Raw genomic sequence first — 68,911 nt, 5'->3', positions numbered from 1 at the left:
AAAAGGAAAATCATAGAATCATAGAATCATAGAATATCAGGGTTGGAAGGGACCCCAGAAGGTCATCTAGTCCAACCCCCTGCTCGAAGCAGGACCAATTCCCAGTTAAATCATCCCAGCCAGGGCTTTGTCAAGCCTGACCTTAAAAACCTCTAAGGAAGGAGATTCTACCACCTCCCTAGGTAACGCATTCCAGTGTTTCACCACCCTCTTAGTGAAAAAGTTTTTCCTAATATCCAATCTAAACCTCCTCCACTGCAACTTGAGACCATTACTCCTCGTTCTGTCATCTGCTACCATTGAGAACAGTCTAGAGCCATCCTCTTTGGAACCCCCTTTCAGGTAGTTGAAAGCAGCTATCAAATCCCCCCTCATTCTTCTCTTCTGCAGGCTAAACAATCCCAGCTCCCTCAGCCTCTCCTCATAAGTCATGTGTTCCAGACCCCTAATCATTTTTGTTGCCCTTTGCTGGACTCTCTCCAATTTATCCACATCCTTCTTGTAGTGTGGGGCCCAAAACTGGACACAGTACTCCAGATGAGGCCTCACCAATGTCGAATAGAGGGGAACGATCACGTCCCTCAATCTGCTCGCTATGCCCCTACTTATACATCCCAAAATGCCATTGGCCTTCTTGGCAACAAGGGCACACTGCTGACTCATATCCAGCTTCTCGTCCACTGTCACCCCTAGGTCCTTTTCCGCAGAACTGCTGCCTAGCCATTCGGTCCCTAGTCTGTAGCTGTGCATTGGGTTCTTCCGTCCTAAGTGCAGGACCCTGCACTTATCCTTATTGAACCTCATCAGATTTCTTTTGGCCCAATCCTCCAATTTATCTAGGTCCTTCTGTATCCTATCCCTCCCCTCCAGCGTATCTACCACTCCTCCCAGTTTAGTATCATCCGCAAATTTGCTGAGAGTGCAATCCACACCATCCTCCAGATCATTTATGAAGATATTGAACAAAACCGGCCCCAGGACCGACCCTTGGGGCACTCCACTTGATACCGGCTGCCAACTAGACATGGAGCCATTGATCACTACCCGTTGAGCCCGACAATCTAGCCAGCTTTCTACCCACCTTATAGTGCATTCATCCAGTCCATACTTCCTTAACTTGCTGACAAGAATACTGTGGGAGACCGTGTCAAAAGCTTTGCTAAAGACAAGATACAATACATCCACAGCTTTCCCTTCATCCACAGAACCAGTAATCTCATCATAAAAGGCGATTAGATTAGTCAGGCATGACCTTCCCTTGGTGAATCCATGCTGGCTGTTCCTGATCACTTTCCTCTCATGCAAGTGCTTCAGGATTTATTCTTTGAGGACCTGCTCCATGATTTTTCCGGGGACTGAGGTGAGGCTGACTGGCCTGTAGTTCCCAGGATCCTCCTTCTTCCCTTTTTTAAAGATTGGCACTACATTAGCCTTTTTCCAGTCATCCGGGACTTCCCCCGTTCGCCACGAGTTTTCAAAGATAACAGGCAATGGCTCTGTAATCACAGCCGCCAATTCACACCTCTCTAATCTGCTAGGGTTCTTTGAGCGTGCCAACAAAACAGCGAATAAAGGGGAATGAGCAGACATAATTTAATGGACTTTTGAAAGACTTTGACGAGTGGCCTCCCAAGAGAACAAACCTGTGACAGTCGTGAGCCACGTCATTTCATGTGCAACTGAAAGGCACTCAGATACTCTGGGATAAGCACCTATGTAGAACAGGATAGACTAGAGCAGGGGTCTCAAACATGCGGCCCACGGGGTTATTTTCTAAGGCCTGTCAGCTCCCCGTGGCCCCCTCCGCCCAGCGTTTACCTAGAGCGGCTCCGGCCAGGCATGCACCAGGGGCAGGGCAGGCTCCCTGCCGGCCTGCCCTGTCCCCGTGCCACTCAGGGAAGCGGCTGGAACCTGGGGCGGGGGGCACAGGGGTCTCTGTGTTGCCCTGGCCACTCCTCAAGGTACCTCCCCTGAAGGTCCCTTTGGCCGGAGTTCCCCGTTCCTGGCCAATGGGAGCTTCGGGGGAGGTATCTGGAGGCGCAACACACAGGGCAACACACAGACCCCTGTGGCCCCCCCCCAGGTCCCGGCTGCTTCCCAGAGTGGCGCACCCCACACCCCTCCTGCACCCCAACCCCCTGCCCTGAGCCCCCTGCCCCACCCTGCACCCCGACCCCCTGCTCTGAGCCCCCTGCCGCACCCTGCACCCTCTGGGGGCAGGGAGGGGGCAGAGATGGGGTGGGGATTTCGGGGAAGGGGTTGGAATGGGGGCAGGGAAGGGGTGGGAAGAGGCGGGGCAGGGCGGGACCTCGTGGAAGGGGTGGAGTGGGGCCGGGGCAGCGGGTGTGGGGGTGGTCAGTGGTGCCGCTCTCGGGCCAATGTACTAGTCCTCATGTGGCCCTCGTGGTCATTTGAGTTTGAGACCCCTGGAATAGAGGCTTATGAGGGAATAATGTAGCCATGGAGAGAATGTATGTAGCCATGGAGTTCATTTGTAAATCAGAAACAGACTAGGAGACAGAAAACAAAGATTAGGAATAAATCATCATTTTTAACATGACACAAGGTTAACAGCAGGTGCCACTAAAACCCATGCTAGGACCCCTGTGGTTTGATACATTTATCAGTGATCTGGAAAAGAGAGTGAACCGTGAAGGGCAAAGATCTGCCAATGACACAGAATTATTTCGGTTAATCAAGACTGGAGAAGACTGAAGAACTTCAGAGAGATCTAACTGAGAGATCATAGAATCAAATCATAGAATCATAGAATATCAGGGTTGGAAGGGACCTCAGGAGGTCATCTCGTCCAACCCCCTGCTCAAAGCAGGACCAACCCAACTAAATCATCCCAGCCAGGGCTTTGTCAAGCCTGACCTTAAAAACCTCTAAGGAAGGAGATTCCATCACCTCCCTAGGTAACCCATTCCAGTGCTTCACCACCCTCCTAGTGAAAAAGTTTTTCTTAATGTCCAACCTAAACCTCCCCCATGGCAACTTGAGACCATTACTCCTTGTTCTGGCATCTGCTACCACTGAGAACAGTCTAGATCCATCCTCTTTGGAACCCCCTTTCAAGTATATCCCACCACCTTAATTAGTTTACACCCAGCAAAATTAATTATACAGCAGACAGAAACAATCACAGAACCAGACAGAGACCATGCAAATAAACAATAACAAAGTGAGAACTATAATGACAAAACAATACAGAAGTGAGGATTTTACAACTACATCTATAAAAACATAAGGGTTGTCAGCTGTGTCTATTGATAAGTGAGTTTTTACCAAACAGAAAACTATCAAACTAAATTTCCTTTTACATCTTCTAGGCTCTTCTCTTTCTCTGGAGGTGATAGATCGGATCACCTTTCTAACAGCCCCAGATTGCCTTATTTCAATATGACTAGTCTGGAATGTGAGGATGTGACCGTTCGCTTCCCAGCTTATGGCTGCTCCCACTGCTTAGCCAAAGGCCTTAGCTTAAGAACAGGGCCTCTGTGACAGTCTGGTTCTTTGATTGTTTCTGTCTGCTGTATAATTAATTTTGCTGGGTGTAAACTAATTAAGGTGGTGGAATAGAATTGGTTAGCTAATCATGTTACAATATGTTAGAATTGGTTAGGTAAATTTCAGTAAAATGGTTGGTTAAGGTATAGCTGAGAATATTACTATATAAATTAGGGGCAAACAGGAAGCAAATTGGGATTCGAAAACAAGGAAAAAGGAACTTGGATCTTGGAGCTTGCTGGAAGGTCACCCCAATAAACATAGAATTGTTTGCACCTTCGGACTTTGGGTATTGTTGCTCTCTTGTTGCTCTTCATGTGAGAAGGACCAGGGAAGTGAGAGGGTGAAGAAATAAGCCCCCTAACAGTGTGGGGCCCAAAACTGGACACAGTACTCCAGATGAGGCCTCACCAATGCCGAATAGAGGGGAATAATCACTTCCCTCCATCTGCTGGCAATGCTCCTACTTATACAGCCAAAAATGCTGTTAGCCTTCTTGGCAACAAGGCCACACTGTTGACTCATATCCAGCTTCTCGTCCACTGTAATCCCCAGTTCCTTTTCTGCAGAGCTGCTGCCTAGCCATTCGGTCCCTAGTCTGTAGCGGTGCATTGGGTTCTTCCATCCTAAGTGCAGAACTCTGTACTTGTCTTTGTTGAACCTCATCAGATTTCTTTTGGCCCAATCCTCCAATTTGTCTAGGTCCCTCTGTATCCTATCCCTACCCTCCAGCGTATCTACCTCTCCTCCCAGTTTAGTGTCATCTGCAAACTTGCTGAGAGTGCAATCCACACCATCCTCCAGATCATTAATGAAGATATTGAACAAAACCGGCCCCAGGACCTACCCTTGGGGCACTCCACTTGATACCAACTGGACATGGAGCCATTGATCACTACCCGTTGAGCCCGACAATCTAGCCAGCTTTCTATCCACCTTATCGTCCATTCATCCAGCCCATACTTCTTTAACTTGCCGGCAAGAATACTGTGGGAGACCGTGTCAAAAGCTTTGCTCCCTGATTTAGTTGGGGATCGGTCCTGCTTTGAGCAGGGGGTGGGACTCGATGACCTCCTGAGGTCCCTTCCAACCCGAGATTCTGTGATTCTGAGCTAGGTGAGCGGGCAGCACAATAATCAATGAAATCCAGTGCTGGCAAGTTCACACTGGAAGGAAATATTTGAACTACTCATCTGTATAGCTGGGTTATAAATGAACTATAACCACTCAGGAAGAAAAGCTGGGGTAATATTTTCAAAAGAGCATAAGGCTCAGATCCCATGGGTGTTAGGCACCTAAATACCTTGGAAGAGCTGAGCCCAAGTGACTTAGGTGCCTAAGTCCCATTGACGTTCAATGACATTTTGCGAATGGAGATACAATGCTAAAGCACTCAGGCATTTTTGAAATTTTTCCCTGGTCACCCTAGAAAACAGATCTGTGATGGAGAGTAAAAACCCTGCACTGGAAAGGAAGCGGTTAAGTAGTGACTTTGGGCTCAGGCAGCCCCACCCTGCTGCACCTGCAAAGCATGCAGGGGCTGAAGAAGGAGGTGGACAGGGGACCAGAACTCCTCAGAAGGCAGCCTGTGCAGGCGAGTAGACCTACGTCCTTAGTTCCTTGGAGGGAGCCCTATGGGAGGTCCAGCTGCCTGGGACCTGTGGCTCCGGGGACTTTACAAGACCTGCTGTGGAGAAAGGGCTCAGGACACTCAGAAGGTCTTGTGATTTACCTTTGATTTATTTTAATGCCTTCCCTGGCTCTGTTGGAGAAGGGGACTGGGAGGAAGCAATCCAGGGAAGCGGTGGTATTGGCAAAGCACTTTGGGTGCAGACCTTTGCTGTCTGCTGCAGGGCATGGGGTTGGAACCCAGTGGAGAGGGTGGGCCTAGGCTCCCCTACCAACTCCTAAGGGGAGTCAGGATCCACAAGCTGAGTAGGGACCTCAAGACATGGACTCACGGGAAGCCAGGAGAACCCCTTGGCTGATCCTAGGTCTATTGACTGCTGGGCTCTTTGCTTCTGTCGAGAGGGGTAAGGCACTATCTGACCCTCTGGAGCTAGCCTCCCTCATGCAAGGATTGAACCCACCAGCAGGCAAATGACTCACCGCACCGCTGCACCCAGATGCAAGGGGGCACCATGGCAGCGAGTGACCTGCCCTGGGGGCTTAGAGTCCCGAGTCACTGAGGCATGTTACCCCCGGGCATCACCGTGGGCAGCTCAGCGAAAACCTTCGCTCAGTGGGCGGCAGTGGGCGGAAGAGGAAACAGATTACGAGGTGTCATAAAGAATGGGAGAGAAAATAATACTGACAATATCATAATGCCATTCTGTCAATCAGCGTGACGTTCTCTGACCATCGTATCTCACTCCAGTCCCCTCGCCTCAGGAAAGGCTGGTGCAGCGAGACAGAGATGGGGTTAGGGACAGGCAGTGAAAGTGATTAGAGATTTCCCTGAGAAGAAAGACTGAAAAGACAGGCCCTGCTTAGTTTACAGAGCAGACAAACAGGGAAATGGTAGTGGTAATTCAAACAATGAAGAGCCTCGTGCAGGTAAATGAGGCCCTCTTTTTTTCCTTCTATGTAATAATAGAGCAAAGGAGCAGTCAATGAAATTTAAAACCAACACATTTAAAACAGATAGAAAAACAGGTTTCAGAGTAACAGCCGTGTTAGTCTGTATTCGCAAAAAGAAAAGGAGTACTTGTGGCACCTGAGAGACTAACCAATTTATTTGAACATGAGCTTTCGTGAGCTACAGCTCACTTCATCGGATGTAGACAATTTGTACCGCAATACAGCCAAATCGCCGCCCCACTGACAGACCTAACAAAACAGAAACAGCCAAATGCTGTTCAGTGGACCGAAAAGTGTCAGAAGGCCTTTAACAAGCTTAAAGCGACACTCATGTCTGACCCTCTACTAAGGCCCCCAGACTTTGACAAACCGTTCCTAGTAACCACAGATGCGTCCGAGCGTGGTGTGGGAGCAGTTTTAATGCAGAAAGGACCTGATCAAGAATTCCACCCTGTAGTGTTTCTCAGCAAAAAACTGTCTGAGAGGGAAAGCAACTGGTCAGTCACTGAAAAAGAATGTTACGCCATTGTCTACGCTCTGGAAAAGCTACGCCCATATGTTTGGGGACTGCGTTTCCACCTGCAAACCGACCATGCTGCACTGAAGTGGCTTCACACCGTCAAAGAAACTAACAAAAAACTTCTTCGGTGGAGTTTAGCTCTCCAAGATTTTGATTTCGACATCCAACACATCTCAGGAGCTTCTAACAAAGTGGCTGATGCACTCTCCCGTGAAAGTTTCCCAGAATCAACTGGTTAAAATCATCCTTGAGATGTAGAAAATATTGTTAGTCTTTATGTACTTGGTAGTATATTTAGAGATGCATGTGTCTTATTAACTCTGTTTTTCCTAGAGCTCCAGGAAGAAATCCCAGCCAGTGTTCCACCCTAGCTGAGATTTGGGGGGCGTGTCATAAATATAAAGGGAAGGGTAAACCCCTTTGAAATCCCTCCTGGCCAGGGGAAAGCTCCTCTCACCTGTAAAGGGTTAAGAAGCTTAATGTAACCTCGCTGGCACCTGACCAAAATGACCAAAGAGGAGACAAGATACTTTCAAAAGCTGGGAGGAGGGAGAGAAACAAAGGGTCTCTCCGTGTCTATATGCTGTCTTTGCCGGGGATAGACCAGGAATGGAGTCTTAGAACTTTTAGTAAGTAATCTAGCTAGGTACGTGTTAGATTATGATTTCTTTAAATGGCTGAGAAAAGAATTGTGCTGAATAGAATAACTATTTCTGTCTGTGTATCTTTTTTTGTAACTTAAGGTTTTGCCTAGAGGGATTCTCTGTGTTTTGAATCTAATTACCCTGTAAGGTATCTACCATCCTGAGGTGATTTCTTTACTTCTATTTACTTCTATTTCTATTAAAAGTCTGCTTGTAAGAAAACTGAATGCTTTTTCATTGTTCTCAGATCCAAGGGTTTGGGTCTGTGGTCACCTATGCAAATTGGTGAGGCTTTTTATCCAACATTTCCCAGGAAAGGGAGGGTGCAAGTGTTGGGAGGATTGTTCATTGTTCTTAAGATCCAAGGGTCTGGGTCTGTAGTCACCTAGGCAAATTGGTGAGGCTTTTTACCAAACCTTGTCCAGGAAGTGGGGTGCAAGGTTTTGGGAAGTATTTTGGGGGGAAAGACATTTCCAAACAGCTCTTCCCCAGTAACCAGTATTTGTTTGGTGGTGGTAGCGGCCAATCCAAGGACAAAGGGTGGAATATTTTGTACCTTGGGGAAGTTTTGACCTAAGCTGGTAAAGATAAGCTTAGGAGGTTTTTCATGCAGGTCCCCACATCTGTACCCTAGCGTTCAGAGTCGTATGTACATGGGGCATAAGTAGCCTGCAGTACTCCTTGCCACAAGATATCAACTGAAGGCAAGAACTTAACACATAGACATTTACATGGATAATGAGACTAGCCTCACTTACATAAAGTAGGTGAATGCTTATTTTATTTTTTAAACTGGATAAACCCTCCTGCTTCCGGACAGAAACCAGCCACTAACTGTAGGGTCGGGAAAGAATTTCCCCTGGGTCAGGTTCTTACACAATTGCCAATGAGGGTGGGCTTACAACTGTCTTTGAAGGCTCTGGTGCTGCTCCTGTAGGAGACTGGATACCGGGCTAGCTGGACCCCTGACTGGATCCCGTCCGGCTGTGCCTGTGTAGTTGGCATTGGCATGGTGGTTGTGGTTGCAGGGAGAAAGGCTCAGTGGGCACTGTCAGGGATGTGGGGCTTGCATGGCAGGTGCTTGGTGGGAAGTGGCAGATGGTATTGTCAGAAAGCAGCAGGGATAAAGTATGGGGGTAACGGGCATTGGCAAGGGACATGGCACAGAGTAAGTAGGAGGCACCTACAGTCAGCAGGGGCAGGGCATGCACAGCATGGACAACAGAGACACTGTTCAATTCATTCATAAACTGATGATGAGTCTCTTGTCCAAAGCACTTTCAGTTCCCAGGGAATACTAGGCTTTTCCCTAATGAGCTTTTCTTGTTTCTCCTCACTGAAACCTGCTATATATAATCGTAGTGGCTCATATCTTCCCTGACTCAGTACAGCCCAGGGTTCCCCCTTTGGTTACTTATGTGGTTAAAGAAAAGTATCTGATCAGCACAAAAAGCGGAAAGGATGTGGGGTCAGGCAGCAAAGATCACTGCACAAAATGCAACAGTCCGAAAGAAAAAATTTCTCTAGGGACTGATCCTGCTCTGACTGCATGAGGAGCATCCCCCAACCCCAACACTCCCCATGGTACTAACAGTACCATCGGTGGGGTGCAGGGATCACTCAGTGCTCAAAGTGCATGCAAAATCTCTCCTTTATTCTGTGTTCAGCATGAGCTAACAACAGCAGCTTCACTGTGCCCTGCTCAGACTCTCTGTCTGGGAAGCTCAGCCCTTAATTGTGCAGTCCCCACTACCAGACCACAGGTGTTAGCCATAGGCAGGCACTGCTTCCCTTAGCAGTGATCGGCCCCAGCACAGGGATACAAGGCGTGGGTGAAAGATCCCCCTCTTCTGCACCTGCATGAAGCAAATGCACGATCTGCCCCTTTATGCTGCAATTTTTGCCACCTCCAGAATATCACCTCCCCCCCACACTGATCAGTGGGGATAGGAAACTGATATCACAATGACTCTGGTTCCCCTTTCATCACTGTAGTATTTGTCCTCTGGGCATTGTCAGGAGAAAGTACGAAATCTTTGGCTCTGCCACAATGCCATCAAATGACACCAACTAGCTCTGGGCCTGTGTACCCAGTAGGCCACAAAATAAATTTCCTGCTGAAATAGTGCCAACATTCCATCCCATGAAAGATCTTTGATTGTGATCTCTCAATATTCTGGCATAACTTCTGCACAGGCTATGCATCTCTGCCCTGTTTTATTTTTAATTCACCTGGTCACCACATATGCCATCAAATACTGATAGGTATCGGACTAAATCTGTAGCTGGCAACAGAGGAGGAAATGCTTTAGAGAGGGCTCCTGTTGAGTAAGTCTTTCACAGCGTGGTATACCTAGATGATAACTGCTATGACCTTGTTTTCTGTGAGCTGTACCTTTAAATTCTAAAGAGCTGCCAGTTGGTGAGACAGAGGAGACACACACTCTGTGCTCTCTCTCCTGGAGCATTTATTTTTTGTTCTGGTTTAATTGTTTCTTTCACTCAGACTGAGGGTACGGGGCTCTTCTTGATATAGGGTCAAGTTAATGAGCCTATCCTGAAACATGTCTCTCTTGTCCAGTGGGAATCCCCTCATGGGGCAGGGATCCCTTCTTCATGGTGCACACACATTTAGATGTCTAAATTAAAAGGCAGCAAGAAGTTTGGTGGAGGGTTCTCCTGTTCTAGACAGCCACCTTGATGGTTTATGAGAAATCATAGCATAGAATCATAGAATATCAGTGTTGGAAGGGATCTCAGGAGGTCATCTAGGCCAACCCCCTGCTCAAAGCAGGACCAACCCCAACTAAATCATCCCAGCCAGGGCTTTGTCAAACCTGACCTTAAAAACCTTTAAGGAAGGAGATTCCACCACCTCCCTAGAGAACCCATTCCATTGGCATGGAAGCTGAAACTCAGCACCAAAGTGCAAAAGTTTTAATGACATTCTGCGGGATGAGCCTGCGTTGACTTTGCTTAGCTGGTCTCTGCTCTCTGGGGAAAGGCAATCATGAGGCCCTGGCTTCCTTTTTGTGAATGATCAGTGTCAGTTGCCAGCTGGTCACATTGTGCAAGGCCCGGTGTGGTAACTAACTCAGCAGTTTCACTTCTCAGGCGCGTCTCTGCTTTCACTCTGCGGAGAGTCTGTACTGATCCAGATCATTGAGTGTCTTCTGATTTCATGTCAATACATTTTAAGGGTGGCAGGGACAATGATGATCATCTAGTGTGGGGTTCTCAAACTGGGGGTCATGACCTCTCAGGGGGTCACGAGGTTATTATGTGGGGGGCTGCCCAGCTCTGAAGGCAGAAGCAAGGGTTGCAACGGAGTGCAAAGTCTGCTGTGAAAAGTGAGACTGGCCAAGTTTCCTCACACTCCCAGTATTAAACAGTAACTATTTAAAAACCCCTGTTCTGCTTATAACAATAATTCAGTAAAAATGTGGTTTAGTTTTAATTTAAAAGTGATGAGAAAAGTAAATTCATTTTAAACAACAGAGTTATAAATTTAGCATTTAAAATAGTGTTAAATATAAAATATGATTTTAATTTATAAGGGGGGGTGCACTCAGAGGCTTGCTTTAGGAAAGGGGTCGCCAGTACAAAAGCTTGAGAATCACTGAATCTGACTTCCTGCGTAGCACAGGCCCAAGAATTTCACCTAGTGATTCCTGCACTGAATCCAGTAACTGTTTGTTGCACCAGTGCACCGGTTTTAGAAAGGCATCCATCCTTGATTTAAAGACACCAAGTGAGGGAGAATCTACCACGTTCCCTGGGAAGCTGTTTCAATGATTAATTCCCTTCATTGTTAACATGCTGAGTTTTATTCCTTATTTGACTTCTTCTAATTTCAGCTTCCAGACACTGGACCTTGTTCTGCCTTTGTCTGCTAGATTAAAGAGCCCTCGGCTGTCAGAAATCATCACCATGTGGATGCACTTATAGACCATGAACAAGTCACCTCTGCGACTTCTCTTTGGACAGCCAAATACTTTGAGCTGTTTTAAACTTCCAACTCCTTTAAATCTCTTGCTTGTAAATATGGCGTGTAGAGATCACAGCCTATCGTGCTGACTGATAATGTCTACTTGTTGGCTTGTACTCCCCTGTCTGTCTGTATCCATATGGTGTCTTTATACTTAGATTGTGAGTTGCTCGAGGCAGAGAATGTCTTTTGTTCTGTGTTTGTCCTGCGCCTAGCACACTGGGACCTAGTCCACGTGGGGGTCCCCAGGTCATACAGCACGACCGATAATAAATAATTATCCATGGCTGCTGATTTGAAAATGTTTAACTTTCGTAGAAGCTGTCTAACATTAGTTACTCAGTTACTATTCGGTTGGAAAATATTTCATCATGTTATATGAGACACATACACTATCCAGCTTTATTCCAGATGCAGAACAGAAATCTTTAGTGAAAAATATCACTAGAAACAATTTTACCATCTCTGTCTGGCTAGGGACCTTTACAGTTGTTAGGATTCCTTTTGTTCCTGACAGATTTTAAAAACTTCCTCCCCCTTGTCCTTAGCCCACTTGGCCATTGATATCTTATTGATACTTACAATCCCTTACTGCCTGCCTGCTCTTCCTAACTTCTAACGCATATTCATTGCCACTAACCTCCCTGTTTTTCCATGTGTGTACTGATTTCTTATCTTTGATCGCTGCCCCACATCCCCTCTGAACCAGAGTCACTCGTGACTCATGCCCCAGAGTTCGTAGCCTCCTGGCGTGAATTCTGAGTTTGTAATTAGACATCGGGGGAGAATGGGATTGTCTCTAGCACACCGGGGTTCTGGTCCTTGACTAGGCTCCGCTGAGCCATTGTGATAAGACGAATAAATAAACAATTAGGGTGGTTTTACTTTCCTAACTCCGTCTCCTGCCTCTCTCATGGCCCCTTGCACAGTTACTCACCTGGAAAAGCTGGGTCCTCTTGCAGACCCGGGGGAGACCAGCGGTCCGATTCAGACCTGGTGTTACGCCATGGACTGCCCTAGCTGCGAGGGGCACATGGGGAACTGCTGCTGTCAGCAAGGTGACTAATGGTGACCTGCGACCCACAGGGGCGGTGAGTTGAACGGACCCGTGGTGCCCGGGCTCCAGGAATATTCAGGGCCTGGGAGCCCGGCTCCACCAATATTTGAAGCCCGGTCTCTCCCCTAGCCCTGCCTGCCTCCCACGTGCGCCTCCCCCGGGCCCCAGAGCATCCCTGCCTCAAGCGGGTGGCTGCCCCGCAGCTCGGCTCTGCGCTCCCTTGCCGGTGGCCGCGGTGGCCACTGCTGCCTACAGCACAAAAGCGGAGGGGGGGGGGGCGCACACATGATCCCCTGCCCCGCACCCACCGGGAGGCGATGCTGGGGGGGCTTCCGGGGGATGGAGTCTGGACCTCACCTGAGCAGCTGCTGGGGGTTGGGTGACTGTCTGACCATGTGATGCGCGTTCCCTCCCCCCGCCTGCAGCCACCACTCCTGCCCCACACTGGGCAAGGGGCAGCCCCATCCCCCGTGAGGCTACCGTGAGGGGCAGCAAGCTGCAGCAGGGGCGGAGGCCACATGTGATGGTAGCCCCCTCCCCCTCCTTCACCCACTACAGGGGAGGCAAGGGGGCTTTCGGGTCCTGAGAGGGGCCCGGCCCCGAGGAGCATGTGCAGTGATGCACCGTGAACCCCTCATCCCGGCCCCACCCTGCAGCCCTCACCCCTGCACCCCAACCCTCTGCCCTAGCCCTGAGCCCCCCCCACACCCGAAACCCCTCATCCCCAGCCCCACCCCTGAGCCCGCACCCCCAGCCAGAGCCCTCATCCCACCCCCACTCCCACATTGTGCAATATAGGGAAACTGTTAAATGCTTACAGCTTCCAGTCCATGTTTTCATTATTTTAAAATATATATATCGGCTTACAAGGCAGGTGTGGGGCGAGGCGAGACTTGGACCCGTTCTGGGCACCTCTAAAAATTATACAGACCTGCTGCCCCTGCCGGCCCATACCCATCACAGGGAGCAGTGACTCTGTGCCAGCCAGAGCGCTGTCCGTCTGGCAGCGATTGGGCGACTTGAGCCGGTTTGGGGCACTCCCCGTGGAGGCTGGGGAGAACTTCTGCTCAGCCTGGAGTAGGGGGGTGGGGAGACCATGACCGTGGATGCTGCCTGGGTCACTCTGTCTGAGCGCGAGGCTCAGTGCCAGATGAGGCTGGATATCCTGCCCCTTCTGAGTGGAAACCATTGCAGTTTGAGGAAGCCTGAGTCACATCCGTGGGGGCTAAGGCAGGGCTTTGAGACTGCAGAGCCACGGGCGGCATCAGCCATCGCCATGGCTTTCACTGTCCTCCCCCCCCCCCCCCCCAGCTCCCAAGACTCTGCTCTCCTGCAGCCATGCCGGAGGGGCAGAGGCCTTTGTGATGAACGGTGCTCGCTGGGGGTGCTGCCTCGTGGTTAGGGGGTTAGGCCCCTGGTGGCCATGTCTCTACGCTTTCCCCTGGACCAACTTCACAACCAGTTGCCTCCAGCCAGTACACATGGCAGGGTCTCCTTCCCCCCCACTGTGAACACAGCTGCCCCCCCGCAACGTGAAATGGGGACACGCCTTTCCCAAGAGATGCTCCCTGCCCTCCAAGTGCGAGCGTTTGCTCCACGTGTTCTTCTGCGCTCTAGGAACGACAAAAGCACCAGCATGCCCCCCGTCCCAGTGGGAGCACTGGCTACCAGCCCTGAGTGGGTGATAGGACAGGGCTGTCTGCAAAAGCAGTGACCCAGGAGATCCCTTTCAGTCCTGCATTCCTGTGAGATCCTTTGGGACAATGGCTCTGCACCAGCTACCTGACATTCCCCGCACTGCTGAATGAGCCCTCGCATGAGACCATCCTCCTCCACCCAGCCACGGAACGGGTCTGGGAACCACAGGCCCATCTTTTCTGCTCCAGGGGCTTCCCTAGGCAGGGATGGGTCTTGAACAGGAGAGATGCAGCACTTGGCCCATACGTGTCGGAGAGTCGCCCAGCCTTTGATGATCCTGGCATGGGGCTTGGCTCTGGGGCCCTGGCTGGCTTTGGGAACTCCCTAGCCAGGGCTGTGTCGTGCTCAGGGAGACCCCAAAGCGTGTCAGATGTGAAGGGAGAAGAACAAGGCCAGGTCCCCTGCCCATCACTTACTCAGTCGCACACAGTCCCGCCCCACTCCCCACCTGCCTGCCGACCTGTCCCCAGAGAGAAAGAGTCCTTCTCTCCCCTCGTGAGAGCTCAGGCCCAGTCAGGCTGCTCAGATTTCCTGCACGGTTTCCCAGCCATGAGCATCCCAGTTTTTGGTGGGACTCAACCAGCTCTGCTCTTGCTGAGTGGCCCTGGAGTTGGTGCTGCCATGGCCACTCCCTTGCCCTGCTGTAATCGACATGCGTGAAGCTGGCTCTGGGGAGAGCTGGGGGGGCCTGGAAATGGGGCAAGGACAGGCGGAGGCAGCAACGAGATGTTCTCCTGCCCAAACCTCTGCACGTCTCGGCACCTGGAGAGCTGCCTCCTGTCCTCAGAGCTGGTTAGTAAGGAGCTCAGGAGAGGTTATTTGAAAAGTGTGTGAGGTTTCCTTAGCCTAAAGCTCAGATCCTGCCTGCGATTCCCGTGCCTGTTTGGTTGCACGCAGAGGAAGTTCTGAGGTCAGGAGAAATCTCTCAGTGACTCTGCGCTTGTTGTAACCTTCCAAGAATTCACAGAGAACTGTCCCAAAATAACTCCTAGAGCCAAGCTCTTAGAAAAACATCCAGTCTTGATTGATAAGTTGTCCCAGTGGTTAATTACTCTCGCTGGTAAAAATTTACGCCTTATTTCCAGTCTGAATTTGTCTAGCTTCAAGTTCCAGCCTCTGGATCAAATTTAGCCACATTTAAAGCCCAGCTGAGAAACTCAGCTCCTTACCTTCCTCTGTTCTTTATCCGGTGTAATTTTGTTAGCACAGAGCATTTACTATTGACAAATTCCCCCCACCCCCAAACTCCCCAGAACTGAACCCCAAATCAGAACTCCGCCGCCATCAAATACAAATTGCATCATTAATGATACCAAGCCCATAAGAAGAGACTGGCTGAAATAGAAATGACCAACCACACACTTAAAGCTACAGTGCATGGGGCCCTTTCTTGCCTGGCAGATCGGGTGGTGTATCAGACTCAGACCAGGGATGGGTCAGTGACTAACATGAGTTGTTTCTGCTTTTCACTCTAGTTAACCCTTCCAATGCAGTACAACTGCGAGAGAGAGAGAGACCAGCATGGTAACAGAATGGGGTACTCAGTTCCACAGAGTTACCCCTCTGCCCTCTGTACTGAAGGCAATCGTGTGCCACAGAGGGCAGAGTTGATGACAGGACCTTTATTACCGAGGATGTTGAAGCATTGCTGATGGCTAAAATGGAAAGAACCTATTGTCAGTGTCACTAAACAGCCTAGCAGCTCCAGTCCTGGACAGGACTCCAGTGTGCAAGGTGCTGTACAAACACAGAAAAAAAGACAGTCCCTGTCCTAAGTACAAGACAAGAGACAATGGATGGATACAGACAGACAGGGGAGTACAAGGCAACAAGGAGACAATATTTGTCAGCATGGTAGGCAATGATCTCTGCACACCAGCAGCCCCACACTTCTCTTGGATCTCAGGCTGAGTTTGCAAGGCCAGCACTCAGAAAACTCTTTGTGCTCCAAGAGACACTAAGCTGGGAAGGCGGGAATGCAGATTTTTGCAGAGGCCCTTTTCAGATCCAAGCTACACATTACAATGCAGCGGATAATTCAAAGGTGTCAGATCCATCGGTGTGTCTCTGTATAAAAAGGTCAGGAATTGGCATGAAAGCCGGAAAGCCCTAAATGTAATCAAAGCCCAAGCACTCCGAATCCTTAGCTCCATGCTGTCAGCCAGCAGAGCAGAGCGGGTCACAGCCATTGAGTTCCACAGCTCAAGGGTCAAAAGCCAGGTGATGGAAGCTAGCGGGTTCACGTGTTAGTTCGAAGCCCACCAATCGGCCTCTCATTCCAACAGCAGTGCAACAAAGGGACAGAAAAGCAGGGATGGTGCCAGTCTTCTAGCTCTTGTCCATTTAATCAGCCGGCACCCACGGCATCCAGCCATTATCCTCTGTCATCACTGATGGCCTCAGTAGAACTCATAGGCAAGTAAAGTCTATTCATGTCCCTTGCATTTCATTGAGATGTTTAATTAAATTACAAATAAAGGTGCTGGACCGATAGCCCTAAATCCTCTGCTTTTGCCTAGAATAGTCCCAGAACTGCCTCACCAATGAGCCTTTGACCCTGATCAGTAGAAAGTGCATCTTGGGCTGGGAGGAGAACCAGTCTACGTGGCCGATTCAGTCCTCAGCTTCTCTGCAGAACCTGCCATCAAGAAAGTGTGAATTGTGAGAGTATTTCCTGTGATGCAGGCTCTTGTCCACCAGGAATGGGGCTGGGCCCCTCCCCTAACTCATTTCACACAAGGGTCACCAGGCAGCCATCGGAATATCACTGTTCCATACTGAAGCATGATTGGTAGAGCTCGCTGGGAAACAGCTTTTGTTCCCTCCCCCCTTGCAAACAAATTCAGAGTTTTGGTTTTTCAATGAAAACTTGAAAATTTTCAGCGAAAACAGAGTATTTTTCAATTCAACATTGTCATCGACAACTCGGACAATGGAGGGACAGTACGCTTTCTAAAATTCTAAAAGTCCACTGCATGCATCCGATGAAGTGGGCTGTAGCCCACGAAAGCTTATGCTCAAATAAATTGGTTAGTCTCTAAGGTGCCACAAGTCCTCCTGTTCTTTTTGCGGATACAGACTAACGCGGCTGCTCCTCTGAAACCTTTCTAAAATTTGCAATGACACCAAGTCGGGAAGGATTGCAAGCACTTTGGAGGACAGGAGTAGAATTCAAAAAGATCTTGAGAAGTTGGAAAAGTCTGATATCAATACGATGAAATGTAGTAAAGACAAGTGCCAAGTACTACACCTCAGGAGGAAAAATCAAATGCACAACTACAAAATGGGGACTAACTCTTAGGTACCAGTGCTGAAAAGGATCTGGGGGTGAGAGTGGATCACAAATTGAATAAGAGTCAGCAATGTGAAGCAGTTGCAAAAAAGGCTAATATCATTCCGAGCTGTATTAAGAGGAGTGTTGTATGTAAGACGCAGGAGGGAATTGTCCCGCTCTGCTCGGGACTCGTGAGACCTCAGCTGGAGTCCTGTGTCCATTGTTGGGCACTGCACTTTAAGAAAGGTGGCTTAGAAAATGTGATGTATGAGGAAAGGTTTTAAAAACTGGGTACGTTTAGCCTTGAGAAAAGAAATCTGAGGGTAGATGCGATAACAGTCGTGAAATATGTGAAGGGTTGTTACAAAGAGGACAGTGACCAGTTGTTTTCCAGGTCTGCTGGAGGTAGGACAGGAAGCAACAGGCTTAATCTGCAGGAAGGGAGGTTTACGTTCAATATCAGGAAAGATTTTCTAGCTATAAGGGTAGTTAAGCTCTGGAACAGGTTTCCAAGGCAGGTTGTGGAATCCCCATCAGTGGAGAAGAAAAAGACGCCCCTACCCCAAAGAGCTTCACACAGACAGTAGGTTCCTGTCCCCAGAAGCTTATTGTAATGACCTTCAGTCATCAATAACCTGGGCTGGATTTGAATTAGGGACTCAAGACTTCAGATTTCATTTTGAGTCTTGTGTCACACCTAGTCCCCGCCAACGGCAGGTCTGTTAGTTCAAAGACAAACCTGCCACCATTACCACAATGGACTCATGTCCTCGCTTCCTTTGTCCTTTTTCCAGGACTTTTGATGACCTAAACTCCGAAACGGAATTTGAGAGTCACTCTAGATTTCAACTTCCTCTTTGATTTCTCAACTCAGCAAAATTTGGCTCTGTGTGTCATCATTGACTTGGCATGATGTGTGCGTTTCCCTAAAACGCCGCTGTATAAAGCCGGCACAAGGGCCTGTGGTTCAGCATCAGAGACACGAGGAGAACTGGAAAGAATCCCCGCTCTGGTTCTGCTGCTGCCACTCCTCCTCTCCCAGCAGAAGCATGAAGGTCTGTGTGGCTGCCTTCACGGTTCTTCTCATCGCTGCCCTCTGCTCCCAGGTCCATTCTCAGCTTGGTAAGTCCTGTTTCTTTTCTGCCTTTCTGCAGCGCTCGGAGCTCTCACTTTCACTGGGGTTCGGACTACGTCAAGGTGGGTTCAGGTGTAGGAAGGTGCGCTCCCCATTCTGACACTGCGGCTTGTAGTGACCCAGCCTGGTTGGGAGGGAGCCCACGAAACAGCCATAAACTTCAGTTGGTCGAGATGAACGATCTCAGGGGTCTTTCTGCTCTGAGATGCCCGGGAACAGTGACAGTGAGGGGTGGAGCTGAGGGTCAGTTAACCCGATTGGGACTGCGGGAGAAGCCTTCAGATCCTCAGACACCTTCAGCGAGGGGTTAGAGCGAATCGTCAGGCAAGTCTCTTCTTTCCTTCCAGATGGCGTCAACACCCCAACTTCCTGCTGCTTCAGCCATGTTGCCAAGCCAATCCCACGGAGCCTTGTGGTGAAGTACCGGCACACCAGCAGCAAGTGCTCCTTGCCGGCTGTAATGTGAGTATGATTTCCGGCCAGACGTTCTACGTTCATGCAGAGAAACAACCCCATAGGATGAACGGATGGGGGAGGGAATCTGCAGGGTTCTTGGGAAACAAATGTCAAAGGCATTTTTAATCCTGGGGTAAAAGACAATTATGCAGAAGTTCTCCACATTCCCCTGTGACCCTTGGATGCCACAATTCTAGAGGCCTTCAAAATACCGACAATAGGTATGTACAGAGAGCAAGGCGGGATTGATGTTTTGCAGACCCACGGAGAAGGTTCATGCTTGAGCCCTTGCTCTGGGTTCTTGTGTCAGGGACTGACACAGCTTTCAGTTCCCCGAGTAACTCATCAGCAGGGGTTTGGGAAAGCATTCTCCTGCAGCTCTCTTTGAGCAGAAAGCAGGGCCTCAGAGGGCAGCAAGAAAGCTGGGGTATCTTGAGCATTCCAGTCGGGGCAGACGGGGCCAGAGCCACACCTGGGGTAAATGGGCATTGCCACACCTGTTGTGGCTCTAACCTGCAAGCACACCACTAGTGAGAGTAACAAAGGGTGGGCAGGGGACAGACTGCGGTAGAAGAAGGGTTGCAGCAGTGATCCCCGGGTCACTCAGATGCGGGATATGCACTATTTTAGATGATCACTGATACTCATTGCATGGGCATGGAAGAAAAAATGAGTCAGCATGGAGCCAGGCTAGTGGCTCAGTGGGACCAGAATTGAGGAGGATGTCCCTTATGTCAAGACCTGGACATTGCACCGGGGTAAGGTCACCTGCTGGGGTGAGCTCAGGTGGTAACGTCAAAGCTGGAGACGCTGATCCAGTGACAGTGGTGCAGCCAGGCACAGCTCAGCTTCTCCGCAGTAAGGTGCCGTGAAGGTTTCACCTTTACAAAAGCGGAGTCCTCACCGGCTGACTATTCTTAGCAATGCTCAGTCTTGTTGGCCAACACAGAACTCAGCTGGTCTCCACGACCTGCTCGGCCGTAGCTTGTGTCTCAGGGGATCCACTTTCCTTCTTCTCCCTGTGAAGATTCTGAACTGAGTTTTTATCTCTGCAGCTTTACCACGAAAAAAGGCCGGGAAGTCTGCTCCGATCCCAACGCACGATGGGTCCAGGAGCATGTCAAGCACGTGAAACAAAACTGACGAGCCCCTGACGGCAATAGCTGCTGGCGACCGTCCCGAAAGTCCTTGCGGGTCGCGGGAGGCAATTGCTCCTCCCACAAAGAGTTTATTTTAATATATTATTTGTAATGTTTATTTCTGAACTGGAACAACAATTTATTATATTTAAATTATTTGTGCTTAAGTTAAATCAATGTCAATTTCTTTTGATCCAACAAAATACAAAATGCAATTGAAATATTCGGCTGTGCCTGTTAATGAGGATTTAGGATTTAGGCCTACACACCTTTGAATGCTCTGGGCTGTCTCTCTGAAGCTTTTGCAGGAGTGATCCTGATCTGGGGGCTGAGGGTCTCAGCAGCATGCCTCTGGCGATATCAGTTCTCAATGAAAATAATCCACCCCCAGCCCTTTGCAGCTGGAAGTAAAAGGGAGAAGGTTGAAAAACCGCGTTATATTTGTAAAGCAAGGGTGAGATGCGCCTGCAATGGAGCAGAGTGGGGCAGGGCTTGGAGTCACGAGTGAACCGCTCTAGTCAAGGATGGGGGAGGGAGTATGCCCTGGGGGTTAGAACACTGGGGCTCAACCTTCTCAATACTGGGCCCTCCCTGACTTAGCAACGTGGGAAGGAGAGGGCGATTGTGACCCCCTGATTCCTGTTCATGACCCCTCCCCAAGACTCAGGACCCCCCAGTTGAGAACCAGCAGGTGGGAGGATCCACAGGTCTGCAAGCCAGGTTGGTGGCTCCTCGGCAGCTGCTGAGTTCATACTGCCACCTCTGGCAAACGGGAGAACTGCAACCTATGAGTCCTATTGGCTCAAGCCCCACTGGATGTCCCGCCCACAGAGGCCCTGAGGGGCTGTGCCCACGGTGTTTCCTGATTGGCCCAGGCATGCTATTTAAGACATAGGGGAAACACCTGGAGGCTGCTGTGCAACTAGGGGGATCTCTGGCTTGGTTCTGCAACAGGCCCTTCTGTGTGCTCCTGCTACCTTGCCTTGTTCCTGGCCCCAGCCCTGCTCCTGGGTCCTGGCCCCAGCTCTCCTTCTGGTACCTGGCCTTGCTCCTCCTTCCTGATTCTTGGCCCCTCTCTGCTCCTGACACCTTGCCCTGCCTTGGCTGACCTACTTGGCTCGGACCTGGTGCAGTTCATCAGCTCGGAATGGTTCCTGTGATGTGACGCTAGCCTGGATTGCTGCTTCTGGCCTTAGCCCTCTGGACTGACCTTGTACCTAACCTTCTTCTGTAACTTGTCGGCTAGACCTATGGGCTGGCAGCCCGGACTCCTGGGTCTAGTCCTGGCAGTGGGGTGGGTTTTATTGCCAGTCTATCACTGACTCCCTGGGTGACCCTGGCTAGTTTATAACAGTTCATTGCTCTCTGCAGGGCCGAGAGGGCTCTCTGCTCTCTGCAGGGCTCTCTGCTTGACTGTGTGTTCTCGACTCCTCACTGCTCGTAGCTCTGGAATATTTTCCTTTGGCCCCAGTGGTAGGGGCTGGTGCTTTTGCAGCAGGAGGCTCTGAGTTTTCGCTCCTCTGTTGCTGTGAAGTTCTGTGTGGCCCCAGCACACAGCATCAAGAAATCCACCATGTCTAAGACACAGTGGGCCGGATCAGTCACAGAGTGATTCCACTGAAGTTACTGGCATTATCCTGGGGATGAATTTGCCCTGGTATAAATATAGTCTCTGGCTACCTAGGAATTACGCAGCTGTCCCCAGGCTGCACGGCTTGTAACTTCCTGGGGACAGGAACCGGATTGCCCTGCTCCAAAAGCATAGGCCCGCGCCGCTGGAGTGAAAGGCAAATCTTCACGGCCTGTCATGAGCCCAGCGCTGTGACATGCAGCTGAGTTGCTCTGGTCCCATCCAGTAGGGGGCAGTTTGAACCTGGATTCCTGCCTAGGTCACTGGTGACATGTCAATGGGCTGTGTATTTACCTGGTTGCTGTGGCGATTGCAGTCCACAGGAGTTGTGCATGACAACACTTAACCCTTGCAAGACCAGGCTCCCAGAGGGCAGCAGGTGAGTGTTCAGGGATGTGTAATTCTACACCCCTGTGCCAGGCATTGAACTTGAGACCTGTGAGTCCAAACACGTGACCTTCTATTGTCTGAGCTAAAAGACCCACCTCTGGTAGTCCAGGCTGTAGTAGGCTCATCAAGCTCTATATGGGGCCCAACCACGGTGAGACGGCCGGGGTGCTGGCACCAGGGAAGCTGGAACTAGAGGTGCTGGGCCGCACCCCCTGGCTTAAAGCGGTTTCCATCATACACAGGGTTTACAGTTCTGTTCAGTGGCTTTCAGCACCCCCACTATAAAACCTGTTCCAACGCCCCTGTGAGACGGGGCCAGAGCCCCCCGCTGATTGGGTTACACATGCAAAGGGCTGGAGTCCTGCTGAGTGTCCGCCATGAATTTGGATCCAGATCCATTGGGCACAGATATGAATCTTTCCCCGGAGGAGACCTAGCGTGAGACTCAGCAATAGACACTTCCCTTATAGACACCAACGTATCTCCCCCCCTTGCCCGTAAGGATCCAGCTAGCGCCTGCCTGGCGCCTCCAGGAGACAGAGAACAAAGCGTTCAGAACCCAGGGGTGCATGTTTAGTGGAGTGCTGGGTGGAGCGCTCCATGGGGACACCATTGCTAGGAACCTGCTGTAGCCCCGTTGCTGGGGAAGGCGGATTTGCTGAGCCCCGGGATGCACGCAGTGGGTGTTGCATCCCCATTGTGTAGTGGGGGCTCTGGGAGTTGTGCTCTTGCTGGGTATAATCCCAAATGAGTCTTGGCAGGTGCTTGCCCTCCAGCCCTGGACGTCACAGCCTCATGGAGTCCCCTGTAGTCACTGGTGGGTCATAGAGACAACGGGCTACTTGTGAGTCTGTTTTCACTGATTGGAGATTCTTGGGGTCTGCAGCGTTTGGCCTCCTGTCAGCTGTGTCTTAGAATTATTATTCTGGCAGCTGCCTGGTCTTTGAGCTCTTTGCTTTGTTTCATTACCTGTGAGAAGCCAATTGGTTTCTATCGCACAACGTTTGTTCCTTGTCTGCCCAGGGACGGAAAGGTTGGCTCTTTCTGTTAAGAAAGAAAAAGGGCAGATTTGTTTTGCCGTCCCTGGATTGGGGTGTGATGTTTTAAAAATGTATTTAGAGAAATCGTAAGTAAATATTGCTTTTTCCCTCGGTAAGACGGGGGTCTGGGCCCCTGCCTCTGCCCTTCCCACCAACGAATGCAAAGCCCCAGCTATGCAGCTACCGTGTCACAGTGAATAATGAAATGACACGCCACAGCCGGACTGCGCTGGTCAGCTACCAGGAGCAGGGGGAGAGCAGACCACAGACCAAGTGAGTAGGTGATATCTTAATAAGGCCACAGCCCCTGTCAGATCTACCTATCTGAGGTATTTATCTGGCCCCTCTCACCACCCTGTCTGAGCACCTCACATGCCTTCGTTTAGCCTCACAACCTCGCACGGCAGGGCAGTGCTAAAATCCCCACTGTGCAGACGGGGAACCAAAGCTCAGAAAGATTAAGTGACTTGGCCAAGGTCAGATAAGAAGTCTGTGGGAAAGCAGGGACTTGAACCTGTCTCCTGAGAGCCAAGTGAGGGGCCTAACCACAGGACTAACCTTCTCCCTATGGGCAAGGGAGTGGGGAGAATGTGTAGGGAGCAGGAAAGGGGGACTGTACCTAAGGGTCTTTTCTCACTCGTGTAACACCAGCACAGCTGGGTGGGTTGTGAGCCACGGGGATCAAACCTGGGGCCTCTGGATCAGAACCGAATGAGCCTCTACCGCCTGAGCTCAAGGATGTGGCTCTCGTAGCTCCGGCTGTAGCAGGCTCATCGATCTCCGGCTGGCCTAGCCACGGCTAGATGGGGACAGAGCTCACGCCAGGTGGACGTGGCTTACGCTAGGAAAAGGAAAAAGATTCGACTCTATTGACCAGCCAGAACATGACTATTATTTGTATTACCGTAGAGCCTTTTGCTAGGCGCTGCAGGATGGTCCCTGCCCCGAGGAGCTCACAGTCCAAGTAAACCACCCAATAACTCCTCCCGCAGGAGGGCCTGCCAGTGACGCGTGGATTCTGGCACACCGGGTACGGGAGGGACCAGAAATGACCATCAGGAGCCCTCCAGCCCCAGCGGAGAGACCTTTCCACAGACATCACCAAAATCACACCAGATAAGGCCCCTCCTGTTTTTGTGTGGGGTGGAGACTAACGACGTCTGGGGTAAATGTGGAGGAACGTGGCCAGTCCCGGTCAAGGAAGCCTCTTCCTCCAATAACCAGCTTGAGGGTGATTTCAGAACGGGGCCCAGTTGGAGTTGCAGGAACCCCCACGGGAAAGGTGGGAGTTTTCAATTGTCCAGACTGGGCTCATTCCTCACATGCAGCAGCACCTTGAGAGCTCAGGGTCCCATTGCGCTAGGCACTGTACAAACAAACTGCGAGAGACAGGCGCTGCCCTGTAGAGTGCACAGTCTGAAGAAGCAAAGGTTGGAAGGAGTATGAGATCCCTTTGGTGGGAGAAACGAAGGGATTAACGGATTTGCCCAAAGACACAGACGCCATCTGTTGCAGAGGCAGGAATTGAGCCCACCTCCCAGCCTAGCTCTTTAAGCTAGGACTAGCTGGCTCATGAAAGCTACCGCTATGAACCCAACTAGAATCCAACTGTGTAGTCACAGCACAATGGCTTCTCAGGAGCTGATTGGAAGCAGCCTTCAATTACCTGAAGGGGGTTGCAAAGAGGCTGGAGCTCGGCTGTTTTCTGTGGCGGAAGATGGCAGAACAAGGAGCAATGGTCTCAAGTTGCAGGGGGGAAGGTTGAGGTCGGATATTAGGAAACACTATTTCATGAGGAGGGTGGTGAAGCACTGGAATGGGTTACCTAGGGAGGTGGTGGAACCTCCATCCTTAGAGGTTTTTAAGGCCCGGCTTGACAAAGCCCTGGCTGGGATGATTTAGTTGGGTTGGTCCTGCTTTGAGCAGGGGGTTGGACGAGATGACCTCCTGAGGTCTCTTCCAACCCTGATCTTCCATGGTTCTATGAAACCCTCTTGTTGTTTGCAGCGCTCCTGAAATGAACCACCAGGCCCTGAAGCTGAAGGAGGAAGGTGAGAATAAACTACCTTGCGGTGGGCTGTAACAGGGGCAACGCGAGCGCATCCCTGGCCGGTGGCACTCGCTGTCCCAGTGCTGTTAGCTGCGAGCGATGCAGGGGAGCCAGAGGAAGGGGTCCATGGGTGGGGCCGGCCTTCCCCTCTGGGAGGGAACCGCTGTTGTAACAGAGACCATGCAGGGGGAAGGGAAGGGTGCAGTCCGTGGGTGACGGTGAACAAAGGGACGGGGCAGGGGGAGCAGAGGGTGAAGCAAGGGGAAGGCACATTCCAGTGCAGAGCAGTGGCTGCAGAGCCCAGAGACAGTGATTTCGGGAGCCCCCAAACGGGCCAGATTATTCCCTCTGTGAGAGGCGGGGACCTAGATCTGGTATGTGGCAGTGTTGGGGGAACTCCAGAGCCGTTGGGGGTGGCCATGGGGCTCTGCGTTGGCTGTGAGGAGGGGACTCAGATCTGGTGTGGATGGGTGTTGGGGGAGCTCTGGATCCATTGGCGGGATCTGGGGGGCTCTGGGTTGGATGTGAGTCCATGATGTACTGCACCCAGCGCCCGTATTAGCTCTGATAAGTAACAATCCCGCACGGGACGTGGATCGCACCCTGTACACAGCACACGCCTGGGCACTGGTGAGTTTACCTGTTCACATTCCTATCAACACAGCCTGCTGCTCTTTCCAAGCTGCTGTATGACTCCCTCTGACAGCCCCTCGGAGACCCTGCGTCACAGCCAGCTGGGGAGCGGGCAGGCCTCCCCTTGGCCACCCATCAGCATCATTCCCCCGTTGGCCGGCGGGAGTCGCTGTTGGTCCCTGGTAACTGCTCCCTGCCCCAGGATGGCTGTGCCAGGGCTGCTGTGCCAGGAGCAGCCTGTCTGATTCAGTGACGTTTCCTCTCCCTCCCCTTCAGAGTGCGGGCTCTGCCACCGGGCTGACTCTGACCCCGACACCTACGGGCAGAAATGTCAGCGGGGTAAGCTGTGTGTGCACGAGAACTGCCTGGTGAGTAACTCTCTCTTTCCCCGGGGGCTGATGGTTCTCCTGAGAGGTCGGGCCGATCCGCCTGCATCTCAGTGACCCACTCAATGAGACTCCCACCACCCCCTTTGCAGGGTCCCTGGGTGGAGTCCTGGCCCCACTCAAGTCCATGAGCCAAGATTTCACCTGCTATTATTATAGTGCACCTCCTTGGGCCACCGCTCAACGCTCCTGCTTGGGTGCATTCAGCCCTTTCCTAGATCCCGCAGCACAGAGAGATGCTTGCTCCTCTCTGCAGGACACTTGTGATCGTCTCCAGGCTGCCCTCCTGTGTGCCAGAGAACGTCCTGGAGTTAATCCCTTTTTGAACTAGAGCAGATCTTGTAGAAACATGTCCAATCTTGGTTTTAAAATTCCCGGGGAAGGAGAGTCCATCCCAGAGCCTGGGAAGTCGCTCCAATGGCTAATCACCCTCACTTAAAATTTTGCATCTTTTTTTTCCAGTCTGAAGTTTTCTAGTTTCAACTACCAGCCATTGTGTGGGCTCAGGCCTTTCTCTGCTAGACTAAAGAGCCCAGTATCTTTAGTCCCCTGTCGGTATCATTCAGCCAAGCACTGTTCACCTTTCCGCACGAATTCATCCAGCCCATTGGTTGCTTTTCTCTGCATCAACCCCAGTTTGCCTCTCTCTGCCTGATGCTGGGCTGCCCAGACCTGGCTGTTGCATTCCAGCTGTGATCTCACTGTGGCTGTCGGGAAAGGAACGACCATCTCTTTGTGCCGTGAGCCCAGACCTTTGTGTAATTCTGGCTGGCTTCTCCTGCTGAGCTCATGCACCTCACTGTCACTCCTAGACCTTCATTGTCCTCATTAGCGGCATTGCTCAGACGTGTCTATCCCATGAGTTTCTAGGTGCGGCTGGTATTGTCCTTGGAAACATGCATTACAGACCCATAATGGCGAGGCACCGAATCAAAGGATTTGTCGAATGCAAGCTAGGACAGCAACCCCTTCTCTTCACTGCCTCGCGAATTACACTGAAAGCCACGAAACCTCCTGATTTGTTCCTCACCGGCACCCAAAGCCGCTTATTGCTCGTGGTTGCATCTGTCCTCTTGACATTTACCAACTTCCTCACATTTGCCCTCTTGGACAACGGGGGATTTAAAGGAGGTTTACCACAGAGAAACGGTCAGGGTTGCTCTGGCTCCCCTTTCCCCTTGTACATGGCAGATGGCAGGGCTGCTACTACATGTCAGGCTCCTGCGCCAGATATAGCCTGAGGCCAGAGCTTCCTTCTCAGAGAGACACCGAAGGGCAGAGATTCTCAGAAGGAGGGACAGCACCCCTCGAAATGAAGGACGTCGCATTTTCAGTTGAACACACCGTTTTATTCAAATATATAGAATGAGATCCAGAGAGCGTGGACCTTATTATAACGAAGTTAAAGAGCAGCAGATTGTTCGGTGTCCTGGCTCACCTGGGAGAAGCCCCCTCGCCATGGCTCCTTTTCCTCCCTGTTCTCCCATCCAGCACAGCTTGTTGGTGCTGAGCTTCTGACGTGCACAGAAGTTGCTGGAGTGACGCCCTTAGACACCTTGCAAATCCCAGGCTTACTAGCCAATAAGCAGCTCAGCTCATTTAGAATCGTTAATTCGAGCTGGTGGGGATTTATTCTGACCAAAACCCAAATTCATCAGAAAATGCTGATTTGTTGAAATGGAAACTTTTTGGGGCGACTTTTTGGGGTGAAAATTTGGTCACAGAGGTTTCTGAGGTCCGGGATGGAATTTCTGGTGGGGAGAGAGGTTACAGTGTGCCCACGCTCCTGTGTTCCAGTACCACGCCAGCGGGCTGATCCAGAGGGGGAAGGACGAGGAGGGATTTTACGGGTTCCTGTATCCGGACATCAGGCAGGAATTAAAGCGGGCAGTTCGGAAGGTGAGGCCGAGCCGTGCTGTATTATTATTATCTGATATGTTGATTACAGCAGCGCCCTGTTGTCTGGGTGCTGTACAGACCCAGGGGAGTAGCCAGTCCCCAGGAGTGTACCGACGAACTAGACAAAGGCCAGGCCCAGGGTGTGGGGAAGGGGGATCACACACAAGCCGAGAGAACAATGTGATGGTGGCAAATGTGGTGGGGGCTGGAGTTAGTTGGGAGGGGATTATCTACACAGGGAAGGGAGAGAGGTGGGGGGTCCGAGCAGGGGAAGACGAGGAGGTTGTGAGTAGGGTTGCCAGGTGTCTGGTTTTCGACCAGAAGACCCAGTTGAAAAGGGACTCTGGTGGCTCCAGTCAGCACTGCTGACCGCGCCATTCAAAGTCCGGTTAGTGGGGCTGGTAGGCTCCCTACCTGGCTCCACATGGCTCCTGGAGGCAGATGGCATGTCCCTGCGGCCCCTAGGTGCAGGGGCAGCCAGGGGGGCTCCATGTGCTGCCCCTTCCCCGAGTGCTGGGTCCACATCTCCTATTGGCCGGGAACCGCGGCCAGTGGGAGCTGTGGGGGCAGTGCCTATGGATGGGGGCCTGGCCACGCCTCCGCCTAGGAGCCAAGGGACATGTCGCCGCTTCTGGGAGCTGCCTGAGGTGAGCGCCTTCCAGAGACCTCACCCCCTCCCGCGCCCCAACCCCCTGCCTCAGCCCGGTGAAAATGAGCGAGTGAGTGAGGGTGGGGGAGAGCGAACGCCAGAGGCAGGGGAGATGGAGCGAGCAGGGGCGGGGCCTCGGAGAAGGGGCAGGGCAGGGGGCGGGGCAAGCGTGTTCGGCTTTGTGTGATTAGAAAGTTGGCAAGCCTAGTTGTGAGGGGCAGGTGTGCAGAGAGCCTGAGGTAGGACATGGGCCACTGGCTCCCACCCTTCCTGCCAGCACAGGAGCTAGTGCGATGTGAGCCAAGCGAACGTTGTCCTGCAACACGTTTGTTGGTTGAAAAATGCTGAGTTGACAAAACCACAGTGTTTGGTGGGAACGTCTCCATGTCACCCAGATGTTGGATGGGCAATTATCCAAACGTTTCCTTTAGAGTCTCCTGGTTTGACTTTTGTTAATGGCTAATCTGGGCTGGGGAGGTCCCTTCTAGTCCTATATTTCTGAGAGCCTACAATATAATCTACGAGTGGCAAGGAACTCTTTAAGGGAGATTTTGTTTTGCGAACAATTCTGAGATTTCTACCCCCCCTCCCAATCTGGGACAAAATGCCATTTTGAAATCTCTGCATTCCCGGTGGGAGGGTAAGTGGCTTCCCATCAGCTCTGTGTGACATTCCCACCCCGAGACTCTTTGTGATCTCCACGGAAGCCCTAGCACGGCTGGGACAGTGATCCACCGGGTGCGGATGTAGGACATGAAGCTGGTCGGAGGATTCCCTTCGCCTCCAAAGGGCTGTGGTGGGGACCTTGGGAGCTGCTGCCTGTTCTGCTCATCGTCCTGTTGTTTCCAGACCTGCTGTGTGTGCGGCTGCAAAGGGGCATCCATCGCCTGCCAGGGCAGCAAGTGCACCAAGAACTTCCACTTCCCCTGTGGCTCCGAGAGAGGCTGCATCTATCAGTTCTTCGGGGAGTTTAAGTAAGCGTGGCTGCAAAGTCTCTGATGGGAAGCCTACTTAGCACCTCTTGGAGCAAAGGGCTCTGTCAGCGTTTGCAGGGTACACAATACACCTGTCAAAAACACCCGTGGGGTAGCGGGTGTCTTGTGAAAATGCTGGTGACAGAGCCCCATAGCTGGCATTACAGGGGCAAACCAAGGGATGGCCCCAGTGCTGAGAGACTCTGATATCAGGAGCAGCCTTCAAAGGCCCGGCACGGATTCTGAGTTTAGGGGTTAGAAAATCTTTGGTTCTTTTTTTTCTCTTTTCCAAAAGAATACAATTGCAGCCCAACTCCCTGGGTGTGTGGGTTCCTGGCACCTGTCCCTGCCCCAGAGGCACAGGGGAGATAAGAGCTCTCAGAGGGGAGTGCATGCTGCAACCCCTCCCAGTTGCCAGGTGTCCGGTTTTCAAGCAGAACGCCCGGACGTAAAGGGACCCTGGCAGTTCTGGTCAGCACTGCTGACTGGGTCACGAAAAGTCCGGTTGGCGGCGCAGGCAGGCTCCCTACCCAGCTCTGCGTGACTCCCGGAAAGCTGCTGGCATCTCCCTCCGGCTCCTAGGCAGAGGGATGGTCACTGGGGCTCTGCATGCTGCCCCTGCCCCCAGCGCCAGATCAGCTACTCCCATTGGCCAGGAACCGTGGCCAACGGGAGCTGAGGGGGCGGTGCCTGCAGGCACGGGCAGCGCGGAGAGCCACATGGTCGCGCCTCCGCTTGGGAGCCGGAGGGAGATGCCGGCAGCTTCCCGGGAGCCACCTGAGGTAAACGCTGCCTGGAACCTGCACCCTGCACCCCCTCCTGCACCTCAACCCTCTGCCCCAGCCCGGATGCCTCTCCTGCACCCTGAACCCCTCATTTCTGGCCCCATCCCAGAGCCTCCCCCCTCCAGCCGGAGGCTGTACCCCCTCCCACACCCCGACCCCCTGCCTCATCATGGAGCCCTCTCCTGCACCCCAACCCCCTCATCTCCCGCCCCACCCTGGAGCCCCTACCTGTACCCACAGCCGGAGTCCTCACCGGCACTCCCTGCCGCACCCCAACCTCCTGCCCCGCCCTGGTGAAAATGAGCGAGTGAGCGAGGGTGGGGGAGAGCGAGCGATGGAGGGAGGGGGTTGGAGTGAGCGGGGGGCCTCAGAAAAGGGGCGGGGCAGGGGGCGGGGCTGGGGTGTTCGGTTTTCTGCCAATAGAAAGTTGGGCACCCTACTCCCAGAGGAGTGGAGCTTCCACGCGGCCCGTGGCCTCTGCAGCCCCAGGCAGAAGCCAGTGACTGTCGTGCCTATCGGCTCTGCCCTCTTGCTGTCCCTCCCCCAGATCCTTCTGCTGGACCCACCGGCCGGTGCAGCGAGTGAGACGGTGGCAGCAGCAGGCGGAAACCGTCTGCGTCGTCTGCTTGGAGTCCATGCCGGGGAAACCCTCCTACAGCGCCCTGGTGTGCCCGGCGTGCAAGCACGCCTGGTTCCACCGAGGCTGCATCCAGGTGCGAATCCCCTTTCCGCGCTGGTTCCTGGGGGTGGGCCAGAACCCCCCGGCCACGAAAGCCTTCGAGCCAACCCACGCGCAGGCTGCAGCTGTTAGATGCTCCCGCACTGATATGAATGTTTGAGGACAGTCCCTGGGGGCGGCCGGAGGTATCTGCCTGGCTGCTGCAGGGACAGACACAGCAGGGGAGGGCTCAGCGAGTATTTATGGAGCGGGTCTAGGATCACAAGCCCCATTCAGGGTCCCTGGGCCCCCACAAAGTCCAGCAGTAGGGGAGTCTAGAACCCCTATCTGGAGAAACACTTTGGCAAGGGTGGGGTGAAAGCCACCTAGGACCCAGAGTGACCCCTTCCTTCCGGCAGCAGCCTACTGTCACCCCCATATCCACCCTGAGCGGCAGCTCCTCTCCCCTGCGCTGGGTGGTGCCCACGCTGTGTGAATCAGGCCCCACTGCTCTGCGGGCTATGGGGTATACCGCTGGTATAGGAAGGGCCGAGCCAGGTCGCCTACTTGGAAGGTAACTTCCCGGGCCATTTTCTACCCTTCTCGCAGCCCATTTCCTGCCCTCGCGCACGACTCCTGGGGCTGGGCACCTGCACCCCCACCTCCTCCTCCGGGGGGGCTTTCTCATTCCCGGTCTCACTTCCTCCGCGAGCAGCACTTGCCGCCAGGGGCTCGTTGCATGTTGCGTTTGCTCTTTGCTAGTCAATGGCTCATTCACAGTCCTGCCTCCCCAAGCTGGCATTACCTCTCTTCCCCTGCAGGAATGTGATCTCTGCTCCCCTGCTTGTGTGTATCCCGCAGGGACATGCTCTCCGTGCTGCCTTGTACCATTTCCGATGCCCCAGGTGCCGGGACATGGGGACATTCCAAAGAGAGATGTTTCGAATGGGCATCAAAATCCCTGACAGGTCGGTTCCCTTTCTATCTTCACAAAGAGCAACTCATAGAATTGTAGAAGTTTAGGGTTGGAAGAACTCAGGAGGCCATCTAGTCCAACCCCGTGCTCAAAGCAGGACCAATCCCAACTAAATCATCCCAGCCAGAGCTTTTTCAGGACGGGCCTGAAAAACCTCTAAGGAAGGAGATTCCACCACCTCCCTAGGGAACCCATTCCAGTGCTTCACCACCTTCCGAGTGAAAGAGTGTTTCCTAATATCCAACCTAAACCTCCCCTACTGCAACTTGAGACCATTTCTCCTTGTTCTGTCATCTGCCACCACTGAGAACAGCCGAGCTCCATCCTCTTTGGAACCCCCCTTCGGGTAGTTGGAGGCTGCTATCAAATCCCCCCTCACTCTTCTCTTCTGCGGACTAAATAACCCCAGTTCCCTCAGCCTCTCCTCAAAAGTCATGTGCCCTATATGCCGTTAGCCTTCTTGGCTACAAGGGCACACTGCTGACTCATATCCAGCTTCTCGTCCACTGTAACTCCTAGGTCCTTTTCTGCAGAACGGCTGCTAAGCCATTCGGTCCCCAGCCTGTAGCGTGGTGCGTGGGATTCTTCCGTCCTAAGTGCAGGACTCTGCACTTGTCCTTGTTGAATCTCATCAGATTTCTTTTGGCCCAATCCTCCAATTTGTCTCGGTCACTCTGGACCCTATCTCTACCCTCCAGCATATCTACCTCTTCCCCCAGCTTAGTGCTCTCCGTGCGCTAGCTAAGCCACAAGATATGGGCTTGATGCGGGACTCACCGCCTGATCTGCTCTGGCCTGAGGTGCAGGCGGTCAGGTTAGATGATCAAAGCAGTCCTCAATTGCTTAGTAAATGTGCCATGAGTAGTGAAAAAGCAGCCTGGAGCTTGTTGTGAGGGCTCCAGGCCCCAGTCCAGCGCCGGGCTCCTATGAGTAGCACAGAACAGGCTTTTTAAAGGCTGCACCAGCTTCAGCTTTGTAAATTGCAGCGCACTGGGACAGGACAAGAGCTCCTAGGCTGCAGAGATGGGGACACAACAGCCTCCTGCCTCATCTGAGAGCGACGCGGGGAAAGAGTGCAGCTGCTCCAGGGCTTGGAAAGGGGCTAAGGCTGCCACGGGTGGGGCCCTGCCTGACACTTCCAAAACTTGCCTTGTAGCCCTGCCTTTACCATTAGCCTATCCCAGACAAGTCACTGTACAATGGGGCTAACGGCACTGACCTCCGTTGGAAAGCATGCTGAGGTCTATGGCTAGGAGCACTTTCGAAGAGCTGACGGGCTGCGTTATATTTCTGCGTCTATTTTGGTAGCACATCTGATGACCTTGGAAACTCCAGGATGGTTGTCAGAGTCATTTTGTCTGGCTGAATCCACAGCATGAGGTTTGCCATGGCAAGAGGGGGATTCACACTGGCCAAAGGGAACGTGCCCCACAAGAGCCTGGATTCGCTGATCTTAGTGTTGTTATTATTATGCTGATGGTTTATTCGGTGTAAATAGGGGCCCCATGACACTCCCACTGGTGGTGTAAGAGCATGAGCCACAAGATCAGGGCAGGCTGCAACCCCCCAGGACACCAACCCCGAAGTGGCTGAGAGTTCTCAGCTTAGATTTCAAGGATATCCTTAGAGTCCTTTTGTTGAAGGTTTCTCAACCCAGCTGTGGGGTGTTGTAAGATCTCCCCAGAGCCCATCTGGTATCGACGGGTCTCCTCTTTCAGGAGCCATGTAACAATTTCTGTAGAAGAACATCTCCACACTAATTAGTGTCCCTCTGGCTGTCTGGCGATTCAGACACTCACAGACGCTCACACAACACCCGCTCAAATGTTACATCGCAATGTGGAACGCAGCTCTCACAGGTCAGATCCCAGCAGGCAACAACACACAAGCATCGATAGACTCCGAACACCAACCACTTTCTTATCATTCTAACTAGATAAGTTCCTGGTGCGTAGGTCCATTAATGGCTATTAGCTAGGATGGGCAGGGAGGTGTCCCTAGCCTCTGTTTGCCAGAAGGTAGGAATGGGTGACAGGGGATGGGTCGCTTGATGATGATCTGTTCTGTTCATTCCCTCTGGGGCACCTGGCTTTGGCCACCGTCGGCAGACAGGACACTGGGCTAGATGGACCTTTGGTCTGACCCAGGGTGGCCGTTCTTATGTTCTTATACCTATTTTATGAATATTAACCCACAAGTGAGCCAGATAGATTCCAATTCTGTGTCCGTCAGCTCCCGGCTGGGACACGGGGACCTGGCATGAGCTGGCACCTGGTCTGCCAGCGTCACAGCCCCAGTCCTGGACTGGGACTCCATTGCGCTTGGTGCTGTACAAACACAGATCAAAGAAACGGTCCTTGCCCCAGGGAGCTTACAGCCTGGTTCCCAGCATTTGAAGTGTTAGCACCGGGTGGATTCCGGTTCGAGGAACGCTAATTCCCCTCATTGCTCCCTCAGGGACGCCGCCTGGGAGGAAGACGGCGCGTTCAGTGACCAGTATCACAGACACAGCCGCTGTGATGCCGGCTGCTGCCTGTACGTGGGCGGCAGAGAGCAATCCGCAGAGGACGGGTAGGCAGTTAACTTCCCGGGGCTTGGCCCCAGGTGCATTCTCCCTGCTGCGCTGGGGCAGGGGGTGGGGTTGGGTTCAGTCTAGGTCCTGCCCCTTGCTGGCCACTGGCAGCTCAGCTGTTGCCCAGCAGGTGCCACATGGCAATGGCTGGCTATTGGGGGATGGGGCGTGCCGGCCCGTTGGCGTGAATGCAGGCGGGTGCCTTTGTTCTGGTCTCCACGATCTCATTGCAGAGAGGAGCCGGGGCTGCAGGGCTGTAGCCCAGCTCCGCAGATGTATTTAGGCTCCTAACATCCGCTGAAACCCAAGGGAGTTAGGAGCCTAGGGGGCCTCCGGGGATCTAGGCCTCCACCCCACCTTCCCTCTGGCCGTCCCCGGCTCTCCAGCTGGGAGGCGCCGACACTGACCTTTTTGCCTTCCCAGCCCATGGCAGCTGCTGCTGTGCACCTCGTGTGGCTCCCAGGGGACCCACCGCCGCTGCTCCTCGCTGGGGGCCTCCGCGGGCACGTGGGAGTGTGAGGACTGCGCGGGGCCAGCAGGGGCGGGTAAGGAGCCTCTGGGATGAAGGCGCCCGGCACTGGTAGGGAGTTTGTCTGGAGGGGAACTCAGGGCTGAGGATGTGGCCGTTTCCCTCGGCGGGCGTCGGTGAGGAGAAGGCTCCAGGCTGGTAGGACCTGGCCCAACGCCCGTTGCAGTCGATGGGAGGCTGTCACTGGCCTTTGGATCGGGGCCCAGAGCATGGAGGCCAGCAAGATTCCCGGCTGGACACTCGATCCTAAGGGCTAAATCCCGGGCCGGCCCTGGGGGCTGGGCAGAGCTTCTCACCTGTGTGACTGGCCCCGGCTCCCCGACAGGGGGTGGCAACGGGGGCAATTGCCCAAGGGCCCGGACAATTGAAAAGGGTCCGGGGGGCCGCAGCCAGGAGCCCTGGGCATGGGCGGCGGGTGAACCCCAGGCTCGGGGAGGCTAGCCCTCGGCCCCGACCACCCCTCTGCCTGAGGTCCCGCTGGAGCCCCCCTCCTGGCCTACACACCCCCAGGCCGCCCGAGTGCTGCCAGCCCCGGAACGCCGGGAGGGAGGGCGGTGAGCGGGCAGCGTCCCCCCTGCCCCGGAGTACAGGCCGGCCCCCATTAGCCCCCCAGCCTGGGACCTCGGCCACGGGGGGAAGAGCCCACCACAGCACAGTCTGGGAAGCAGGAACGGGCCTGGGTGTGGAGGGTGGCATGGCCAGGCCATGCTGTTTGGGGAGACACATCCTCCCCTTGCCTCTGATACCCACCGACCATGGCCCCCCTATCAAACCGCGCGGGCGGGCCGCAGGGCTCCTGGGCGCGCGCGGGGTGGGACCGGCGGCAGGGAAGGCAGCCGGGCGGGCATGTGGAAGCCCTGGCCGAGCTGGAAGAGCGCGCCCAGCAGCCCAGCCGGCAGCACCGCCGGGGGGGAACGCAGGACTGACGTCAGGTGGGCATCGCTGAGGAGAACGGCACGGGGCGCCCCCAGGATTGGAGACGCGGGCCCCTTGGGGGTGGGGCGTGGAGATGGCACATGTCAGTGCTCAGCGCATGGCTGGTCACTCACGTGCCTGGCCGCCCGCCTGAGGGGTCCAGTTGGAAACGCGTGTCCACCTGCCAGGGGGAGTGGGCAGTGCCGGGCCAGATCACCCCCCCAGCACCACGCCCACGAGAGACAACTCCTGACCTGCTCTGTCGGGGCGCGGTTAGCACCCTCCAAGGGACAGTCCCAGCAGCTCCTGGGTTCCTGTGGGACACTGGGGTCATCTGCATTGGGGCCCTGCGCCCGGGCACTGGCTCTGGGGCACCAGCACCCCCACTTCCACAGAAGCCTGTCTTCAGCACCCCTTTAAAGGGGTTTGTGGGAAGCTAGCGCTGCATGGGAGAGGGACAAACCCCATGCACAGAGGTGCTTGCCCCTGTGGAGAAGTGGGGGGCATGACTGACCCAATATTGGCCAGGGAGCGTTCCCCAGGTCCCCAGGCCACGGCTCTGCTCCCCTGGAGAGACTGACTAGCAGAGCAGCAGACTTTGAAAGCCCCATCCCTGCGTCTCGGCAGCATTGCCGCGACCAGCCAGCCGTCGGGCATGTGCCATGCTCCGGCACGGCTCAGCTCCTCCAGCTCAGGGTCACTAGCTGCCCTCTCCTGCCCTGGGGCCGGGCACTGCTGGCTTTCCTGGGGCTCTGCAAGGGGCTGCCTGGCGGTGATGGTCACCCGTCTGCCTCTGATTCCAGCATCCCGCCAGCTCCCCGCCCCAGGGAGCCCAGCAACCAGCCAGGCTGCGTGTGAAGCCAGGGGCAGCTCCGGTGCGTCTGCCGGAGGCAGGAGGCCAGGACCCACCGCACTCACCTCGAGATCCAGACTCTCCCGTCCCCGCAAGTGAAGACCCTTCACTGCCCCAGTCCCTGGCTCTGCTACCTACAGGTCAGTGAGCCTGTCATCCCACTGTTTATCCCCCCACATGTTCTCCTCTCCCACCGCTGCCGTCCGGGCCCTCCCTGGCCCCCACAGGCTCACCTGCTTTGACAGAAGGTGCATCTACGGCTGCCAAGGCCTGGATGTCCCTGGAGAGACACGCGCCCTGCCTTCCCTGCTGGCCAGAGCTCACCGTCTCAGGCGGGATCTCAGTTCTCCGCCCACGGCTCCAGCTCTCCTCTCGCTCTCTCTCCTCCCTGGGGTTACCCACCACTCCCGGCTGTGGTGTCCTGCCTTTTATCCCCCTGCTCTGCCTCACTCGGGGAGGTGAAGGAGATGGGACCCGACGCTGTACGATACACACCCTTACAGAACACTATCAGCTCGCTGGGGATGGTCAATGTTGCCCCGGTGTCTGAGAGGGAGAGCAAGTCACAGTGCGGCACTTCCCCGCGCTTCAGAGGTCCCCTCGGCCTGCCGTGGCACCTCTTAGTGCAGGGAGCAGAGCCTTTTTTAATCCCTGGGCACGATTGGCTCAGACAGCCCAGCCAAGACTTTCAAAAGTGCCCAGGGATTCGGGTCCCTCAATTTCTGGGCCCCCCCTCGACACAGTTTAAAGAGGCCTGATTTTCAGAGGGTGCGGGCTCAGCACTGAAAAGAAGGCCTCTTGCATGTGTCTGAAAATGGGCCCTCAAAATCGCTAGTCACTGTAGGAAATTTTGACCTCCTCCTCCTCAGCTGTGGGCGCAGCCTGTCTCATCTAACCCTCAGTGCCGCCGTTTGCTCATGATCCCATCATCCTCCAGGCCTCCATACATGATTTCTGCCACTATCTTACTGGAAATCAAACCTCGATTTTCCAGGAGGGGCTTTAAGGATCTCTCATTACTGTATTTGAAGACTGGCAGCTCATTTGCTTTTATCTTGGGCCTTGTCTACACAGGAAAATTAATCTGGATCCCGTAAAGGTGTGAATTAAAACTGGATTAGTTAAACTGGATTAACCCCCTATGTTCACACTCTAATTTGGAATAAAATTGGCTTTAATTCAGTTTAGTTCAATTCACACCCTGATCCAGAATACGTATACTGGTATGAGAATGCGGGTAACTCTCCCCCGCAGACAAGTTCCAGGACTTTAGTTCCCCTATGGCTTTTCAAAGCCACATGCCAGCGGGTTCATAAAGTCATTAGCTAATCTTGAAACATGCCGGGATGCCCCGGCCAGGCATGCTGATTCATATGTAATCACAGCTTCCACATGGTTCCTCTCCTTGGCCTTTTGCCAGCCGTTGGTTGACTCGACACAGTCCCAGTGGCGGTTTTCAAGGGTTCGGGACGTCCCTTTGGAGGCGGAAGAGTGGCCCAGTGGCTTAGCCGCATTCGCCTCACCTGGATTGCTGTTGTGTGTTACAGAAATGTCCCCGCGAGCTCTCACAGCGTGAGCGACGCCAGCAGGAGTGAGAACAGTGTCGCCCGCTCAGGTGATCCCCCTCAGCGTGCCGCAGATCGCCCCGGGAGCACCAGTGGAATTGTCTCCTAGAAAGGGGACTGATTTATGGCTGCTAATCAGGGGCTGGATTGGGGTCCGCCCCCGCAGGGGGTTGGGAGAGGAGGAGGCTGCCAGGAACAATGGCTTAGGGCAGCAGATTGTTCCCCCTAGCGGCACACGGAGGAAGTGGCCAGCCCCCAGCTCGCGTGGGGAAGGGACAGGCTCCCGGCTGTACCCACTGCTCTGCAGAGGGGCAGGGTGGGCAGCTGCCTGGTGCAGGGAGCCTGCTGCGTGCCAGGCGGTATGGGAGGGCTTTGGCTCCGGAGTCACCGTCACCCCAGCCCTGCACAGCCCCAAGGCAGCGCAGGGCCCCGGTGCAGGACCCAGCCTCTCGCAACGGGTAAAAATGAATCTCAGGCCAAGTGCAACTTGCTTTGGGCAACAGGCTCAAGGCAATGGCACGATGGCGCTAGCGCCCTCTAGTGACTGCCTGGGTCAATACAGCGCGTCCGCGGGCACTGCTGCCTCCAGGTGCAATGAGCTCTGACGCTGGCGGAACAAATGCTTTCCGGGCCGGCTGCCTTTGTGGTCCTCGCGCAGCCGCCGTTAGCTGCGAGGGCCCGAGCTGTCCGGGGCTTAGCACCAGCACTGGGCCAGCCCCGTGGGTCACAGCGGCCTGGGGAGCTTGAGTGTAGACGGGCTGCGTCACGGAGTCCCCGGGCGATGCTCGGGAACTGCTCCCCATGAAGCCAGGCAGGACTCTGGGGCAGTCGCCTTTCTGTGAGCAGCCTGTCTTCAGGGCACACAGCTCACCCGGCTTCCACCTTCCTGGGTCTGACCTCGGAGCATTCAGCCTCCTCTGCCCCTCCCTGCGCTTCCCACAGCGAGTCCGCCCAGGTGGGCTCCTGGGGAAGCCAGAGGGTCCTGCCCCCCAACTCCGCAGTCAGACGGGACTCTCAGCCAGCCAGTAACACAGAGGTTTATTAGACGACAGGAACATGGTCTAACACAGAGCTTGCAGGTGCAGAGAACAGGACCCCTCAGCTGGGTCCATTTTGGGGGGCAGTGAGCCAGACAACCACGTCTGCCCTTCACTCCATGTCCCAGCCAGCCCCAAACTGAAACTCCCTCCAGCCCCTCCTCCCCTGGGCTTTGTCCCTTCCTGCCCCCCCCCCCCCCCAGGAGGTCACCTGATTCCTTTGTTCTCCCACCCTTTAGCTCTCACCTTGCAGGGGGGAAGGGCCCAGGCCATCAGTTGCCAGGAAACAGGGTGTCGGCCATTCTCTGTGTCCAGACTCCTGCACACACATGCCCTCTAGGGCTCTGCAATGATCATACACCCTTACCCCACCCCCTAGATACTTAAGAACTGCCTAGGGGAAACTGAGGCACCCCCACACTATTCAGAGGAAACATTAAGAACAGTCCCACTTCGTCACATCTCTCCCCCCTTCGAGATCGAACTGAGCAGGGTCACTTTAGCCAGTGACCTGGGGAAGTTCGAAGCCACCAACATTCCCATGGATGCCCCAGCATCTCTCCCGTTCCTTGGTGGGAGTTACACCAGGCCATTCCAGTTTCACGCCCTCCCTTAGGTCGGGGATGGTCGATAGCACTCGCAGGTCGCATGTGGGAAGGTTTATGCGGCCCATGCCCTTTGGCCACCCCAAAACCCCAGGTGTTCAAACTGGGATTGGGTCTTCTCGCAACGAGCTGGCCAAACACAGACACTTGGTTATAGGACTGTTTAAGTTTCTTAACAGCTTTCACTTCATCTGAGACCTTCTCAAAGCTATCCACACTGGATCTTTCAACAGGAAAGTCAGTGGATCCGTTCACAGGAGAAAATTCTGGCTGTTAGGACCTGAAACTTTCTTGATTAAATCACTTTCACACCCGTTGCAGTTGCAGTAAACTGCTTGCAAAGACTCCATGAGGATTCCTTTCCCTAAGGCTTTTCTATACAACAATTCACCCCTCACAGAAATTCTGCTCTTACCCTCTTCACCTAGGGCTTTCTCTAGAGGAACACTTTCCTGAGCAACAACAGACTCTTTCTGGGTCTCCCTTACATCCAGAATCACCTCTGGCCCATCCGGCAGATTCCTACACATTCCCCTTTCAGGCAAACTTACAGACTTCCTAGATAAAAGGTCAGAAGCATTCTCCTTCCCTTTGCCACACACAAGTTCAGGAATCTTTTCCTTCTTGCTACAGGTTTCCACACCCTCAATAGGTAACACAATCACATCACCTTCATGCTCTCCTTGTGCCCTGGCTAGGATCTCACCCTGATTAGACAGAGTTGCTCACCCTTTCCCAGCCACACACTAGCAACAGGCAAAATACAAGCACCAGAATTGTCTGGTCTCTGGGATTTTACATAGACACTAACTGGATGTGACCTAGTTACAGGGCCATTCTCCCGAGCAGACACAAACTTAGGACCCTTCCCTTCCTGGGCTTTAGCTGAATCCAGAACCAACTCTGAGACAACTGCACGACCCTCAACCATCACAGGCTGAAAGGCCCCTTCTGTCTGCTCCACAGACAAAGAAGAGCCGGACACACTTTCTCCTTTCCCAGACACACAGCTTGGGATCTCTCTCCCCTTGTCCCAGCACACAGGGCTGGTCACAGACAACTGCTTGGAGATCAGGGTAGCTCCCTCCACAGGCAAGTCAATACCCCTGACAGACACAGGCACGTTTCCTTCACTGTCCCAATTCTCCACCCAGCTAACAGGTAAGGTCCAGGGACACTCATCTTCCACTCTCCTCGCCTTCCCACCCTGCTGACTAGACAAAGCCATCAGCTCACAAGGCTGCCTAGGCTCATCCAAACTTTCCTTACCAAGCACCTTGCCACTCCCAACAGATCCCCTGCCCCGCCTGTGTCTCCCCCCACTCAGCTGGGGTCTCAGCTCCCACTGTGCTCAGCGCTGCCCTTGCTGTCCCAGTGGGGGTAGGCAGCGAACTTGGTGCTTTCCTCACTGCATCAGAGCCAGCGTGAGCCCCCTGAGCCCCCCTCTCCGGTGTGCAAGAGGGCGCAGCTTCTCCCTGCTGCCAGCCAGGTCATCTGCATTTTCAGTGACCATTTCCCTCTCCACTGAATGGTTCCCTGGATTCAAATTCAAACCCTCAGCAGTTACAGGAGCATGGCCTGGATCCTGTCCCAAAGAGACACAGTCACCCCATAACAGGGTCTCACAGCTGGTGTCCTGGAGAAGTCCAACGACCAGCCAGCCTGACCCCTAGTGGGTCTGCACAGGGATCTGGGCCATAGGCAGGGCGAGGGGCTTCGTCCCTGGGACCCTCACCCAGCTCCTCAGCCTCTGAGGCTGCACCACCCAGGGCCTGACAACAGTTCTCTCTGTCCCAGGATCTCGCCACCACAGGAATGTCTCCCCATTGACCATCACCTTCCGCTCCCACTGGGGGTCCGAGGGGCCTGGCCCCAGGAAACTCCACACAGACATATAGGTTGGGGTCAGGAGTGGGAGCTTGTCCACCTCCCCACCCATCGGGCTGACGGAGTCTATGGCCTTGGGACCCAGCAAGGGAGCTAGACACCGGGGCTTTTCCGCAGAGTCCCCCTGGTTCAAATCGCCAGCCTGCTCAAAGGCAGTGAGGTGGCGTCCACATCCCCCCCTCCTTAACCAGGGGCAGCAATTTAGTCTCGAGGTTCCCTGCGGAACTGGCCCCCCGGGATCTATCCCCACTCACCCCTGGGGGGTCCCCTAGGCCTCTCCGCTCCCACACCGCCAGTTCATGCTGCTGCTGCTTCTGCAGCTCTTTCTCGGGCTCCTGCTGTCTCTCACAGTCCTCTCGCTCTCTCGGACTCAGCTCCAATCCCGTCCGTCCGTCTCCGATCCCCCGATGGGGAACCCGATCGTGAAGACCCCCATCTGGTCGGGGACAGGAGTCTTGGCGATGCCTGGCTCCCACTCCAGCTGCTCCCAGATCCTGCTATAGCCCCATTTGGGGTCAGGAATCTGTTCCTTAGAGCGGTCATCCTCCTCCAGCTGCACGATTAACTGTGCCTTGGTGAACTTTCCAATGCTCAACCCTCTCTTTTTGCACAGGGTTACAATGTCCTTCTTAAGGAGATGGTGATAGGCCATCACACTGCTGTTCCCAAGTTGTTGTGGACTCACAGGCCTGTGTGCTCTCAGCTCCCCACGGTTTCCAGGGAGAACCCCTAGTGTGCCAGCCCTTCTCGAGGTCACCGCCTCTTTGCCAGGGTCGAGCTGCAGACTCCTCCACCCCTGGGACCACTCGCTGCAATCCCCAGGGGGACCCTGTTACTGCAAAAGTCCTTCACTCTGGGTCACACACTCCCAGGGGTTAACCGCCCCCTGAAACCGTCTCTCTCTGAATCTTCAGCATGCCTGGTCCCCGTCAATCCCCCTTCGTGTTACTGCTCCCCAGTCACTTACTGCAGGACGCACCGTCCTCGGGGTGCAGTAGATCCCACGACAGGCTGCCACCAGTTATCACGGAGTCCCTGGGCGATGCTCTGGAACTGCTCCCCATGAAGCCAGGCAGGACTCTGGGGAAGTCTCCTTTCTGTGAGCAGCCTGTCTTCAGGACACACAGCTCACACAACTTCCCCCTTCCTGGGTCTGACCTCGGAGCATTCAGCATCCTCTGCCCCTCCGTGCGCTTCCCACAGCGAGTCCGCCCAGGCGGGCTCCTGGGGAAGCCAGAGGGTCCTGCCCCCCAACTTCACAGTCAGACGTGACTCTCAGCCACCCAGTAAAACAGAAGGTTTATTAGATGACAGGAACATGGTCTAACACAGAGCTTGTAGATGCAGAGAACAGGACCCCTCAGCTGGGTCCATTTTGGGGGGCAGTGAGCCAGACAACCACGTCTGCCCTTCACTCCATGTCCCAGCCAGCCCCAAACTGAAACTCCCTCCAGCCCCTCCTCCTCTAGGCTTTCCCCTTTCCCGGGCCAGGAGGTCACCTGATTCCTTTGTTCTCCAACCCTTTAGCTCTCACTCTCCCCCCAACCCGCCCAATCTTGTCTGCAAATGGAATCCCCTGTGAAAGGAAGTAATGCTCGGTGAGAATGCTCCCTGTGGGATTCACTGCAATCCCTCTTTTTTCTTTCACAGCAAGTGGGCACCAGTGCTGGGAAGAGCTGTGGACCCCCGAGGTTTCCCTGTCGCTGCTCATCTCCATAACATCCCAGCCCTGTTGGAGCAAGGTGCTGTCCCCCAGAACCCAGAGAGTGGATACAAATCGCTATTTGGCCGGAAGACCAGTTCCCCAGGGATTTCATGGCTGTGGAGTGTCATAGGTCTGTGCGGTCCCTAGCAGCAGAGAAACCCCCATGGAAAATTAGATCCGAGTATAGTTTTGCTCTGAGACGTGTCTGTCAATGCTGCACAGCTCAGTGTCCTGTGTGGATCCGCACCACAGCTGCCGAGTTGTCTAAAACAGCTTTGTTCTGCTTTTTACTCTGGTTAGCTCTGCAGAGCCCACGTGCCTTAGGAGAGGAGCTGGGGTCTTGTGTATCATTCACCAAATTCGCACTTGAGAGAACCCACTGGTGACAGTGGGGTGTCCAATGGGGGTTACTAGGCCATTACCCAATGACAACGGGGTACGTACAGGTGGTGTTAGATTGCAGGCACGCAGGAATGGGTATGTTACCTTCAGGAACGTTAAAGTTAAACAGGAAAGCTCCCATTAAGAAGCCCAGGACATTCAGAGCAAAGATTAATCTGTAGAGCTGGTCAGCAAATGGGAACAATGTAGACAAACTTTTTGTTTGTTTTCTTTGAAGTTTTCAGGGGCTTTTGTTGAAAACCTGGAACCCCCAAAATGTTATCAGCTGCTGAAAACCCCAAAATTTGGTTTTTGGCAACCCCCCCCAAAAAGTTTAGGTGCAAATGGATTTTTTTGTACAAAAAGGCCATTTTCTCTCAACAGAAAAATCTTGCAATGGAAAATTTTGGACCAGCTGTTCGTAAACTGAAATGGTGGAAGTTGATAGTTTGTGTAGCCAAACTATGTTCCTGTCATGGTTCAGGGACGAGCTGCATCTCTCGCAGGGCTTGTCCACAGGGCACGTTAGTGTACAGCAAGCCAGGGTGTGAAGCTTTATTACGCTAACTTGCTGCACATTAACTTACCATGTAGACAAAACTTCAGTCTCTCCGGGGGCTCCCTTTCCAGCGATAAGCTGCTGCATGCACTTCTGTCGAAGTGGAATCTCGCCTTTCACCCCACTTTTACACTGGGTCTCCTGGCCACAGCGCCGCTGTTTCCCTCAGCAGGTCCAGCAGGGTTTGGCCCCTACTGTAGATTCCCCTTGGGAAGCTGCAAGCAGTTGATAAACACAGTGACACCCAACAGCTGCTTCACAGCAAAGTATTATTTATTTAGCCCTAGGAACATAGCAAACAGAAAGCAAAGGGGCTCAAATAACAAAAGGTCTTACCCTCCCCCTCCCAACACACACACTGTCTTATCGAAGTTTAGAATTTCCCTCCAGAATTAGATTGGCCCGACTTAGACCAGGGACGTGCTCTTCTGGGGACCCTCTAACAGTCTCTTTCTCTGCAGACCCTGCTTCTCTGTGAACTTCAGGGAGTGTCTCTTTAAAACCAGCCAGGCCCTTTGTTCTGCATCCACCTACTGCCCGACTTCTTCTTGCCACAAGCCAACAGTGTGTTGTGTCCAATTTGGACAGAGACCAAACTTCACAGGTCTTGACCCCTGTACGGTTTGTTATGCATTGGGGTTTGGGGCTGTCTATAGCCGCTGACTTCAGTTCCGGCAGAACAGAGCCACCTAGGACTGAGTTAACAATTTGCATCCATGTGGCAGACTGCATGATTGTAATCAGATAGCCAATTCATGAAAAAAATCCACATATCTCCTCTGTTCTTCATAGTCCCTTAGACCCAACCTCCCTTCTTCCCTTCAGCGCATGGGCAGGTGTGGTTTGCATATAGGCAGACTCTAGCTCTGTCTGTTGGAGGCCCCAGCACAACTGGCCCCAGGCCTGGCTGGCCTCTAGGCACCAATGCAGTGTAAATGTTACATGATAATAATAGCCTGGCTTATGGCATTATAGGGCTTGTTCCTGCAAGGTTCCTGAGTGCCGTTAAGGGCCCTCAGCACTTCCCAGGATTGGGCCCCTAGTGAAGAATGGAGAATAGTTGCCTTCAGTGTGACTGCTTTGCTACAGACCACCAGGAAGAATTCAAAGAGAGCTCAAAGTTTGCCTTTTACTGTTTTCCTGTTTGAATGAGATGCTTGTGGTAAAAGATGTAAAGCTCCCTTTCAGCTGCTGAGGTCTGACCTGAACGAAGGACCCAGCGATGCTACAAGAACGGGGAGTGTTAAGCTGGGGATGTGGTCAGCTAGGCCAGTGTCTGCCCCGCAATCTGGACGCCACCTGCCTCCATCTGCACATTGCAAACCGTATGGAGGCAGACTTCCTTCCCCTGTGCGAGTGTCACACTGTGAACAGAGAGAGAGCGGTGAGCCAGGTTCCCTGAAGAAATGCAAAGTCACACACAGACTCTGGTCAAGGCAGGCAGCCATGCAGCCAGGGCAGTTACTGTGAGTGTGCTGGGAAAGAAAGCACTTGTCCTGGAAACGCCCTCCTCTTTGGCGTGAAATCGGTTCTCTTGGACGCAGGAGGCTGACAGAGCAGCCTGGGCCCAGGCACGGTGCTGTGAGGCTGCTGCTGTGAGCACTTGCCTCCCCTACCTTTGACAACACACCTCAATCGGACCTGCAACATCTTGTGCTATTGCAATCTGAGCCCCCCCATGCAGACCGGTCAATACACCATGACGGTGGCCAGCTGCGCTCCCAGCTACTCCAGCACAGCCCCCACCTGCTCTGCCAATGCACTGCTGTCCTAGGCTGGAGTATCCCCTGCCAGACCAACTCTGCTCCCGCCAAAGCACCTGCCTGCTGCCTGCAGGGCCAAGTCCCTGCTAGCCCGAGGCTGTGGAAGTACAGTAACGTCCCACTGCTCCAGATATCACCATTCGCCAACAGCGCCACCTGGCGCCAGCTGCCCCTTAGTAACAGTCTAGCCAAACCTCCTTAATTCGGGGCAGTGACTATTGTTGTTTGGTTACTTGCTAATTTGAAAACAACCCCCGCTCCCCACCCCCCCCAGCAAGTTTCACACATGATAAAGACAGGCGAGAGCACCATATCCCGCCATGCACTCTGCTCCTCTCGGCTGATATATGGATGTTCCACAGTGTTTGTAGCATGAGCTTAGCCCTGCCAGTCCTCACTCCAGCCTCTGCTGGTAAAACTCTGCTACCAAGAGGGAGGGTTGGTGGAGACCAAAAACCGGGTCTGAGAATCATCAGTTTGTGGATAAAGGGCAAGGGATTGTTCTGGTCAACCCTGTACGTCTGCCACACTCTGATACTTACCTGCTGGCCGGATGGGGGCAAGTGGGACCCTGAGTCTGTCACTTCGGAAGCATTTTTGGTGAAGTTATTTCTGGAACACAGTCGTCTTTATGGCAGTACTTGGGGCTCACAACTGGGAGGAAGAGAAAGGGAATTAATATGAATACCTAGCTGTGATATAGCGCTTTTCATCCATAGTGCGCCAGGTGCTTTACGGTGGAGGCCAGTATCCCCTCTCTACAAACAGGGAAACTAAGGCACACAGCAGTGAAGTGACGTGTCCAAAGGCACGCTGCCGGCTAGTTATGGGATTAGAACCCAGCTGTCCTGCAGCTTAGTCCAGGGCCCTATCCACACTGCCCCTGACAGGGCTTAGTGCCTTTGGTAACAGTGGATAGCTGCATGGAATTTAACATATGAAAAGGGGGTTATATGGTGACTTGGGTTCTGTGTTCGTTAGTAGCGAAACTAAACGGGATGCTCTGATGGTCACTCACGCCGCTTCCCTCCCCGGGTTAGTTGCTGTTTGGCATGGAAGGGGTTCTGCCTTTGTCTGGCACTTGTAAAATTCCCAGAGTGACTGTGTGATCTCAGTTGAGTCATTTTGCCTCTTTGTGTCTCAGTTTCCCGGTCTGGATGCTACCACTCCTGCCAAGGGGCGTGAAGCTTCATTAATGAGTGTTGGTGGAAGCCTTTTGCCCCCTCAGCTGACGGGCGGGCGGCGTCTTGGCTGTGGCGTCTGGCGCACTTCGGCGTTCGCAGCTGGGACCTGAGTGCCAGACAAGGGTGTCAAAGCTGCTTACCAGATTTTTACGTCCCTCTCGCTCAGTGGAGCACGGAGGCCAGACAGCCCTGAGCGAGCTGGGCCCGGCGCTGAGGAGGACACCGGCCCCGTGCCTGGACTAAGACACGGGCTGGGGTTTAGGTCAGTGGGTCTCATCTGGGTCAGCTGAACCTGCTCCGAAGGAAGATGCAGGTAAGAGCTTGAGCTCCATTGTGGCTGGTCCAGTTGTAGCATGGCCAGGAGCCAAGGCCGGACCTGGGACAGCTGAGTCCAGCCCGTGGGGTGGGGTGGGGTGGGAACGGATGGGGGGGAGGAGCTGGGTTTGGGGCTGGGGAGGGGCGTTGTGGTGGGGGGGAAGGGCAGAAGCATTTTGGGGTGAGAGCAGGACGGGGGCTGGACTCTGTGGGACAGTGAAGTGGGAGAGGTGGGTTTCGGGACTGGGGAGGAGGCTTGATGGGCTGGGGGGAGGGGGAGGTAGTGAGGCCGGATGGGGTCCTAGAGGAGGGAGGGATTTGGCCATGGAGGGAGGCCGAGGAGTTTGATTTTGTGGTGGGGAGGAGGAGGGAGGGAGCGTTATGGGCTGAGGTGAATTTTGTGGGGTGGGGGGAGGACAGGCTGGGTGCATCCAGTCCCCACCCACACTCCATTTCTTCCCATCCATGCCCCTGCCCACCACCCACACCTCCTTCCTCCCCTCTCCCTCCCCTCCATCCCCAGCCCCCTGCACGCCCACACCCCCCTTCCTCCCATCCAGGCCCCTGCCCCCGCTCACACCCCCTTTCTCCCATCCCCCTCCCCTCCAACCGCAACCCCTTTCCCCCCATCCAGGCCCCTGTCCCCTTCCCCCTGCTCACACCCCCCTTCCTCCCATCCAGCCCCCTGCTCCCGCCCACACCCCTTTCCTCCCATCCAGCCTTTGCCCCCCACCCACACCACCTTCGTCCCATCCTGCCCCTGCCCACACCCTCCTTCATCCTATGCAGGCCCCTGCCCACACCCCCTTCCTCCCATCCAGCCCCCTGCTCCCACCCACACCCTCCTTCTTCCCATTCAGCCTTTGCCCCCCACCCACACCCCCATTCCTCCCATCCAGCCCCCTGCCCCCACCTACACCCTCCTTCCTCCTATCCAGCCCCCTGCCCCCATCCCCATCCGCTGCCTCCCATCCAGCCCCAACCCCCACCTACACACTCCTTCCTTCCATCCAGGCCTCTGCCCCCGCCCACACCCCCCTTCCTCTTATCCAGCACCCTGCCCCCGGCAACACCCCCTTCCTCCCATCTAGCCACCTCCCCTCAGTCCCCACCCCTTTCCTCCCATCCAGCCCTTGCCCCCCACCCACACCCTCTTTCCTCCCACCCAGTCCCCTGCCCTAACCTACACTCTCCTTCCTCCCATCCAGGCTCCTGCCCACCGCCCACCCCCTCCTTCCTCCCACCCAGTCCCCTGCCCCCCACCCCGTTCCTCCCATTCAGCCCCCTTCCCCCACCTACACCCTCCTCCCTCCCATCCAGGTCCCATCCACCTGCTCCCCTCCCACACCCTCTTCTTCCCAACCAGCCCTGGCCCCTGCCCACACACCCCTTCTCCTTCCCAGTCCCCTGCCCCCCCACCCTTTTCCTCCCATCTCACCTTCCTTCCATCCCCTCCCTCCCATCCACCCCTTACCACACCCCCCTTCCTCCCATCTAGCCCCCCATCCCCACTTCCTTCCTCCTATCTAGCCTCCTCCCCTCAGTTCCCACCCCTTCCTCCCATCCAGGCCCCTGCCCCCCGCCCACACTCCCTTTCTCCCATCCACCCTCCTGCCCCCGCACACCCTCTTCCTCCCATTCATCCCCCTGGCCCCTGCCCACACGCCCTTCCTCCCACCCAGCCCCCTGCCCCTGCCCACACCCCCCTTCCTCCCATCTAGCACTCTGCCCCTACCAACGCCCCCTTCCTCCTATCCAGCCCTTGCCCCCCGCACACCTCCTTTCTCCCATTCAGCCCCCTGCCCCCACCCCGTTCCTCCCACCCAGTCCCCTGCCCACACCTACTTCCTCCCATCCAGCCCTTGCCCCTGCCCCCCCACCCCTTCCTCCCACCTTGTCCCCTGCCCCCCCACCCCTTTCCTCCCATCTAGGCCCCTTACCACACCCCTCTTCCTCCCATCCAGCCTCTTCCCCTGGGTGCCACCCCCTTCCTCCCATCCAGCCCCCTGCTCCCCGACACCCTCTTCCTCCTATCCAATTCTTGCTCCCCACCCACACCTGCTTCCTCCCATTGAGCCCCCTGGTCCCCACCCACACCCCCTTCCTCCCACCCCAGCCCCCTTCCCCTGCCCACACCCCCCTTCCTCCCATCTAGCACTCTGCCCCCCCCCCCCACATTTCCTCCCATCCAGCACCCTGCCCCCACCGATGCCCCCTTCCTCCTATCCAGCCCTTACTCTCCCACACCTCCTTCCTACCATTCAGCCCCCTGCCCCCCCTTTCCTCCCATCCAGGCTCCTTCCCACATCCCCCTTCCTCCCATCAGCCCCCCCATCACCATCCGCTTCTTCCCATCCAGTCCTCTACCCCCCGCCCACACCTGCTTCCTCCCATCCAGCCCTTGCCCCCCGCCCACATCCCCTTCCTCCCATCCAGCCCCCCATCCCCACCCCCCTTCCTCCTATCCAGCCCCTTCCCCGCACCCCCATCCCCACTTGCCCACATCCGCCTTCCTGCCCTCCAGCCCCCTGCCCAGACCATTTAGCTGCCTGCCCCAGCTCACAAGCCCCGTAGATGCTCCGGGAACCTAGGGCATCCCCCCCACAGACGAGAACCCCCGAAGTAAATCACTTAGCCGATGTCTGTGCAAGTGGGGCTTGCTCCAGCTCGGCAGAGGCCCCGGCTCAGCCTTCAGGAGCCGTGCACTCAGCCGCCCCGTGGGTCCGTCTCTGGACGTCTTCTCATCACCTTCTTCCCGTCGATGGGCCGGCGTCTGCGTGCGTCTCTAAGGATGCGGCTCTGCTACCAACCCTCCATCCCCAAAGCGCCCTTCGGCTGGGTCATGCAGGGAGAGGGCTGGCCGACGCCGTCAGTTCTTTCCTCGTCCCCGGTGGCTGGGTCCGGTTCGGCCACGGCCCTGTGGAGGGGTGGGGCCCGGCGTTGCTGTCCTGGGGCTCTGCTGGCAGCCTCACGTGCAGATCGGGCCTGCCTGGCAAGCCGGAGGCCGTGACAGGCGTGCCCCCCCCCACCCCCCGGCCTGGCTGCAGTCCCCAGCCTGTGTATTCATGGCCGTGCTGGCAGAGTCGTCGCTGGTCTCAGGCGGCTGCTGGGCTCCTCCCCGGCGCGTCCTGGCCAGGCCTGTCTGGCAGCCTTGCGTGGGCGCCGTATCTCGCCCCCGCACGCGCTGCACTCGCGGCCGCGTGGCTGGAGTCCCCGGCCCCCGCAGCACCGGCTCCTCCGGGGCGTCCCTCCCGCCCGGAGCCGCCCCAGCACCCGGTAGTAGACGCGGCAGCTGAAGCCTTCCCGCAGCCCCTGCTTCACGTGCTGGGTCAGGGCCTCCAGGCTGGGGAACACTCGGCAGCAGGCCAGGCACCGCAGGCCCTGCTCGGTGGTGAGGAGCCACTCCGGGGTCGCGCCCTGCGGCGGTTGCGGAGCCTCCTCTGCTGGCCCCCCAGCGCCGCCCTCTGGCTCCGGGTCCACGTCCCCCAGCTCGGACTTGGTGTGGGAGCTGCTCAGGTCCGACCCGGCAAAGCTTTCTCCTCCGGTGTAATTGGCCTGAAAGATGCGGGGGCGCTTCCTAATGGCCCCAAAGCCGGCCCCGGTCTCCCAGGCCACCGAGACGCCGTTCACGGCCCTGACCCTCATGTAGAAAAGGGACTGTTCTTCTCCCTCCCCCTCGGCCTCCCTGGCACGGGCCGCGCGCTTTCTCGTCACGCCTGCGCCGGGTGGCTCACGCGGGGGCTGCGCACACAGGCGGTTGGAGGCCGCAGGTGCCATGCCGCGGGCGGATGAGTGGCTGGTGACGGATGTGGCCGTGGAGGTCTGCTCGCTTGGGTTCCTGGGGCCGGCAGAGGCAGAGACCCCCTCCTCCGCTGTTTCCCCGGGAACGGGGCTCCCAGCAGAGACCCCCTGACGAGGGGGCGACTCCCCTGATCTCTGCGACTCTGAAAGCAGAATGACAGCCCAACTCCGGCGGCCATCGCCCCCCTGCCGTGAGTCCCCCACCGGCTCCCAGCCCTGTGTCCCAGGCCCAAAGGGGCACCCCGCAGGCAGTGGGAGGGGGTGGGCAAGGGGACGCACTGAGTACGGATATCAGGGGAGCACCCAGTCAGGGGTCTGACATGCTGCCCCCAGGGAAGGGCCAGAGCCCCCTCGCTTGCCACACTGGAAACTAGGCTGGACAGAGCCCTAGACAACGTCCTGTCAGTGCAGATGCTGCCCTGGCCCCAGGGGATGGACACTCTGCCCATTGGTCTGCCCCAGCCCTCACATCTATGACCCTGGCATGGTTACCAGGAGCAGCCTGAGACCTGGCTGTGCCCATCTCCAAGGCCCCTGGCGTAGGCTTGATACTTCAAGGGCCCAGGACTCTGCACTGGCGTTTCTACATGGAAGAGCCATTTTGTGCCCCCAGATATGATCTCTACTCCTTAAATCTCCTCTTCCTGGTGTCTCCTTCACCCCTGGGGGGCTCTGTGTTTCCCCCTTCCTCTTTTCCATTTAACCATTTAGAGGCCTCTCTCTCTCCCCACTTGGGGAATCTGTTTCTTCCACTGTGCCCTGGGGTCTCTGTCTCTCTCCCCTTCCCCCTTTGAGACCCTTACCTCCCTGGGGCAGGCAAAGAGAGAATTCAAGTTCATCCTTGACCTAGGACCCCATGTGCCCTGCCAGCCTCTCCCTCGAGTGTCCTGTGGGCCCAGGGAATGTCCTGCTCACCTGACCCCTCCTGGGCAGCTCCAGGATTCACCTCTGGGGCATCAGTAGGAAGCCCCTGGCTACGCATCATGGTCCTGGCTCTGGGGACTCGGGCCAAGCCTGGTGCCTGTCACAGTCCTCGAAACCTCCTGGATTCTCTGTCCCAGCACCAGCTGGAAGGTCCGGGTCTCTGCTGGGGAAAGGATGGTGGTTTTGGTCCAATTCTCCAACTAAATCTCCAAATCTCACCATGCAGGCAGCAGAGACAGGATCACGATTGACCTGAGCCAAGGGTTTGATCCAAGTGGCACCAGACTGTTGTGATCTAAATAGTCCTGGAATGTTCTGGTCCAAACAGTGCTGTTTGGATCCAAATAGATCAGAAGTTCTGAGCTGGGTGAGGCCGTTGCCAGCTGGGATGATAACGCTTGGTTCCGTGCGACCTGCTCTTGGGTCCCGCCGACCCTCCTCGAGTCCCGTCCAGGGAGGGCCGAGTTAATGACGTCCCAGCCAAACCACTCAGCTGGGTCTATGCTGCACGAGCCACGGGCAGGCCCATCCGGGGTCCGATCAGGGAGGGTGGAGCCATATTAGCCTCTGGCTTTGTGCTGGCACAGACTGAAGAGCAGGCCCATTCATATTACTGTTGATTTGGCCCAGTCAGGACCAGGGCCATTGCTGGGCGCTGCCCACACCACAGTGAGAGACGGTCCCTGACCCGATGAGCTGCCAGTCTAAACAGACAAACAGAAATAGACAGACAGTGAGTCCCAACCCAGCACACTGTAGGCAGCCCAGCCCTAGCACAGAGCTCCTTTGAGATGCCTCCCAAAGCCCCAGTTTTAATTCCCCAAACCACCATGCCCCTCTGCCCACGTGCCCCAGGCAGGCCTCCTTGCTGTGCCACCATTCACCCCACCCCCACAAATAGAGCTGCAAGCTCCACGTGGGAAGGAAGAGATGGGGGCAAGTGTACCTGGTCAGGAGTGTCTAATGGTGGCTCCTGGTTGCTTTTCTTCCTCCCCCTGGAGGCCTCTGAGACCCCCACCAGGATCTAGCTGTCCCCCAAAGAGACACCAAATCAGCAAAGGCCTCTCAAGGCTTAACTCATGCCAAGGCTCGGTGCCGTCTGGTAAAAGGGACACACCCCAGCCAATGCCGTGTAACTGCCAACTGAAGTTGGCAGTTACACGGTCAGAAGTGTGATGTCAGAAGTGTGTTGTCCACCAGTGGGTCCTCACACCCCGATACACCTGCCCCTCCCCCCCTGCACCCCTGAGCTCCTCAGCCCTGGGCACTCTGGCCCACGGACAGCCCCATCACCGGCAGAGGCACCAAGTTCTCCCCAGTCTCTGAGACGTTAATAGTGAATCTTTTCCTCTGGGGAGATTCTCTCCTTACAGTTCCCATCCAGCCCTGTTGTAAGTCAGAGACCCTCCAAGGCCCCTGCTTAACACTCCTGTGGGGAAGAGCTGTGGGGGGGATCCCAACCCAGCTGCATCTGGTGAAGGGCAGGTCTTCTTCCTGGAGGGGCCTTGCCCCAGGCACTCACCAGGGGGCGCCATTCCAGCTGTGCAGTGCAGCTGTTCCCCCCAAGCCAGGCTGCAGGGAATGGACGTGGTTCTGAGCAGAAAGTGCCGGGGTAAATGCTCTGAGTAAGAAGCTGGTGATGCACATCCCAGGCCTTTTCTTACGGCTAAGTGCTGTAGCATCACAGTCTCAGCCCCATGTGCGGCAGGCCCTTGGGGGCCACCAGCTGCGGCTTTTAGAAATGCTCTGGTGTGTAGTCACTTTCCGGTGTGAAGCTGGGAGACAGCTCCCTCCCGCCAGGCTACTCTGATTGGCTGTGGGGAGTGCTACTCAAACACACAGAATTAACTCTGGCCCTTGGGGGGTGGGGGTGTGTTGGGGGGAGAGTTGAACGAATGGTGTGGGGCAGCCTGGGAAATTTGGCAGGAAAACAAAAGCAGCAGCAGGACAGGAGTCCTGAGCTGGGGCAGGGCGGGAGAGCCGGCTGCTGGCAAAAAGGAATTTGTGTAAACTCTCAGCCTTCAGCAGACCGGAGCTGAGACCAGTAGCCGACCCACCACGCTGAGCTCACCCAGCCTGCCAGCACCACCCAGAGCACAGACCGGCTGGGCTGACCCAAGGGGGAGAGGGTTGCATTGGCCCGGGGCAGAGAGTCTGTGTGTGTCGAGCCAGGCTTGCCGGGGGGGGCGGGGGGACGACAGCTGCTTTGCTGTAAGCTGTGCTGTGTAACCTCTACTGGGGGTCCTGGCCTGGGTCTGCTCCGGGTTGCTGTTGTTATGGGTGGTGGTCAACTCTGACCTCCTACAAGGGAGGGTTGGGGTTTGCACAGAGGTGTGTTGCTGGGACCTTTGCTCCAGGCCTGGCAACCCCCACCTGACATACTCAAACAGTTTCCTGATCTTGAACATATTGGTCCAACGTTTCACCCTTGAATTCTATTTGTAAACGGGGGAATAGTCCCACTATTGTGGGGAACTTTCCTGGCTTCTGCACTACCCTGGTGAAGTGGGCTAGTGAAAGGATCTGAGTCCTCGCTCCCACTTCCTTTACCCAGTGGCCTCCCTGCCCTTGAGGACTCCCCTTGCACCCTCCTGTCTGGCAGAGTCCTCTTAACCCCAACAAGGCTGGGACCAGGATTCATGGGGGGCTCGACCCCCAACCCTGCTGTGGTCACCTAGGACAGGGGCTAGGGTGTCCCCACTCGGGGGTACTCTCTCTGCACTGGGCACTTCTCTGACTCCTGATCATTACATACAAGTTAAAGCAAATGCAAGTTATTTAATCAACAATTAATTTTAAAAGAATAAGGAAAAATGGGAAAGGTGAAAGGAAACACATCACCCCGCTCTGTGGCAGGGAACATCACAAACAGCGTCTCTGGAACGTCAGGGCAGTTCACTGTCTGCTCCTTGTGAGTCCCAGGCCTCCTACTCCGGCCCTGGCTGTGCTGCAGGGATGCTGCGGGTCGGACACTCGCTCTGGTGGTGGCCTCACGCTCTCAGGCTCTAAGTGGTAGGACCCTTCTGCCCAGTGTCGCCCCCGCCCTGTCGGGGTTACGATCCAAGCCTGGCCTGCAGAGCCCCTTGGCTGAGACGTCTCCCTGGGCTGGGCCTGCTGCCCAGGGTCCCCCTCGCTCTCCCCAGCTGCTCACCGCACCCGGCTCCAGACAGCTCCAGTCCCAGCCCCACCACTCGGTCTCTGCACGGCTGCTGCTGCTCTGCCTCCAGCTCCCTGGGCAGCTTCTCTGGCCCCTCTGGCTCTGGTCGCTGCAGCTCTGCTCCCAGGGCAAGTCTGCTCTCCCTGGGCTGTGCCTCTGGCTTTGGGGCTGCAGCTCTGCTCCCAGGACAGGGTCTGCTCTCCCTGGGCTGTGCCTCTGGCTTTGGGGCTGCAGCTCTGCTCCCAGGGCAGGTCTGCTCTCCCTGGGCTGTGCCTCTGGCTTTGGGGCTGCAGCTCTGCTCCCAGGGCAGGTCTGCTCTCCCTGGGCTGTGCCTCTGGCTTTGGGGCTGCAGCTCTGCTCCCAGGGCAAGTCTGCTCTCCCTGGGCTGTGCCTCTGGCTTTGGGGCTGCAGCTCTGCTCCCAGGACAGGTCTGCTCTCCCTGGGCTGTGCCTCTGGCTTTGGGGCTGCAGCTCTGCTCCCAGGACAGGGTCTGCTCTCCCTGGGCTGTGCCTCTGGCTTTGGGGCTGCAGCTCTGCTCCCAGGACAGGGTCTGCTCTCCCTGGGCTGTGCCTCTGGCTCTGGGGCTGCAGCTCTGCTCCCAGGACAGGGTCTGCTCTCCCTGGGCTGTGCCTCTGGCTTTGGGGCTGCAGCTCTGCTCCCAGGACAGGGTCTGCTCTCCCTGGGCTGTGCCTCTGGCTCTGGGGCTGCAGCTCTGCTCCCAGGACAGGGTCTGCTCTCCCTGGGCTGTGCCTCTGGCTTTGGGGCTGCAGCTCTGCTCCCAGGACAGGGTCTGCTCTCCCTGGGCTGTGCCTCTGCAGCTCTGCTCCCAGGACAGGGTCTGCTCTCCCTGGGCTGTGCCTCTGCAGCTCTGCTCCCAGGACAGGGTCTGCTCTCTCTGGGCTGCTTTTCTGGTCCCTCTGGATCTGGCCCAACTCTGCTCCTCAGCTCAGGCCCCTGCTTTCTCCTTAGCTCAGCCCCACTCTGTCTGACCCAGGCAAATCCAGCTTACACGGAGGAGGATGGGACCTCCCTGGCCTCCTGACTCCCTGATTAGCCTGCCCGCCCTGTCATTCAGGCTGACCTGGAGCATTGGCCTCTCCCCATTGTTCCTGGGGGCTGTCAGTCTCAGGGTCCTGGTTTCCCATAGACTCTTCCCCTTTTACTACTGGGAGCTAGCAACTAAAACACCCCCTCTGAATGTTAGTAAGGGGGCAACAGTCCCCCCCGTCATAAATATAAAGGGAAGGGTAAACCCCTTTGAAATCTCTCCTGGCAGGGGAAAGCTCCTCTCACCTGTAAAGGGTTAAGAAGCTAAAGGTAACCTCGCTGGCGCCTGACCAAAATGACCAATGAGGAGACAAGATACTTTCAAAAGCTCAGAGGAGGGAGAGAAACAAAGGGTCTGGTCTGTCTGTCTATATGCTGGTTTCTGCCCGGGATAGACCAGGAATGGAGTCTTAGAACTTTTAGTAAGTAAGCTAGCTAGGTATGTGTTAGATTATGATTTCTTTAAATGGCTGAGAAAAGAATTGTGCTGAATAGAATAACTATTTCTGTCTGTGTATCTTTTTTGTAACTTAAGGTTTTGCCTAGAGGGGTTCTCTATGTTTTTGAATCTAATTACCCTGTAAGGTATCTACCATCCTGATTTTACAGGGGGGATTTCTTTACTTCTATTTTTATTAAAAGTCTTCTTGTAAGAAAACTGAATGCTTTTTCATTGTTCTCAGATCCAAGGGTTTGGGTCTGTGGTCACCTATGCAAATTGGTGAGGCTTTTTATCCAACATTTCCCAGGAAAGGGAGGGTGCAAGTGTTGGGAGGATTGTTCATTGTTTTTAAGATCCAAGGGTCTGGGTCTGCAGTCACCTAGGCAAATTGGTGAGGCTTTTTACCAAACCTTGTCCAGGAAGTGGGGTGCAGGGTTTTGGGAAGTATTTTGGGGGGGAAAGACGCGTCCAAACAGCTCTTCCCCAGTAACCAGTATTAGTTTGGTGGTGGTAGTGGCCAATCCAAGGACAAAGGGTGGAATATTTTGTACCTTGGGGAAGTTTTGACCTAAGCTGGTAAAGATAAGCTTAGGAGGTTTTTCATGCAGGTCCCCACATCTGTACCCTAGAGTTCAGAGTGGGGGAGGAAACTTGACACCCCCTTACATATTGCAAGACATTCCTTTTCCACTGGGTATTTCCTTGTTTTGTTGGCAACAGCGACCTTGGTGTGAAAGCTACCATCTCTCCCTGTTGCAGAAGTGAGACCCCAGGCCCCATTCCGCTGTCAGGCTGTCTCTCCATTCACATCCTAGTATTTCAGGGCAGGATAGTTGGTCACCGGCTCCTTGATACGTTGCAGGCTGCATCATGCTGAAGCACCCATGTCCAGCCTGCAGCTTTGTCCCGCAGTCGTCTCAGGGGCTCACATACATCTCAGAGGCTTGGGAGTAATTTTGACAGATCAATAAAAATCCTAGTTCTCTCTGAACTGAGTGAATATCTTCAGGTGTTGGCGTACACCAGGCGCATTTGCAGCGGAAAGGTTCCAGCTTGCGCGTGGCAGGTGGAGGGTTCTGCTCCTTGCCAATTCCTGCATCTGTTGTGAAAATCAAAGGTGTCTTTTAAACCCATCAGCTGATGTGTCCTGCCAGATTTCTAGATGCCTCTGAGCAGTGTCCTCATCCTGACAAAGCAGATGCCATGTGTATCTGTCTGGTAGATTTCTGTGCATGGGTGGCGGGTATAAGCTGGTGGGGGCTCAGCTCGGATCAGTGGACTGGAGGTTGGGGTTTGGGGCAGCTGGTGCAGGGTGGCCAGGGCCAGCTGGTGGACAGGGGCAGCTGGAGTGCTTCGGCCAGGGCTTCTCTGGTCGCACTGGTGAGGAGTGGGGTCTCAGTGCTCTGGTGGGTGAGGTGGGCTAGAAGAGGCAGGGTGGAGTGGGGCCTCAGGCGGAAGGGGTGGGACTGGGGGCCTAGCATCCCTGAAGGGGAGGTTCACACGCCACCCATGCTTGTCTGTCTTGCTCCCAGGGTTTCACTCTGTGATGTCATCTTTGGGGTGGGGTTTGTCCGCACTTCACTCTGGGAGGCTCGGGTGCCTGGCCCCCGTCAGGCATTGTACAAACAGTCCACGGAGCAGAGCCAGCCCGGCTGCAGCTGCCCCGGGTGGCAGTGGAAAGCGCTCAGTGAGCTCTGGCAGTGACGGTCGCCGCGGGGGAGCTTCCTGTGGGATTTGAGTGTATTTTCGTGATTTACATACATGACGCTCTCATCTCAGCACGGGGATCTGAGACGTCGCTCATCTCTCTTGGTTTGGTGACAGGCCCTTCCCGTCGGGCACAGCCCTGTGGGACAGAGGAGAAGTGTCGCTTTCTTCTAATGCTGAACAAGGGACTTTATTAGAGTGAGGGGAGAAGGATTAACCCTACAGCTGCTCTGTTTCTTCCCAGCGACCCCCCCCCCCCCCGCATACCTGGCACCCTGCCATAGATTTAAAGAGACAGTACGCCTATTCTTCCACTTTCCCCCATCTTGTCTGCATCAATCATCTTTAACAAGAGCTGATATCTGACAACAAATTATTGAGTCAAGTGAGTCACTGGCTTCCCCACTCGTCCCGAGCAGCTCAATGCCAGCGACGGCACAGGGCAATGGGTACAGGAATCTGCAGCCTCCCCCATGTGCTCGTCTGCCCCCCTGCTCTGCTCCTGGAGTCCTGCAGGTTTTCCTGATATTTAACCTCCATTTTCCCTGTTTCAGTCCCGGGACTCTGTTCCTGTGCTCGCTGGTGTGGTGTTTAGATGCTGCTTGTAATTATTAGAGCTGGGAGCTCTGGCTGTCGGGAGTCTGAAAGGACAGGAAACAGGAAAGGGCGGGGGAAGTTGAGGAGGGGAGTGAGAGCTACCGAGGGTGCAGCAGCAGCTTGGTAAAGCGGTTTCCACTTTAAAAATAAAGTCCTGTTGAAGTTTGTTAGTACCTTGCCTGGTTGCTACAAAAGTTGGCCAGGAGGCAGGATCAGCCCCTGTCCTTTTCACAATACCTCCCTGCAGAACTGCAGATGGCTGCAATTCCCCTGGCCTGCAATTCCCCTGGGCTCTCTGCTGCAGACCGGCCACATCCTGGCCTTGTCCTTTCCTGAGAGGTTTTAGGCTGTTCTCTAACGCTCACCAACCCTATGTCCTTCCCAAAGTGCAGGGCTCAGCGCTGAATGCAGGCTTCCCGCAAGGCCCAGACAGCCTCTGCCTGCAATGTGCCTTCCCCCAAGAAGTGCTCAGACTTCAGAAGGACCATGCCCCACAGCCTGTCCCTCCTCTGTGGACTCCCCACTGCTGGCTGGTCACGGTGACACTTTGTCTGCAGCTCTGAATGCTGCTCCTCATGGCCAAACCGCCCCAGCAAGGGGCATGTGCAGTAACAGTGGTGATCTCCGCGCTGCTCCGGGATGGCACCAGTTGGGGGTCGCCCCGGGTGTCATGAGGGAAGCAGTGTGATCTGGACGTGCTGTGTGAGCTCCACGGGGCAGGGGCAAGGCTCATGGTGGTTGTGTGGTTTGCTTGATGTGGCAGCTCACAGGGGGAGTGGACCAGTAACGGGAAAGTCCCCAGCACCGGAGGCCCCCACACTCTGCCGGCTCGGAACCCCCTCCCACTCCGAGGAGGCCCTGCTGGAGGAGACAACCTTGGGTGGGAGGTCCAAGGGTCCAGGATGATCTTGTGTCCCAGCTATTCCCCAGAGACCAGGAGGCCCAGGGAGGGCTTGGGCAGCCAGGTGCAAGCTGGGCCCAGGAACTCAGGAGTGCAAACGCCCCCTCTCGGCTTCTGCACTGAATTCAGCCCCAACTCACTGCACTGAGTATGTGGCTGGTACATGGCGGGTAAATACCAACAGGAGCAGCACGCAGCCCAGGCTGCTGCTCCTCATGCAACCCCCCGCCCTGGGGCAGGGGAAGGAGGTAGCTAGGGCAACATGTGCAGATTGGTGTAACCAGCACCCCTAATTATCATAGAATCATAGAATATCAGAGTTGGAAGGGACCTCAGGAGGTCATCTAATCCAACCCCCTGCTCAAAAGCAGGACCCATACCCAATTAAATCATCCCAGCCAGGGCTTTGTCAAGCCTGACCTTAAAAATATCTAAGGAAGGAGATTCCACCACCTCCCTAGGCAACGCATTCCAGTGTTTCACCACCCTCCTAGTGAAAAAGTTTTTCCTAGTATCCAACCTAAACCTCCCCCACTGTAACTTGAGACCATTACTCCTTGTCCTGTCCTCTTCCACAACTGAGAATAGTCTAGATCCATCCTCTCTGGAACTACCTCTCAGGTAGTTGAAAGCAGCTATCAAATCCCCCCTCATTCTTCTCTTCTGCAGACTAAACTAATTGGATTGCACTGCTTTGGGGTGAGGCCCAAACCCCATCTCGGTGGGTCCCTGTCCCATCGCTGCAGTGCTCCGCCCAGCCACCTGGCAGTGCTGCTGCCGTTCGTTGTAAATACACGGGAACTTTGCCCTGCACTAGTGGCTCACCTGGGCTCACATCCCATGGGGACAGCGAGTGAGTGATGCAGTGTCAGGCAATGAGATGACACAGAGTTGTGAGATGAAATGATGCAGAGTTGGGCTATGATGCAGTGTTGGGCGATGGGCGATGCGCAGTGTTGGGCAATGAGATGATGCAGTGCTGGGTGATGAGATGACGCAGCGCTGGGAGATGACGCAGTGTTGGTCAATGAAATGATGCAGTGTTGGGCGATGATGCAATGTTGGGTGATGAGATGACGCAGTGTTGGGAGATGACGCAGTGTTGGGCGATGAAATGACACAGTGTTGGATGCTGATGCAGTGTTGGGCAATGATGCAGTGTTGGGTGATGAGATGATGCAGTGTTGGGAGATGACGCAGTGTTGGGCGATGAAATGACACAGTGTTGGATGCTGATGCAGTGTTGGGCAATGATGCAGTGTTGGGTGATGAGATGATGCAGTGTTGGGAGATGACGCAGTGTTGGGCGATGAAATGATGCAGTGTTGGATGCTGATGCAGTGTTGGGCGATGATGCAATGTTGTGTTATGAGATGACACAGTATTGGGCAATGAAATGATGCAGTGTTGGGCAATGATGCAATGTTGGGTGATGAGATAACGCAGTGTTGGGAGATGACACAGTGTTGGGTGATGAGATGATGCAGTGTTGGGAGATGACACAGTGTTGGGCAATGATGCAGTGTTGGGTGATGAGATGACGCAGTGTTGGGAGATGATGCAGTGTTGGGCGATGACGCAGTTTTGTGTGATGAGATGACGCTGTGCTGGGAGATGACTCAGTGTTGCCAGTTGTCACCACTTCATTGTGTGTCTTGTGATTTTTGGTCCAGTTATTAAAGCCCCAGCGGCTAGAATGAAGTGACTGCCTGAGACCCTCGGCTTTCCCTGACAAAGTTTCCAGCCTCGAGAACATGAGCTGATTGTGTCCAAAAATGCCCAGAAATCAGCAGGCAAAGAAAAAGAACCCAACTGTGGAAGAGCCTCCTCACCAGTGGTGCACCCGTTCTTGGCTGGGAGTGGCATAGCGATCTTTTCTCCCTTGGGGCCCTCGGCCAACAGCCACTCTTGTCCTGCAGTGATCTGTCTCTTCCTGTGTCTCAGCTCTTTGGCCAGGTCACTTTTACTCCTGCCCCATGCAGGGTAACTGAGTCCAACACACCCGTAGTCTGGCAGGACCACGCTGGAGCTCTGGCCCTGCTTCAGGCTTTGTGGGCCTTCCAGTCCTTGGCTCAGGGGTTCTCATGCCTCCATCATAGGTGGGCTGGTAAGGGGACTCTGCCCAGTGGCCCCATATGAAGCAGAACTTGGCTTTCCTTCTTTTAAACCTTCCCTACAGACTTGACACCTTGCACAGGCGTAATGGGGTGGGGCTGATAGGGGGACAGGCTTTCATTGACCCCCTACTGCTCAGGGTGGCATCTCTACACACCCTCACATCAACATTTATAAATTAAAAAGATCTCAGTGTTTATAGGGTAATCTCATGATGCTGGGGGGCTGGCTCCTGAGTTTGGAACGCTGGGGGCTGGCCGCCCTGATCTCGCCACCCGCTCTGACCACAGTCACAAGCAAAGGAGTTCTGAGTCACAGCAGCAGTTGGAAGGGAGACTCCCGCACAAGTGCATCTGCTGCCAGGATGTCAGTGGGTCAGAGAAGAGGGAGGGAAATGAATCATGGCTCCAGTAAGGGTGGGGAACTCCCCTGACAGAAGAGAGTTAAGATCTAGGACTGTTTTGTCTGGAAAGGAGAAGCGTCAGGGGATGGCTGGGTACAAACTGCTGAAGGAGAGGGGCAGTGCTGTCTAATTTCCCCTTTCCCCCAGTTCGAGAACAAGAGGGCCCCCAAGGACATTAAAAGACAACTTATTTAAACCAGACAAGAGGAAGCACCTTGGCACACAACACAAAACGAACCTGTGGAACTCATTGCTGCAAGCAATTATTGAGGCCAAGGGCCTGAGATGTCTCACAAAGGACCCCCAGCCCCTTCACACTGCACAAGAGGGCTGGAGTGGTGTAAAGGGAGCTCTAAAACCCCACATCCAACCGGATAGGATTCCTTCTACACAGGCACAGGGACAGCCAGCAATGGAGCTGTCTCTGAGGGTGTTGTGAAGAACAAGACTATAATAGGGTTCAAAAAAAGAACTAGATAAATTCCTGGAGGATAGGTCCATGAATGGCTATTAGCCAGGATGGGCAGGGATGTGTCCCTAGCCTCTGTTTGCCAGAAGCTGGGAATGGGTGACAGGGGATGGATTGCTTGCTGATGACCTGTTCTGTTCATTCCCTCTGGGGCACCTGATATTGGCCACTGTCGGAAGACAGGATACTTGGCTAGATGGACCTTTGGTCTGACCCAGTGTGGCCATTTTTATGTTCTTTTGCCTGTAGGGGGTTTGCTGGGGGAAGATTGGGGTGGGACAGGCATGTCATGGGGCAGATTCTGAGCAGTGCTGTGACCCATAGGGCAAGCCAGGAGGCTGCTGTAACTTAGCAGGCATCTGGGCTAGTATCAGTGGGCTTGGTAGCAGGGAGATATGGACCTATCCGGGCACTTTGTCTGTTCCGGTACAGCAGGAGCTGGAGACAGCAGTTTTGGAGAGGGAGCCCTGCAATGTGGGTGAATTCCCTGCTCTGCCAGTGACTCCCTGCATGACCTTGGGCCAGTCCCTTAGTCTCTCTGGGCTTCAGGTCCCCTCTGTGAAATGGCATTAACAACACGTCCTTTTCCCTTACTCCTTGTCTGACCACTTAGAGTGAAGCTCTCCAGAGCAGGGGCTGCCTCTCCCCATGTGTCAGGCTTGACAAAGCCCTGGCTGGGATGATTTAGTTGGGGATTGGTCCTGCTTTGAGTGGGGTGGGACGAGACGACCTCCTGAGGTCCCTTCCACCCCTGATAGTCTATGATTCTATGTGCAGCACCTGGCACAACGGGGCCCCGATCTCCCCTGGGGCCTGCAGCTGTCTCTGGAGTCTGAGGAGGGATAATAGTGGGCTGGTGAGACCACTGGCCTGCGGTGCTGTCGGAGAAGGCAGCATGAGCCAGTGGGGTGCTGTGTATAGCAGGAGCTGGGATGCCAGACTAGCCGCAGAGCAGATCTGTGCTGATCCGGCAAACCTGCCCTCCTAGGAATGAGGGAACATGACGCTGCTAGGCCTGATGCGCTGGGAGAGCCCGCTCTAACCCCAGTCGAGTCAGCGGCAAGACGCCCACTGACGTCCCTGGGAACTGGCCGGGGACTTTATAATCTGAGCGCTCTGGGGCAGGGGCTGTGTCTGGCAGAGGGCTGTGCTCATTTCCAGCCTTGTGTGCACATATGTAACAATACTCCCCATCCTTCGCTGGCCTCGCTGTGGTGTGTACTGCAGGGTCTCTGAGCAGCAGTAGGGACTGGCCGTATGTGCTGGGATGCTGAGCGCCAGATGGAGCAGCAGCCCCCGTTCCTGTAACCGTATAGACTATCCGCGCAACCTCTTATCTCCGTCTGTGGGCCCCATCACCACAGCAATTCTCTGTCATTAATGAATTTCCCCCTTCCTGAAGCATGGCTGTGCCATTATCTCCACTTTACAGATGGGAAACTGAGGCACAGAGCAGCTGAGGGTATGTCTACTCTGCAGTTAGACACCTGTGACTGGCCCCTGCTGGCTGACTTGGGCTCACGGGGCTCAGGCTAAGGGGCTGTTTAACTGCAGTGTAGACATGTGGGGCTAGGACCCCGCAATTAAACCCAAGCCCCACGAGCCCACGTCAGCTGGCAGGGGCCAACTGTGCATATTGGTTTGCAGAGTTGTCATGTCCTATGTGACTTGCCTAAGGTCACCTGCGGTAGAGAGAGTGAATCAGCCAGCTCCTTCTCTTCCCCCCCTCGCACCCGAGGGGATGGGGATGGGAGAGTCTCACTGCGGTGTCTTTTCTGTTTGTGGGTTTCCAAGATCAAAGGAGCGATTCTGCTCTCAGATGCTCTCTTGCGGTTAGTTTGAGCGATCAGAAACGTACCACATCCTGCCTGTGTGGCCCTCCTACCCCACGCCCCCCGGGAGATGCACACAGGAGCCCAGAGCTGCTCTCTGGCTGTCATGTCTTGATCTGGGGGTTCTTCACCTACCCCCGTCTCCCCCTTCTCCCACCCCATTTCTGCACCATGCAGAACTATCGAGACCTTTGTGCTTCTTCTCCCTGCTGGCCCCAGACCAAGGAGGCCAGGCATGCCTCGGCCCATCACACCAGAAATTAAACCATGTGAGGGGAACTGGCTTTAAGGGCAGTTCCTGTTAGCAAGGTGCTGCAGTATAGTCTGTCTAGCCAGTGCAGATCAGCCACAAGTGTTGTGGTGAAAAACAAGGCCTAGGTCAGCTCTCTATGTGGCCCGGAACATGGCCTTAAACAGGGCAGAATACATTGTAATGGAATTCTTGGGGTAAGGACTAGAGCTGAGAGAAATCTGAATTTCTGTCCCATGGGCAATCCCAATATTCGACCTTTGTTCCTGTTCCAGATCTGGACGAAAATCAAAATATCGAAATTATTCATGGAACAAAAAGCCCCAAAGCACTCCTATCAGGAAATGTTGAAACGTGTCACTTTGGGGCAGGTCGATACAAAACTGCATCTGCTCCAGTTGCCACCATACCTCATAGGCGGCGTAATTTGGGTGCCTCATTCCCTCATTCTTCCCTGTGGGCTCAGCTCCCTGGCTGGACTACATCTCCCTTGATGCACTGCAGTCATATGACTCCCATGATGCCCCACGTGTCTCAGGCTGGACACTGATTGGCAGCCATCCCCAGAGAACGCCCAGCATGCTGTTTGACCAGGGAAGCTCGAGGACTTTCAGGCAGGGAGTGACAGTGGTGGAAGCACAAACGTGGGGCGTTTGCCTCCATCTCTAGCGATCTGGGTTCTGCAGCACTCTCATGGCTACCCCACAGGCACCTCCTGCACTGCATGCATCTAGCAGCTGCCCTGACGTCTCCTAGCTCCAGTGACATGAGCAACCCACTCGAGTTTCACTCTTGTAGTTTCTACCATGGACGTGAAACCCCGATACCTGGCTGGGTGAAGGTTTTTACACTGAGTAAAAGAGAACAATGGTGTGAAGGGGAAAAGGGCAAGTGCGATCTCTCTATTTTATCATTTGAGGCCCCATCGAAGATGTGGGTCCTGTTCATAGATTTTCAGGCCAGGAGAGACCATTCTATCATCTAGTCTGACCCATCTGCATAACCCAGGCCAGAGAACTGCCCCCAGATAATTTCTAGAGCAGATCTTTTAGAAAAAAAACGCCCATCTTTATTTAAAAATGGTCAGGGATGGGGTATCCAACACAATTCTTGGTAAACTGTTCCCATGGTTAATTATTCTAACTGTGGCCAAAGGACGAATACAATCCTTGGGTGTATAAAGAGTGGAATCTTGAATAGGATCAGAGAGGTTATTTTATCTCTTTATTTGGCACTGGTGCAACTGCCATTGGAATCCTGTTTCCAGTTCTGGTGTCCACAATTCAAGAAGGATGTTGATAAATTGCAGAGAGTTCAAATGAGAGCTACAAGAATGATTAAAGGACTCGAAAACATGCCGTATCATGAGAGACTCAAGGAGTGACTTAATCCCAGCCTGTAAGTACCTACACGGGGAATAAATATTTACTAATGGGTTCTTCAGTCTATCAGAGAAAGGTAAATGGCTGGAAGTTGAAGTGTCTCCTTGGGAGCTAATGTTCAGCTGATTATTCATCCCCCTCCCCTGTCTGTTTCAGAGTCCCTGCTTCCCAGGATAGAGTACCCCATCCTGTAAGTCTGGCTGACATTCATTGTTCCTAGATAGACACATTTACCTTTAACCGTATTAAAACTCATACTGTTTGCTTGTGCCCAGTTTACCAAATGATCCAGATCGCTCGAATCAGTGACCTGTCCTCTCGGACACCCCCTCAATTTTTGTGTCCTCTGCAGACGTTATTCGTGATGATTTCATGTTTTCTTCCAGCTTATTAATAAAGAATGTTAAATAGCACAGGGCCAAGCACCGATTTCTGTGGAACTCCACTAGAAACACACCTGTACAATCCCCCATTTACAATTTCATTTTGAGACCTATCAGTGAGCCAGTGGTTTTAATCAAAATTTCACATGGTACCAAGTCTAACTCCTTCCAGAAGTCTAAGTATGTTACATCAACACTATTACCTTTAGCAACCAAACTTGTCATCTCATAAAAATAAAAGATATCAAGGTAGTTTGACAGGCTCTATTTCCCATAAACCCATGTTGATTGGTATTAATTATATTGCCCTGCTTTAATTCTTTAGTAATTGAGTCCCATATCAGCTGCTCCGTTATCTTGCCTGGGATCGATGTCAGACTGACAGGCCTATAATTACCTGGGTCAGCCTGTTAACTCTTCTTAAATATTGGCCCCACATTAGCTTTCTTCAGCCACTGGATCTCATTCTGCCTTGGTCTGCTAGACTAAAAAGTTCCCCCCGGTAGGATCAGGTACCTTCTTCCTGTGTAGGTACTTACAGACCACGATCAAGTGGCCGCTTAACCCTCTCTTCGGTGAGCTAAATAGATCCCTCGAGTCCCTGGCCGAAGGGAGGGGATCTGAGGGGTTTCGGGAGCACCCGTAACTGTGTTGCACACAGGCACTTAGACAAGGAGAGCGGAGTGGAAGAGATGGGAGAAGAGGGAACGGGAAAGGAAGGGATAAAATAAGAGGGCGAGAAGTATAGGGAAGGGGAGAGAGGCTGCCCATTCCTGACTTGTGCTGGGAACACCTCTCGGGGGGGTGGGGTTGACAGGGACTGTGATGGGTGCTCAAGGCCACTGATCCTGTGTTATCTGAAAGAGCTGAGCCAAGCGCCATCCCGGCCGTGTGCAGGCAGAGCTCCCCAGAGCAGCCAGTTGTCTAGCCAGCAGGATGGAGGCCATAGCTCAGCTGCAGTTCAGCTCACCTGGGCCCAGCTGCGGCCCCCAGCAGACAGCGCAAAGCACAGCTGGATTCAGCCACAGGCCGCGGCCCCCAGCAGACGGCGTGGCACTGAGAGCAGTGGGGTCCGCTCCAGTGGGAGCAGAGGAATTCACAGCGACCGTCTACATCAGCTCAGCGACTCTGCTGAGGCCTCCCTGTCCGAGCCGTTGCCATCATTATAGCAGGGCAGGAGGTTGAGCCCCAGCTGTCTACGAAACCGGCCCCCTGATTTTCCTGGACCCTTGGAACCACGGACTGTGAGTGAGGAAGTTGGGGGAGCCCTGCACTGAGAGTGGGAGGTGGAAAACTGCACCAGCCCTTCAGGGTCCAATTGTCTGGGACTGTGACTTGTGCACTGTGATGTAACTGGGGGTGCAAGGTGTTAAAGTGTAACTCTTTGACTCAGGTCAGCCTGGCCTTTCCCTTTTCTCTGCCCCCCACCCCCTCCGTAAAGTTTGTTTGTTTAAACCTCTGTGCTTGCAAGTGGGTATGGATTTGCCTAACAAAGGCACTCAGCGTGGTTATAGGTTCCCAGATTATGGGGTGGGGTCCTGGGCCGAAAAATGAAGAAAT

General features: G+C 54.6%; 3 protein-coding genes and 1 long non-coding RNA gene across 4 annotated transcripts; 2 read left to right on the top strand and 2 right to left on the bottom strand.

Moving 5' to 3' along the window:
- Positions 1 to 18,243: 18,243 nt before the first annotated feature.
- Positions 18,244 to 20,208, top strand: LOC140899559 (C-C motif chemokine 3). The gene is made up of 3 exons (XM_073315274.1): positions 18,244 to 18,393; positions 18,754 to 18,868; positions 19,918 to 20,208. The coding sequence occupies exons 1-3, from the start codon at positions 18,321 to 18,323 to the stop codon at positions 20,003 to 20,005; spliced, it is 276 nt and encodes a 91-aa protein (XP_073171375.1). The 5' UTR covers positions 18,244 to 18,320; the 3' UTR covers positions 20,006 to 20,208.
- A 4,870-nt stretch (positions 20,209 to 25,078) lies between these two features.
- On the top strand, positions 25,079 to 38,614 carry LOC144929532 (E3 ubiquitin-protein ligase PHF7-like). The gene is made up of 10 exons (XM_078849295.1): positions 25,079 to 25,112; positions 26,021 to 26,112; positions 27,928 to 28,029; positions 29,528 to 29,652; positions 30,985 to 31,243; positions 31,957 to 32,063; positions 34,529 to 34,642; positions 35,067 to 35,188; positions 38,015 to 38,033; positions 38,488 to 38,614. Exons 1-10 carry the CDS (start codon positions 25,079 to 25,081, stop codon positions 38,612 to 38,614), a joined length of 1,101 nt encoding a protein of 366 aa, XP_078705421.1.
- Positions 38,615 to 44,944: 6,330 nt separating this feature from the next.
- On the bottom strand, positions 44,945 to 48,396 carry LOC140899682 (uncharacterized). Its single transcript, XR_012155421.1, has 3 exons — positions 47,461 to 48,396; positions 46,985 to 47,096; positions 44,945 to 46,043 (listed from the first exon to the last, which is right to left on the bottom strand). It is a non-coding gene; the product is annotated as an uncharacterized LOC140899682 (long non-coding RNA).
- Positions 48,397 to 50,511: 2,115 nt separating this feature from the next.
- On the bottom strand, positions 50,512 to 54,394 carry FAM170B (family with sequence similarity 170 member B). The gene is made up of 3 exons (XM_073315628.2): positions 54,189 to 54,394; positions 52,658 to 53,370; positions 50,512 to 51,885 (listed from the first exon to the last, which is right to left on the bottom strand). Exons 2-3 carry the CDS (start codon positions 52,725 to 52,727, stop codon positions 51,005 to 51,007), a joined length of 951 nt encoding a protein of 316 aa, XP_073171729.2. The 5' UTR covers positions 52,728 to 53,370; positions 54,189 to 54,394; the 3' UTR covers positions 50,512 to 51,004.
- Positions 54,395 to 68,911: the final 14,517 nt, after the last annotated feature.

The sequence above is a fragment of the Lepidochelys kempii genome, chromosome 17 (assembly GCF_965140285.1).
Source record: "Lepidochelys kempii isolate rLepKem1 chromosome 17, rLepKem1.hap1, whole genome shotgun sequence".
NCBI lineage: Eukaryota > Metazoa > Chordata > Testudines > Cheloniidae > Lepidochelys > Lepidochelys kempii.
Note: the sequence above shows the minus strand (reverse complement) of the source record. Positions and strands in the feature narration are given on the sequence as shown.

What these genes read in the sequence shown, in the direction of transcription:
- LOC140899559 (XM_073315274.1), top strand. Translation starts at nt 18,321, where the DNA reads ATGAAGGTCTGTGTGGCTGCCTTCACGGTTCTTCTCATCGCTGCCCTC. An exon ending in CCAGGTCCATTCTCAGCTTG is followed by an intron (nt 18,394 to 18,753) that starts GTAAGTCCTGTT and finishes CTTTCCTTCCAG; the next exon opens with ATGGCGTCAACACCCCAACT. An exon ending in TGCTCCTTGCCGGCTGTAAT is followed by an intron (nt 18,869 to 19,917) that starts GTGAGTATGATT and finishes TTATCTCTGCAG; the next exon opens with CTTTACCACGAAAAAAGGCC.
- LOC144929532 (XM_078849295.1), top strand. Translation starts at nt 25,079, where the DNA reads ATGAACCACCAGGCCCTGAAGCTGAAGGAGGAAG. An exon ending in CCTGAAGCTGAAGGAGGAAG is followed by an intron (nt 25,113 to 26,020) that starts GTGAGAATAAAC and finishes CCTCCCCTTCAG; the next exon opens with AGTGCGGGCTCTGCCACCGG. An exon ending in GGCATCAAAATCCCTGACAG is followed by an intron (nt 32,064 to 34,528) that starts GTCGGTTCCCTT and finishes TTGCTCCCTCAG; the next exon opens with GGACGCCGCCTGGGAGGAAG.
- FAM170B (XM_073315628.2), bottom strand. Translation starts at nt 52,727, where the DNA reads ATGATGCGTAGCCAGGGGCTTCCTACTGATGCCCCAGAGGTGAATCCT. An exon ending in AGCTGCCCAGGAGGGGTCAG is followed by an intron (nt 51,886 to 52,657) that starts GTGAGCAGGACA and finishes TTCTGCTTTCAG; the next exon opens with AGTCGCAGAGATCAGGGGAG.